The sequence below is a fragment of the Pseudopipra pipra genome, chromosome Z (assembly GCF_036250125.1).
Source record: "Pseudopipra pipra isolate bDixPip1 chromosome Z, bDixPip1.hap1, whole genome shotgun sequence".
Classification (NCBI taxonomy): domain Eukaryota; kingdom Metazoa; phylum Chordata; class Aves; order Passeriformes; family Pipridae; genus Pseudopipra; species Pseudopipra pipra.
This window is the reverse complement of record NC_087581.1, coordinates 41,551,215-41,623,303: the sequence shown is the minus strand read 5'-3', so window position 1 is coordinate 41,623,303 and position 72,089 is coordinate 41,551,215. Positions and strand designations below refer to the sequence as shown.

General features: G+C 41.9%; 1 long non-coding RNA gene across 1 annotated transcript; it reads left to right on the top strand.

The window, feature by feature from the left end:
- Positions 1 to 47,891: 47,891 nt before the first annotated feature.
- Positions 47,892 to 50,765, top strand: LOC135406548 (uncharacterized). Its single transcript, XR_010426331.1, has 2 exons — positions 47,892 to 48,218; positions 49,345 to 50,765. It is a non-coding gene; the product is annotated as an uncharacterized LOC135406548 (long non-coding RNA).
- The last annotated feature ends 21,324 nt before the right edge of the window (positions 50,766 to 72,089 follow it).

Genomic DNA, 72,089 nt, shown 5'->3' with positions numbered 1-72,089 from the left:
CTCTGCCGTGCTGACACTAAAGATCATTTACTTGCAAAGCAAGTCAACGCTACTCTAAAAATGTTTTCAAAGAACTCATTCCTTTCTGCTCTGCCTTGAAATTGTCTATTTCTGCATCATTTTTCTGCTGAACATTTTAATCCTCAAGACAGAAGACAAGGGGAAATTATATCGCCTACTTACAGGCTTTCTGTGGTGCCCTAAAATATCATACCATCCTTCACGTTGGTACATACTGTGTTAAAACAAAAACAGTATTTCATTAGCAGAAGAATTTGAGCCATTAACCACCACACTCCATAATCTGGAGGGTATAGATTTTACTTGCATTCCCTTGTTTCTGGTGCAAAGCAGGCTGAGGGTGGACTGAATTTACAAAGAGCTCTGAAGCTGCCAGTAGAAAACATGTTTCCTGAGAATTTAATTCTGCAAAATGTTGGCTTTTGATTAAATTGCTCATGCAGTACTGCCATCTCGTGGTCCTCGCTGCTGCAGCTTTGCTTTGGCAGCAGAAAGCCAGTGGGAACAGCCTGCTAATCCTAGCAGAAATAGTTTCTGCTGTTAAATTGTGATCCTCCCAAATGCCAACCTGAATGCATGAGCAGACTCTGCTTAGTTCATCTACCAAAGCCTACTGGAAGACACTCTAGAGCAGAAAAGGATCCTGCAAACACATGGACTCGGGGAACTTCCAAAAGGAAGGGGCTTACCCTGCAAAGGCAACAGCCCAGTTGTATTTTCAGACAGAAAACAAACAAGAAAAATTAACTACTATTTTCAGCTTAAAAAGCAAACAAAACCAACTTCAAAATTAAAAAAAAAAAAAAAAGGGCAATTAAGATGAGTAGTTGGATTAGGAAGACAGTAAATCTGGATGTACTAAAGCAATTAAAAAACTGTTGGAGTAAGTGCCTGGTGAACAGCCCTACTGACTTTTAGCATAACATTCTCCCCCTTGTCCAAAGGCCTATAGCTGTAAATGTGTGGTCCCCAAAGATTTCACTGTTAAGTATTTTAAAAGTATAAAATGCTCGCAGAATGCTATTAGAGGATCCAATGGAATTTAAACTGTATGGAATTATTCATAGGCAAACAAACTAACAGAGTAAGACAAAGATTGTAATTCAGTAGGTTTATGAATCATCTACTGAAATCAATGGGACAACCTGCTTGCTGAAGATTACCCATGTGCTTATGTATCTCTCTGAGTCAAGGCATAGATGGCAAAGAACAAATTGCCCAGCAGGGCAACTGACATATCAAGAAACATGTACGTCTAAGACGGAGATATCTTGATTGCATTAAGATGCTGAAGGTGCTGTTGAATAACACACAAACAATCCACTAAAAATCTTTTCATCTTTCAAGTCGGTCTGACAGCTGTTAACATCACGCTGTTGCTGTGAAAACGTCATTTAAGACTGAGACATGATCTGTTAACAGGTGCAATGGATAAACTTGTGCCTATGCCTGACTGGTGACCCTAAAGAATGTTCCATTATTGCCTGTGTTTGGGCCATTTTTTTGGGCTGAATTTTGTTTGTTATCCTCAAAGAATGGAAAGTTGTTGTGAGTACATTGCCATGCTTCCACCAAAATTAAACACTGATTGTTTATTATGCATTCCTCTGAAGATAAAACTTAGGTGACTTTTATTAATGACCACTATTATGGGTGATACAAAACTTACAGTTTGCAATTTACATAGATTTTTATAAAGAAAAACTACTTTCTGGCTCATGCTTCCTTTTTCAATTGGTTGAGAAATCTTTGAAGGTTAATGGCAACATAATGGCAAAAAAGTGCCTGAGCTCTAGGCTTGAGACAGTATTTTGACCTGAGGGTTGGGGTTATATATATATATATATATATATATATATATATATATATATATATATATATATATATATTTTTTTTTTTTTTTTTTTTTTAATCAAGTGACTGGTCATTTACTGCCTTTCATGTAGCAAAACTGCTTTCTGGACCACCCAGCTATCACTGCACTGAACACTTATTTTGCTCCTGGTAGGAAGTCAATGTAAGCACTTAGTATCTTCTAGCAAACGCATTCTAAGTCTTCTGTGCTCCCATGCAGAGTTTTTTTCAGTTTCTTATAATAATATAATATTTCCCTTGACAATGCAGATTATGTACATGTTTTCCTCTGGCTCTGAAGAAGAGAACACTCAATGAAGAAAAAGCAAGTCTGTAACGTCATGTTGAAATGTCAGGCTACTTTAGAGCTGGACATTTCTCTTTTTTTTTTTTTTTTTTTTTCTGTCCTGACATACTTTGTTTACCTCACAGTGTTCCTTTTTAGGAAACTAGGTGAGTTCCCAGAAGTGTGTGTGGACTCTTCAGCTCAGTGGTAATAGATCACAGTTCCATTTTGGACCACTGCTGCTATTTAAAGCATCTGTGGACTTTATGAACCATCTCCTCCAGCCTGTCAGCTACAATGACTAAGAAATACTCACCCTGAGGACTAGAAGAATGCTGCATCATGTCATTATTTCTTAGGTTGTTCTCAATGAAAAAACTTAGAGGTACCCACTAAGAAATGAGTCCACATGAGCTGAGCTCCAAAATACCATCAGAAAGAGGCAATTGCTGTCCCAGGAAGTGTGAAAGTAAAGGCTATGGAAACAGAAATACACTCCAAAAATGTGGAGGACTATGTTGAAGCTCACGACTGTTTCATCATGACCTATTGAACTGACTCTGCAAAAACTTCAGCCTTAGTAACTCCTGTGTATATGACATTCTTCAATGTCATGTCACACATGACATTGTCATACATGACAATGTTCTCCAACAATAAACAATGACAAACGCAAGAGCAAGGCAGAGTGTAGGCATCTTCAATTTGTAGGAGTTGGCACTTTTCAGAGCATCTGAATGGCTGTTTTGAAAGCATTTTTAGTTTGGCATCAATTGTTTCATCAGGACTCTAACTGTGGAATCCCTGTGAATGGATGATAAATCTTCCTTTTGAAACTGTTAATCACAATAGTCCCTTCTCTTGGCAGGCAGGTGATGCCACACTGTCACAGAGCTGTGCTACCTCAGATTGCAGGATAGCTCACTCCTATTAAAAAAAAAAAACAAAAACCAAACCAAAAAAAAAAAAAAAAAACCCAAAAACAAACACACACCCAGGGAGCGGTTGAGGAAGAAGTGAAATGACTCATGAATCACAGCAAAGTCCCTCCTGCCCAATGCAGGAGATAAAAATTTGAGGAGGAGATGAAAAATTATTGTCATAAGGAAAAAACACACTGAGTATTGCAAGCAATTTTGTTTAGAGCTGCACATATAAAGGTTAATTCCAGTGATAATAATGGCTGTTAGAGTTTATGATGACTGGAATTTAGAGTGACTACTGCATTTATGCACACTTCATTAAAATTAATATCTATAGTCACTTTCTCTGTCATGTGTTGAAAAGGGAGTGTTTTATTCTCACCTAATTTTTGTGTGTCATCTCCTCGCTGGAGGAGATGAAGGGATTGATTTACAAGACATAACTTGCCAAGATTTACAGAGACAAAAGAAACTGAGCTAATTATAAGGGCTTTAAAGATAATTCAAAAAATCATCAAACCATATGCTGGGATATCAAGGAGTAATGGCAAATAGAAAAATTTCCTGAGACTGCTGGAAATTTGATACTGTAATCTGAATTTTGCTAGTGGCCTCATCTGAAGATAATTTTGAGCATCATTCAAATACTTCAGATTTCATCATTCCTCACACAAGCCTTGAAGTAAGGATGGAAACCCAACTGTCATGTTTTGAATACTTTTGCAATCCAGCCTTTTATTCAATACTGCCTTTTTTCAGCTTCAGCAAGTATTACCGTTATGCAATGGATTTATCTAATCAAACCTGTTCAATACATGCTTTTGATGTATTTATGTAGGAAGGTGCCAGATGATCTCACTGGATTCTACATACATTGGGATGAAGCACCCTGACTCATGTCTTATCTACAACATCTTTCATACATTCAGCTCACTGGAATCATATCCTCTTGGATAAGTTTAGCCAGTGCTTGTCAAGTGTGGCTACTGAAAGTGGAGCTGTCTTAGCAGAAATGACGTGATTTCAGAGAAAACATCGCACAGCTCCAGATGACAGTGCAGATAGCAGAAGAAGCACTTGCTTGGTTCTTCTGAAAAAGACTGAATTTTCAGGACAGACTAGAAAATGCTGGTCTAGTGACCACTGAGAATTTAGTTGGCTAAAACAGACATGGAAGAAGACTTACAGATTATGTACCATCGTACTGCGTGGTGTCTGTTGTATGGAAATTCTGACAGTAAACTGCTTTCAGCACAGGAGGAGCAAAATGCATAAGTTTTATTCACTTCTAAAATCTGGGATGATATTAACAAAATGATTGCTGCAAATTTTATGTTTTATGAAAGATCAAGTGTAAAATGTGTGCTGTTTAAAGTAGGATAAATTTATATACATTTATATACTCTTTCCCAAATAACAAGTCATAGAACAAGAGGAAACAACTTCAAGCTGTGCCAGGGAAGGTTTAGACTGAATATCAGGAAAAATATCTTCACCAAAAGGGTGGTCCGCATTGGAACAGGCTCCCCAGGGAGGTGGTTGAGTCACTATCCCTGGAGGGACTTGAAAGATGTGTAGATGTGACACCTGGAGACACAGTTTGTGGATTTGGTAGTGTCGAATTAACAGTTGGACTCAATGATCTTGTTCAATGAAATACATAGGGACATCTTGATTTAAAAAAATAGTAGAGCTTCAGGGATTTATAAAAATAATTTCAGGAACTTCCTTAGACCCTCTCTTTTTATCAGAGATGGTGTGAGGAAGCACAGCATCAGAAAATATGATTTCCTTTAAGATGCCAAAAAGGGCTTTTAAGGAAAATTTAGACCACAGTGGTTTAACTGAGGACCACTCCTTCTTGGAAATGAGTGTCTCATCAGAAAAGAATATCCTGAGAAAGTCAGGTTTAAGAACCTGAAAATACATAAGTCTATAGGACCCTGTAGTTGCCAAGTCACTCTCCATTGTATTTAAAAAATCATATCAGTCAGGTAAAGTTCTCAGTGACTGGAGAAAAGGGACTATCACAAGCATTTCTTAAAAAGGATAGAAAGGAGGACCTGGGAACTATTGACCAGGCAGCCTCAAGATCCTCCTGGAAAATGGGAAGGGGAGGGGAGGGGAGGGGAAAGGAAGGGAGGGGAGGGGAGGGGAGGGGAAGGGAGGGGAGGGGAGGGGAGGGGAGGGGAGGGGAGGGGAGGGGAGGGGAGGGGAGGGGAGGGGAGGGGAGGGGAGGGGAGGGGAGGGGAGGGGAGGGGAGGGGAGGGGAGGGGGGAGAAGAGACCCACAGTGCATACCCACAGAGTCATCTTATATGGATATTTACAGAGGTGTGCATATCCTTGAACTGTAACACATTCTAAGAAAAATAGATTATGATGTGCCTCAACTTTTAAGAGATGCTTGGTGCTTTTGGCCTTTGAAAATTCCAGTCATATATTTGCCACTAAGATGTTTGCTTTTTCTTACTCACAAAAAGTACACATCTCTTCAGCAGGATTGAATAGAGGAAACACTTAAAGCTGATCAGTTGTTACTGCTTTTGCTAAATCCACAAAATTCTGCATATTCTTTTGCACAAGCATTTTTTAAGAGAAGCCCCACATAGTGTGGTTTTTTTACTTAGAGTGGAATTATAGTTTACTGTCAGGTTTGTGTGAGGAAGGAGTGAAACATTAAACTAATTACATTAGTCATATATGGAAATAATATTGGAACACATTGCTCAGTGGTGCTGGAGGGATGAGGAAGGAGGAAGGAGAAATTTTGCAGAGCCCATAAAGCCAGAAACTTGCTTCCAGTAAAAAGTTCTTACTATTTCCATTCCTCTACCTTCTCCCTGATCACACTAGGAGCCTGCTTCCCAAACTTCTGTTCTTCCATGGACATGTGTGTTTTAAAAACTCCAGTTCAACACCTATTCCAAATTATTCTGGTTTTTCTGCTACAAGACTCCAGGGTAGAGGACACTTTTCCTATCACAGAAGAAAGTGTTGGCATAACATCATGGATGTTTACTTAGTCTGTAGTATGGGCTTGGACACCAGTCACAGTTGTGAAAAGTGGCCCATTGTCTCTCTGGCTTCTAAAAGCCAATCTGCACCTGGCTGAATTTTCTAGCCGTTTTTCTCCATGTTATCAGATGAGACCAAATCCAGCTTGACCATAGGAGATATTACTCCAAAATAAATTTTTATATTTTGACTGTTTAGACCACTGATGTTTCTAAGCTGTCTTCAGCTGGATTTTCCATTCCTTGTATGCTGCTTCCTTCCTCTTCTCCCACAGAAAGAGCTTCCTGATCTAAATTCTCTTGTTGGTAGTGTCCCTTCTTCACTTGCATTAACCTGGGGCAAGGCACACAATTCCAGGGGTTTCATTCAGCGTGAGTTAATGTGCCTGACAATTTGAATAATCTCCCTGCACAGCAAACAGCCAGGGAGACCCAGAGCCTAGTTAAAGCTTTGTTAATTAAAACATTGGGCCTAAACAGCTCCAAGCAGAATAATGGAGCAGATTCTCTTTCTCTCTCTCTCTCTCTCTCTCTCTCTCTCTCTGGTCCATCACCACAGTATCTGTGTTGTTTGGAACCACTCTGAGTCAAGAAGTCTGACAGAAATTAACTTCACCTGTTGTCAGTGCAGCAGCCAATTGGTGCTGCTTAATCAGGTGGGTTTGGGTGCAAAACAGCAACCAGCTGCAACCTATCCTAGAAATTTTCTCCCCCGCTTTTCTGCTGTCAAGTTGTTCTCCTTCCTTCCCCTCACTCAAAAATGGTTCTCTTTTCCCCTTCAGTTACCCTTCAGTTACAAGAGCTTCCAGAAGATCCCAGGCTTTTCATGTTTTTCACAGCCCAAGTATTCTACAAAATAAACAGCCTGGCATCTGCCAGTTTAGTTGTATCTCCATACTGGTGTTGCAAGCTGCAGGTAAATTCAGCATAGGGATGCTGACAAGTAACTGTGATGGTGTTACAGTGATGAATGTTTACAAAGCAAGAAACGAACTCCAACCATGGGAGTGTTATACCTTGCAGAAATTATTTTTCAAAAATGAGTAGACCTACCCAACCAAAAAAGAGTTAAACAAAACTTTTAGGAAATAGTCTGTCTGCTAACCTGATTCAGAGAGTACCATAAGCAACATATTCTAGGAAGGAGAAACTTGGTTTGAAAATATATGAAGGAAGGGAGATAGGCTGTATTTTGGTTCCATTAACAAAATGAGGGAGGGGGGAATAGAAAATGTTGTTTCAAGAGAAGGGTCTGCAAGACACTTAGTAAGGAAGGCTATGAAAAGGGAAATTTTCAATTACAAATGAGATGTGATTCCAATCTCCAGAGCAAAAATGGAAGAGGTTTGGGTTACAGTCTTTGAAAATCAGGGCTGGAGACACTTTCAGGTGAAAAAATAAACCTTGTGTGAATGAGGACTGAAAACTGAAACTGGCAGAACTAAAAGTAGTATGTGATTGGGAAGGGAAAATGTGTTTGGACAATGGAGGAATAAAGAAGAATCGAGAACAGATGGAAGGGACATATTACAAAACCATCCTTATTTAATTAACACTCAATATTTATTCATGGCTTTCTCACCTGACAAGTCATAACAACTTTTCATTAACTGGAAAGAGAGGATTGAAACAAAAACGCAGAACAATCTATGCAGGCTGCTGTTTCACATACAAGAACTTCAAAAAGGTGTGATGATATGGGCCTCTGGATTCCTTTTGTTTGTTTGACACCATCATCTTTATGTAGCCATGAACAAGTGTAAGCTGAAAATAGTATACTGCATTAAAATCAAGAAGATCACTAAAATCAGACCTAAGTTGCTACAACTACTTTGGCTGGCAAACAGGGTGATTATTCAAATAGAAAAACAATTATATTTATTTCTATTTTAAAAATATTTAGAAGTCTGCTTGGACAATCACAGCCTGTTGAGCTGGCATGTTTAAGGAAATTACTATCCTTGATCTGTGTGTTACCACCTCTAAGCTGAAACAAAGTAAATTGAATATTTATCTCTTGTGCTGATGTTGCCATATGAAATAAATTTCCTCATACTGTGAAACCAGTAATGTTTCAAACATAAGCTTTTGTCATTTGTATCTGAAAAAGATGAATTTTGGATACTATTTCCCCAGAAAAACAGAGACAATTGGGAAGGAAAAACAAACAAATCAAGTCTGACACATTATGCAATGTAGATTCCCTTGGGTGTCAATAAACATGGCAAACCCAGGGAGAGTTTTATGGATCAGAAGTCAGAAGAACAAAGCACAACACTGCACCTTTATAAAAAGTGTCTCATAATGAAGAACCTAAATTAAATGTTTCCTCCAAAGAGCACCAGTAACCAAAGCAAATAAGAGAATAATAATAAGCCTTGGAAATATTACCCATGAAAGAGGATCATGTAGTTTCTTTGATGAAAGTGAAAATCACCCCAAATCAAACAAGCCCCTGCACATCGTCGTGCTGAGTTCTCACATTTTTGGCTGCAGGCACATTTCATGTGTAACCTGGTTTGACAAGTTGCACTGGAAGAGTGCCAGGACTAGAAAATCTACCTCTTTCAAACTACACAACTACAATAAATATTAACTTTCTGCATTGACTTATTAATATTTCTTTTTTTTTTTGATATATTGAATGTTGAGGTCCTTTCAACCATGTCTGAGCACCCTCCTCCAAAACTCTGTTCCAGAAGTGAGTAGAGAATGTTGAATGCTAAAATGTAAGAAAAAACTTGAGCTGGGCATCAAACTCCAAAACTTACTTTGAAGGCTGTGTTTGAGTTGAGGGCTGTCAGAATAAATTCTGCCTCTACCATGCTTTGTGCAGTCAGGTGAATTCAAAAGAATTGCACAGGATGTATACAATGCAGTTTGGTCCATTAACTTCTACTATTATTTAACCACCTTTAGTTCTTGGTGTAATCATTTCTGAGTGGATTAAATCCTGTGCCAGGAGATTCACAGAATCACTGAATTCCTCAGGACAGCTTTTGTATTCTGGGTTACAGACATACCCTGTGCAGGCAGGAATAACCTTATAATTGCCTAGCAGAGATTTTCCAAGAAGTTCTGGTTCGTGGAACATGCTAATTATTTGAAGGGCAATTATACAAAAAAAAAAAGAGCATTACTGATGAGTAATGAATAGAGCAACATGGACCTTTAAAATATAATTAGTTTACTTCAACTGCCACTTCTGTTTAAGTGGCATTTTTTTAAGGGTTGGCATATGGTGAGTGTTTTCCCCTTATGTTACTCTCAACATTTTAATATTGAACTGCTTCTGATTTCTGAATTTTCTGGAAAACTTCCTAGCAGGAACATCATGAGGTGCATCAAGTCAGAAACTCCTCTTTAGGGACATATAGGAAGCATGTGCAGCACTGCTTATTGCGTGAACAGAGGCAGTCAATCAGACCCGTGTGATGTTTTTCTGCACAAATAGAAAAGCAAAGCATATTAGACCATGCATTCATGTTTAGCAACTTGTTTTTAGCATATTCCTGTGGTCTGGTGGAGTCCATTATCTTAGGATGGATCTGATAAAGACGTGATATTGAAGTCTGAAACTGTGGTGTTGAGAAGCTTCAAACTCTGGGAATCTAATCTGGGCAAACTCCTGCTTGATGCTGCAATTTCAAAATGTACCTTCTGTTTCAGCCTGGAGCTGGTTTTCCAAAGGCTGAGGAGGTCATTAAACTCTTGAAAACCAATCACAGAAGTACTTGAATCACCATTCTAGCACAATATGTATTGAAATAATTATTGGGAAAAGGAGATCACTTCTCTGAGGAGGGCCCGAAACACTCCTCTCTCCATCTCCCTTTTGCTGAAGATTGTTCTGACCACTAATGTATGAAATTCTTACCCCTCTTGTGTATTCCTGCACTTTATCACTCTCTCTCCCTTTCCTGCCTTCACATCTCTCCAGCTCTGGAATATTTTCCTTAGTGGACAGAGGTACAGTTCCAGCCAGGAGAGGGAGAAGCAGTGTGGCACATCAGGTTAAGGGCACATCCTGCCCTTGAGTCACAGCAATCGCCTGAAACAGTTAAAAGAGATGGAGATGTGGCATTTAGGGACATGGTTTCGGGGTGGATTTGACAGAATTGTACTTACTGATCTTAAGGGTCTTTTCCAATCTAAATAATTTTATGATTCTGTTATTAGATAGTTACTACAGTTTTGAGGTAGCAAGGAGACATTTGCTACATGAGACTGTATTGAACTTGATTTTTCTGTGTTGTGAGTTATAGAGTACAGCCAAATCCCATGTTATTGAAAGGTGGAGTGATACTAAAAAAAAATAAAGTCAGTGAAACTGAGGCAGCTCTACGTAAAATGTTAATGATGGGAATGGTGAGATTTTAGATAGATACCTAGCTATCGTGATTCATCTCATATTTGCTCATTGCCCATGAACACAGCTCCCTCTTTTGTGTATTTCCACGTCTTGGACTCCCAAGTCATTAACTCTTCACAAACAGTTTGTAGGAAGACCAGACACCTCACACAGTCTTCTGTATTCCTGTCATGAAGGTAACACACTGAAGATTAGGTACTTTAGCACCTATGATTTGAATCATTAAACCTTTCAGCAGAAAATTTTTTAACCTTGTTTTGCTGTTGTGAAACTGGAGAACACAGTTGTGTACCACGTCACTGTGTCTGCTAGACATAACCATATGAAAAATGCTGTTGTACTGGATACTGCGCTTCAGGAAATGAATGAGAAAATTATATTTGACTTATATACGCAGAGGAAGAGCGTCAGAAACCTATGACTCAAGTCAGCTAATTTCACCGCAACACCTCAAATTTCTTCAATTCCTGCAGAACTTCTTTTCAATTAATGTGAAATATTTAAGTAGCTTCTGTTTCCATGTTCTAGCACCAGAAATCTTGAAGAAAAAAAGTTTTATCTGCTGGGGCAGACTAAGCAAGCAAAACAGCCCAGAAACATTTGGGAAAATACAGTACTTGGAAATCAATATTTTTAAAGGAGCACACAGGAAAGAAGACTGAAAATCATTCTACAATGTCAGTCTAGGAATTTTTTATGCCTCCTGCTGTAACAATGTTCACTTTGTAAACTAGTACAGTATAGGACATGAAAAATGGGTTTCTTTGGAGAAATAGACAATAGTATCTGAATTGCTACCAAAAATGAAAGGGAAAAAAACGGAAGGAAAGAAAACAGACACTTTCGGGCCTGAGAATATTTTTAAAACATATATTTTTGTAAAGTTGACAAGATTTGTGGGTGCCTGATGATAATTGCAAGGGGTCCAACAGGCACAGGCCCAAGCCAGGACTTACTCCCGCTAATCACAGAAGATATAAGAGGCCAAATGTACAATTAAGACAGGCTATTGCAGAAGAGAAAACTGGTCACAAAATAGGAATATGTTCCTTTCCCCTCCGTACCTCTTGGCAAGACATGACACCACGGCAAGCAACAGGGAACGATACTGTAGAAATGTTGCATCAAGTGAGCCAAGCACACACATACAGCTGGGTTAAAAAAAGAGATGTGTAAGAGGCAAAAAAAATTATGTCACAATGAATATTAATCACAAGACTGATAGTATTCAAACAATTTTGGGACCTTCAAACTAGAGATTCAGCTTGTAGGAACAGAGATGACAGATTTCTCTGAAGGTTGGAATATTCACAGAACTTTATCAATCATAGGGGAAAATGTAGGAAACCTGTCAGATCAAAACGCATTAAATAAGTGGCTAAAAATTATATCTCCTGGACTTTCATGGCTAGATTTTTAGAATTAGCTTTTCAGCACATTAACTTATTTTCACTGAAAACCTGAATTTATAGTATCATGAATTGTAAATCCAACCAAAACATCATCCTTAAATATAGTAATTGCACTGACAGTTTTCCTCAGAAAGAAGAAATGGATAAGGTATCTACCCTTAAAGTTGTAATGATCCCATCTTTGAATTAGCTAGCTAGAATCTACTTCCAGCAAACTCAGCAATGGAAGCCCAAATATCTAAAGGAAGAGGAAATCAACTACAAATGAACAACAACAGCATTCTTACAGGTAATGTAGGATGAAAGATTTTTACGTTTCTGGTCAAAGACTCCTATTGAGACACAGAAGTAAGAACCACGTAGCTTAAATCACTCTTTGTGGATCTCAACCAGGAAGTCACCAGAGCTGCCCAGAAGTTATTTGAACCCAGAGTACCACTCTTCTGGCTTAGATGGCACTAGGAGTTCAATGAGACCTTACAAAGTTGTCCAGACTTCAGAAGACATTAGAACTCGGGCTGTAAGAGCTCAAGAGCTTGTAAGACTGTGAGTCTACACTGTCAAATGTGTATTGTACCCAAACCCTCACCTGAATTCTTCTATGAAGGCTAGATTGGTCTACAGTTAAACTTATCAGCCTAAGTCAGGAAAGGCAATAGGTTTTGTATACAAAATATATATATAAATACAGTGTTAAAAAAGATCTCAAGCAGAGGAAGACCTTGAAAGGTTGCATTCAGGCATCCAAAATCCAAGCCACTGCACCTATCCCATCAAGTCACCTCTGAAGAAAAGCCCAAATGACTAGGAAGGATGCAATACTGGGAATTGCCAAGAACCAGATTCTACATACAAGTTTGCATATACACAAGCAATTTAGTTGGAATTTAAACCTTAGTCTAAAACTTTAGCCTTAAACAACACTGAAAGAACTTTGGGTTTGTGTAATAAGCCAGTTGAGTTCATAGAGGACATCTGGTGTAATTTCATATTTGGCATCCTCAATCTGTCTTTACATATACTACTTTGATGCTTATCATAATTCACTCCACAATTTTTTTCTTTGCCTGGTAAAAGAAAGTGAAGACTTATCAATTCACTGGTGAGAAATAAGGAATTGGAGCTTGAGGTGTAATAATGTAATCAGTATGTAAGACTGGGAGAAAACCCAAGGGTTTTTTCAATAATCACATGTTCTTATTTTGCAGTTCTGAAGCACCATGATCAAACTTTTAAGACCTCAGTCTGAATGTTTCTTCTGAGAAAACAAAAAAATCTAATCAGTTCAAGAATTAATGACATGTCTCTTGAGGAAACACGTAAGTTCCGCAGGGTTGGTTTAACAGTACCTGGATAACCTGTGGAGGAAGTGTTTAAACAGGGGTTTTAGAAGCAAAGTAAAAGTGTACTGAAGGAAGATGATTCATGGATGAGGAAGTGTCAAGCCTTCTTTTAGAAGGTAAAACTGGAATAAATTCATAGTGAAGAGAATTTGGCAGTGGGGAAAGTAGGAAAACAAGGCAGCTGCAAAGAAAAGCTTTAATCTCTACAAGCTTTGGATCAAAATTAGCTGTCTCTATATATTTAGGGATGGAAAACATCATGGTAAGTTAATTCTAAGGGGTAGAAAGTGTCTATGAGATATGACATATTGCTAAAAGTATGAAAATACGAAGTAAAGAGAAGGTGACTCGGAAAGGGCAGGTCTCAATACTAGATAAATCATGCAAAGGTACAGGCAAAGGTCAAATTAGCAGCAAGCCAGCTGGAATCTTCTCCATTCGAGAGGAGGATGAGCTATCTTGATAGCATTATCCTCAAAGAGGTGTCAAGCTTTAAAAAAATCTGTCTGCAGAGTCAGAACATCATAAATGGAATTTATTTAGATGTCTTGGAGCAGGATGTGTTTTCCTATGCCTGTTGGCAGAATACAGAGGATTAACCCAATAACAGCTTCTCTCACATTTTTGCCCATAGGCAAGGGCAATGAGAGAACATATGAAAGATTACTTAAGATGTAAAAACTCAAAGTGTCTTGTTTTTAATTTCCAGCTAGGACCATAATATCTTCGGTGTCTCGCATTTTTATCTGGAAGGTGACATCTTAAGCTTTATCTTTGCAAATTATGATAAAAATCACATATAAACCTACAATATTCTGACCTTGTTCTTGTTCCATGATAAGCCCAGGGTGAGTCAGTTAGAGGACTAATGCAAGAAAGAAGCAAATATGAGCTTCTCATCAAATTTATAATGAGAGAAAAATTGTCTTAACTAGATAAAGAGATACAGTTCAAACTAATAGTTGGAATTATGATGCCAGTAAAGTCAAAAATACAGAGAAAAAAAGCGTCAAACAGAGAAAATAGGAAATACGTAAAATAAAAAGTACAGATGGTTCTGTGTCTTGCACAGAGGCAGGAAAGAGTTAATGAAATTAAAGGAAATGAGTCCTCTACCCCTCTGTGCATGGATTACACTGCCTAAAAAGGGAAAATCAGAATTGCTGGGAGAAATTGCTGATCATTACATTCTTTAATAAAATATTTGTCAGAAATAGGAATACTGAAGTGCTGTGGAGATATGCACAGGTAGCAAAAATGTGTGTCTACCATTGTGCTATACTCCTCCTGGGCAAGGCTATGTCTCTCTCTATCTTGATGCATCCCTTCTCTAAAAAGCAAGATCTTGGTGCATTTATTGGTGGCAATTTAGCTTTCCTACAAACACATCTGTTTCTTCAAACTATGTCATAGTCTCTATTAGTTCCTCAAAGCAAATTCCACTAATGCCACAAGAGTCTGCTGATTTTTTTCCTTTGTGTCCACTGGGCTTTGAGAGAAGAGAAAGCAAGGATGAACACAACAAAAACAATTTGAACCTTTCCTATAAATAGAAGATTACAAGTCAATGTTGACAAATTGAACAATATGAACAAATTGAACAATGCCCTTGAACAATATCAGAAGAGTTACCACAGGTCAAACCAGTAACATGCTCTGTATCATACCTTATCTTATTAGGAATTAATATGCTTTCAGAGAAAGGTTCACAAAATCCTCCCTTTATCCTAAGATTTGCTTCCTGACCAGCTTTAATCAGATAAACTTCTATAATGAGTGCCCTTAGTAGTTATATCTTTTTCCAAACAATGTTGAGTCATTTGACCTAATGCAGTTTCCCTTGGCACATGAAAAAATGATACTTGCCACAGAAAAAAACCCAGAATTTTCCTTATGAATTCACAGGATAATTTTGTTCTGTGAAAGTATGGGGGTCTAGGTAGCATCAGAAAAAAATGTTTAAAAATCATCTACTTGACACTTTCAGCATAGAGTAGATTTTGAAAATTATTTGTGGCCTAGCTCAGATGGTTAGTCCTAGATCTTAAGAAATGAGCTGTAAAATGTAAATGTGACCCCACTGGATAATTGAGAAACACCAACAGGAATTTTTACTTCAGCATTCAGCCCAGGATACTGGTGAGCCACAAATGGAGGTGATTAAGAGACAAACACATTAATGGCTTCTTTGAGCAGCCTTGTATCTGAGCAGAGGCCTGAGGAGAGGACAGACACACTTTGAACCACTAGAGTCTCTCCTGTGCTCTCTGTGTGCCACAAGATAGAAGAGTATTGTTCTGGGAATGCTGGTTGTCATTGGGAACAGGCCTGGAAGGAGAGAAAATAGCATCTTTATATGACTCCAGTAAAGGTAATACTTTGTAAATGCAACTTAAAGAACGAAGATGGCTATTCCAGGTGATGGAAGGACTGTATAGTGCCCAGACAAATGCCTTTGTATAAAGAGATGCATTAGCAACAGTTTTGGGTTAAACTCCTTTTATCTGCTGAGTAAAAGACATGATGTGAGGGAGAGTGGCAGGCAACTTCATGCCTCAGGGAGAGTCACTTCATTTCTTTTCCTCTCTGACACTCTCCTTAGTGTTGCTCACATCTAATTTCACAGGAAGTGGTTCAAGAGAAGATGTGTTATTCCAGATATATTTGCACATGAGTAACTGAATCGTGTGACCCTGATTGGCATCTTTAGAAATACTACTAATAAATAAGCCCCTTATGTTTTAGAAGAATGTGGTTTTTTACCTAACCAAATATATGTTTGTAGAAGCATGGGCTTTTCAGTATCAAGTCATTTTATTATCAGCTCTCCAGACTGTTGCATGGACAGCAGCCAGAGAGTGGAAAAGATTTTGTTATTCTCACCAAATAACAAAATAACCTCTCCATGTTTTAAAGTCTTTTGTAAACTGTTATCAGCTCAAGGTGAGCCACAGCAACCCTAGCATCTGACTGACTCAAGTCTTTCCAGCATGCCCCTTGTTTCATTACAATTAACTCCCCTGATTCACTGCAATTTAGACTCTGTTAGCATAAAATAAAGTGCACACTGTGAGTCAGCCTGCCCAAACACAACCTTTTTATCATTGCTGCTTCCAAAGAAACAGGAGAGTTTTTCTGGAACAGCCTGACCCCAATACTCAGGAACAGAGTGATCTTCACACTCATCTTCCCAGTGTGGTTCAAAACTCAAGTTTTTAAACGTGTGTATGCACAACACATATCTATATCCCCAAATGTTTTCACAGATCAGAAACTAAACAGACATTAAAGCCAAAAGTAGTAGTTACAACATAAGAGTGAGAGAGTATATGTTGCAAAGATGGTTTCTAAACCATTCTAAATACCATAATAATCAGGTCGGTGAAGTTAAGCTGGTAGGCCTTGACTTGGATGACAGGATCCCTCACCTTGAATTCACACAATTTCATTGAAAAGTTAATTAGACTACTGTGGGAAGCAGTAAAAATTTATCGCAATCTGAATCAAATTGAGTCTGAAGTACATAAATGGAGCTATATCTTCTTTGGGGAGAATGGATTCAGCTCTGAGTTGATTTGCAGCTTCTTTTGGAACCTACTCCCAGTCCACATCTGTACAGATACCTTATACAAGAATATATCTCTACCTCTGGGATGTTTCAGACAGTTGCCTTTGTCACCCTGTGTTCAAAGTGGACAGCACCACAAACCTGCTTGATGCTGCAAGTAACTATGGTCTCAATGAACTTAGAATCTTTTCCCACCTTAACGATTCTATCCTTCCCTTCCTTCCTCCCTTCCTTCCCTCCCTCCTTTCTTTTCTCCTTCCCTCCTTTCTTCCTAGAAACATTTAAGCCTAAACAGAAATAGATCTAATGCTGAGAAAGGCCAATAGTCTGGGAAGTCTGCCCTTAAATCTGTTTTTCTTATGCTACACAATCCACAGTATGCAAATTTGTGTGATGAAAAGTGCTTTTTTTGATATTACACTGTAGTGCTTTGAGTCAGTAACAAACATTGAAAAGTTTTCAAACATGTATGTTAGATATTGCTGTAATGATCCATACTTTTAAATAGCCCCAAAATGCTAATTGAAATGTAATTCCCTTACAAAATCTTCCAAAACCATATAATGAGAGTGTATTTGATAGACTAATCCCCCCTTTTAAGGATTTAAATAGAAAAAAAAAAAAAAACTCTTCTTATTTCCTTGTAGGACCGAAGGGAAAACGACCACCAACATTTTTTGCCTTCTGGTCATCTGGAAACAGTGCAACCCTTTTTATTTGTTTTTGGGTTTTTTTTAAATTCCCTTTTGTTAAAAACTGCTGGAGTTTTAACACAAACTTCTAAAGACTAACATAATGATAGCACAAAAGAAAGATAAAAAGGTAACAGATTAAAAGTAATTTTAAAAAAAATTAACTCATTAAAGCCAGAAAGTTAACAGCACAGGAAAACCCTTCCTAGTTATGTATTTGGGAAAATATAAATTGTTCTAGTTTCTATCAAAATTTTGAAAACATCTACTGATAACAGCAGCTATTTGACCAAATAATTAGGAATGTGCTGAAACAGGCATTGAAACAAGCCAAAATAGGAATGTTTTCACAAACTGAGGTCCTAGAGAATTAGCCAGGGGAGGCCACACTTCCTTTGATATTCTGCAACACAGAGCTTAAAATCATTCTGTCGAAAGGTAATGGTGTCTCAGTTTAAAGAGATTGGAGTGTTTTGCTAAGGAGGATGAGTTATGAGGTAGACCAAATTCCTCTCTCTCAGCAATTGTAAATCCAAAAGTAAGAGGCTCCAATTGAGGAAGTATGGAAAGAGGAAGAAATAACAACTCTTTATTAAAGGATATATGTATATTGGCAAAAACAGTAACAGAACACAAAAACAACTAAGCAATAATCCTGTACCCAAAAGTTCTCTTCAAAAAGGAAACAGTCTGATACTTCTCTGTCCTCTGGCGCGATTCTAATCAGGGTGGGCAGGAGCGCTGCTGGATCACTGGAGATACAGAGCCTGCAGTGCTCGGCATTGGCCAGCAGGGTGCACTGTTGGGCTCTGGCAGCCACTGCGTGGGGCCCCGGATCATGGGAGAAGCCGAAATGGAGATCTCTCCCCACCAAGGAGGGGAAAGGGAGAAGGGGAAAGAAGGGCAGTTTCTTTCCCACGAAACTCACTGTCGTCTTCGGCTGGCTGCAGTCGGGACTCCTCCCTTTTCCCCAACGAGCACAAACTCTCCAATGAATTCTGAGCAGATTGGGCTGGAGACAAGGGCAGCACGCAGGCAAGCCGAGGAGAGCAGCCAGATGACCAGGTCAAGGGCAAAAAGGCATCAAAGCTTTTTCAATACACACACACACCTTGCCTCCATTAAGGCAAAAAGAAAAGTTCCACTTTCCAAGAAAAGGAGGGGAGAAAAAGTTCCCAACCCCTACCCAGCCCCAAAGAGGGCTATCAGGCTGGAATGTAGTTCTGCCAGCCAGCTCCTTTGTGTAGATAATCACCCAAGGCAGAAAACTGTCCCCTCCATTGAACATCCCTCCCCCACATGCAACAGGGGAAAGAAAAATTCCCATTTGGTTTTTTAGAACAAGTAAACCCATGACAAATGGTTTTCTTGAATCATAGAATCATAGAATCAACTAGATTGGAAAAGACCTCTGAGATCATCAAGTCTAACCCTTGATCCAGCACTGCTGTGGTTACTAGACCATGGCACTAAGTGCCACATCCAGTCTCATCTTAGAAACCTCCAGGGACGCTGAATCCACCACTTCCCTGGGCAGCCCATTCCAATGTCTGATTACTCTCTCTGTAAAAAATTTCTTCCTAATATCTAACCTAAACGTCCCCTGGTACAGCTTAAGGCCATGCCCTCTTGTCCTACTGCTGGTTGCCTGGGAAAAGAGACCAACCCCCACCTGGCTACAACCTCCTCTCAAGGAGTTGTAGAGAGTGATGAGGTCTCCCCTGAGCCTCCTCTTCTCCAGGCTGAACAACCCCAGCTCCCTCAGCCTCTCCTCATAGGACTTGTGTAGACGTCAGGAGTTCAGGAACAATGCATAGACAATCAATATGATCAAACGATGTTCAATTTATTATTTAAATGAGTTAGCTTTTATACAGTCAGCTCCTTCCGGGTATGTGATTACAACAAAGCAATTGGATAGCTCAGTCTGTGCACACGCTGCATGCCTTTAGTTCATTGGTCCTGATGCTCTGTCCACGCGTCCTGACCTCATTTGAGCTGCCGAAAGTCCCTCCTATTGATCTGCCTTTAGGTACTTTCTGGGGACTTTCCAGTTTTCTCTTTATCTCCAGTTTCCTACAACTTACAGCTATAAACATACAGTTTTCACACAACTTGCAAGTATAAACATACATAATTTCACACAGCTTGCAACTATAAACTATTCTTTTAATAATCTCCAAAGTTATGTCAAGTGAGGCCTGCTGCTCCTCGGAGCTGGTCATATGGATTGTTCACGAAGGACAGTATGCATTGTCCTGTAAATGCTCTACAAATCCCCCTTTCTGTTTTTGAACAACCCATACGTCATTGAAAGCCTTGTGGATGGATCATTTTCATTATACATTGTAAAGCACAACTAGCAATTACTACACAACAAATTATAGCTACCAAAAGTGTCAACCCCTGAATCACTAATCCTTTCACCCATCCAGTGATGCCAAACTTGCTTAGCCAATTGGACAATTTGTCCTCGTCATAGGTAATGTGAGATAAGCGCTTTCATATCTCAAAGCTGTTCAGAAATGCTTTCCAAGTGGTCAGTGTCTCAGTTAAAGAGACTGGAATGTTTGCTAAAGAGGATGAGTTATGAGACAAACCAAACTCCTCTCTCTCAGCAATTGTAAATTCAAAATTAGGGGGGCTTTAATTGAGGAAGTGTGGAAAAAAACAGAAGAAATAACAACTCTTTATTAAAAGATATATGTATGTTGGCAAGAACAGTAACAGAACACAAAAAAATAACTAGACAATAGTCCTGAACCCAAAAGTCCCTGTGGTGGGGGGAAACAGTTTTCCCCCTGAAGTTATAAAATGGTAAAACCCCAGGGGGTGGTAACCCTTGAAGTTTTGAGATTTTACCCAATGAGCGCTTCTGCAAAATATAAGCACATCACAAGCAGAACGGAAGAGAAGGTAGTTGTAGTTGTTGTAGAAGAAATAGCCATGTTGTAAAGTCACGAGGAGAAAGGGCAGGAGCCCCTGGGGGGCTCTAGCCCCCCAGCCCCGGCTGGGGGGGCTGCAGGGACTTGGAACAGCGTAAGGCTGGGCTAAGTACCTGTGGCTGAAAGCTAAAGAAGTTTCCTCCACCGTGAGTGAGCAGAGACAGAGCAGCAGCAGCATCCAGAGATTGTGGCTAAGAGCCAAGAGATAACTGAAAAGCACCAACAAACATGCAGCCACAAGGAAGAGACAGAACCATCCGAGAGAAAGAGAGCCAGCAGCAGAGAGAGCAGACCTAAGCTCTACAGACAGAGTTTTTGGGGTAAGAACTGAACCAAAAGACCCCAAACTCCTTGGAGACCCCTCACTTCCCAGAAAGGAGGGGTGAAGTGCAACATGCACTGCAGAAAAGAGCTGAAAACCTCAGAGAAGGAATGCGGAGAGGGTGACCTTGGCCCCCCACTGCTTGAGACAGAGCACAGAGCTCTGCAAAGGGGACTTGAATCCCCTGAAGATATAGACCATCACGAAGACCCCCGTGCTTCGTGGTTTGACGTGGTGACGCGACCGTTGTCTAGGTGAATGCAGCCCACAGAAGATAAGACCCTTGCTTGAAGACGAGTGGCCGAGGGGCTTGGATACCCCCTCAGGTGTATTGGCAGAGATCCAGCTACAGCTGCTGCATGAGAAGAAGAGAACCTGCTGCCTTAGAGACATTGCTGCTCTGAGAGTGGAAAAGGATCTTTTCCTACTTCCCTCCTGGACTTTTATTTGGAGGGGAGAAGAGATTTGATCCATTGTAAATACTTACGTCATGGTAGAGATAGCTAAGATTGTATATAATGTATTGTAGTATTTATTTGTACAGTTATTTTAATATATAATCCCTTTCCTCCATTTTGAGTCTCATGTGGTGTCTGGAAAACCCATCTTACATTGGGTTGAGATGTGGGAGGGGGCTTGGACTAGGGAATTGGATTTTTGAGGATCTCAAACCATGACAGTCCCCTTCAAACAAAAGAAAAAAAAAGGTCTGAATACTTCTCTGTCCTTCAGCGCAGTTCCAATCACGGCCGGCAGGGGGCGCTGTTGGGTCACTGGAGGTGCAGAGCCTGCAGTGCTCTGTGTTGGCCTGCAGGGGGCGCTGTCGGGCTCTGGCAGTCACCGCGCGGGAAGGGGTCTGGGGGGGGTCTCGGATCACGGGAGAAGCCGAAAAGAAAATGGAGACCCTTCCCCCAGTGGAAGAAGGGCAGAAGGAAAAGCAGTCCACCCCCCACGGGACTCACTGTTGTTCTCAGATGACAGTGTTTCAAGGCTCCTCCCTTCTCTCCCAGCGAGCACACAACTCTCCAATGAAAAACTCAGTAGGTCCCGGATGGAGTCACGAGGCAGCTTGCGAGCTGATCGAGGCTGGTAGCCAGGCCTCACCAGGACAAAAAGCCAGAAAGACTGGCTTTCCAGGCCTTTTCTCTAAAAATGCCTGGACACAGCCCCTGTCTCTGTCCCAGAGAGAGAACTCCGCTGTCTAATCTCTCCCCTCGGAGAAGAGCCAGCCACCCCCTCCCAAAACTCCTCCCCTCTCCCCCCAGCCCCTGATGGGCCATCCGTTAGGAATGCAGTCTGGCCAGCTAGATTCTTTTGTAAGGCTAATTGACCCCCTTCCCCCCACTCCATTTTCTTACAGTGGAGCAGGGAAGAAAAATTCCCCTATTGGATTTATAACCTATAACAGTCAGATAGATTCATAGAACACATCCCTTCGAATTCTTGACACCCATGCTCTTGTGCTAATAACAAAAAATCAATAGCAGCTCTATATTATAACAGAGCATGCTGTATACTATCTACATCTGCTAACAATTCTGATAAAATTCTAGTGTTGTTGGCCTGCTTTAAACTCCAGCACGCAAATTTCTTCATCTGAGCATAATTGCCTGCTGCAGCTCCTCCTGGCAGAAAGAACGCAAGAGCTGCAAAAGCTGAGGGTGAGATAAATTCAAATTTATCATTACAATCTTCAGTAAATTGAAGTCCTCTCTTGGTCCTCATTTTACTCGCTTTCCAGCAAAGGAGATCGCACATTGAGGGGACAAACATTGTTAATTTGCCCAAGTAACATGGACACCCAACTGGTGGCAGTGGAATACCCTTCCATGCACGGTCTCCACATACTAAAAAATTCCCCGGTGGCAACAGCTTGCCGCCTGACACGTCAAGATTTGTGTATCCTGTTCTGACCTGATCCCAATATCCCAGGTGACCTGTAACATTTTGACACCCATTAAAAAATCCTGATTCCCCCTGGCGACTAAGCCATTTGAAGAAAGGGTTTCCAAAGGACACTCCTCCTGTACCATTTATCGGTTGCCACACTGGTCTCATGATTGGACACTGAGAGGTTACATTAGTTAGTGTAAAGGGGACTACTGACCCTAACAATTCTAGCTTCTGCAAGGAAATGGAGCTACTCACATTGAGCTTTTCAATTATTGTCTTTTGTATCTGGGCCCCTTTCATACTGGGCCAAACTGAGTGGTTACAAGAGATGGCGTTTACTTCCGTCCACAATGAATGCAGCTCTGAAATGTTGGGTCTCCATCCCTGCTATTCTCGTAAAGGCAATATAGGAAAATCTATAAGACAGGTGCAAAAAGGGTCTCCTGGAGTGGCTTCCAATAAGCAAAAAGATGACTGTCCTGTTTCATGTGCCCAAGTTACCCACATGTTTTGCCTTGGGTTGATGTTCAGCACACTACCTTTACCCGAAGCTCACAGGGCCACCCAGGCTAAGAAGGTTCTGATGCATCTTCTTTCCAGGGCTTGACCCATCGAGCAGGTATCCAGTGTATCCCAGTGTCTGTAAGCACACAAACATATCTTCAGACAGTCATTTTTATCTCTGCAGGACCTTTCCATTCTCCTGTTACCAAATTGCAATACTGCACCAATATCTTGTCCAAACACTCTTCCCTACCTGTTTTAAGGGAACTACTGTGTATTACAATGGGGGGCTCCTGCCGCTTGCCTGTAAACTGCAAAAAATTTAAAACAGACAAGGCTTTTGCTAATCTATCATGAGGACTTTCCAACTCCTCTCCCCCTTTCTGTTTTAGCAAAAGTGACTTTAACGTGCCATGCACACGTTCAATGATTGCCTGACTGGTAGGAGAGTGTGGGATGCCAGTAACGTGTACAATTCCCCAGTTGTGACAAAATCGCTTTAAATATTGTGACGCATAACCTGTTATCTGTTTTCAGCTGTTTTGATACCCCTAATGCTGCAATGCAGGTGTGCATATGCTTGATGACGCGCTTGCTTGATTCGCCCGTTTGAGCAGTTGCCCACATAGCATGTGAAAAGGCATCAATGCTAACATGAACATACTTCAACTTCCCAAATTCTGCTACATATGTAACATCCATTTGCCACAGTTGTAGGGCCTGCAAACCACGAGGGTTGACCCCAAACCCAATGCCTACTCCAGCCTTTTGACAAGATGGACATGATTGAACAATACCCTGGGCATCCGTAAAGGTTAGTCCAAACTGCTTAACTAACATCTTTGCTGATTGATGCAAAAATTCATGTGACAAAACTGCTTGCTGAAATAAGTTAACCGGAGGCCCAGTCCAGGCTGGAGCCACCAACTGGTCTGCCTTATTATTGCCAATGGCTAACCCTCCGCATTTTTATGACTGTGAATGTGGGTTATGAAATAGGGATGAGCTCGTTGATTAACAAGGTGTAACAGCTGTAACAGTAAGGAATGCAACCTGTCGTTTTTCACTGTTTTGACCACTGCTCCCTCAATTCTCATTACTGTTCTGACCACATACAGGGAATCAGACACAATATTCACTGGAGCATCCTGCCATCGCTGAAAAACCCACACAACAGCCCTGAGCTCTAAGGTTTGTAAAGAGTCCTCTAAAATCCCGGGGAGCAGCTGACTCTGCCAGCTCCTACCCGTTTTCCATGTGATGGCCACTCGCCTTGATTTCTTCCCAGCATCAGTGAATACTGTGTCACCCTTAACTGGTACCTCAGATCTCATAATTCGTTGTTCAATCTTCTGGTGCCACAACAATGGCAACAGCTTGGCCGCAGGGTAATGAGTACTGATTTTTCCTAGAAAATCTGCCGTGGCTATTTGGAATGCAGTAGAGCATTCTCGTAACCATGTCAAATATTCCTGAGCTACTGAAACAATACTGGTCTGTGGCTCTTTACCTGTAAGGTCGATAGTTCTCCTTCAACCTTTTATGATCAATTGAGCCAATAATTCTGGCCTAGTTACAACTGTCTTTGCTGGGTGATATGGCAAAAACAACCATTCCAAGATATTCAGTTTTTTATGACCTGCTATCTGACAAATTAACCCAGGGGGGTGCTGTCTTTCCCCTCTCGAGTTAATGATCATCACAGTCACTGCACATTTTGCTATTATGCAATTGCTATATCCTGGAGCTATTCTGTCTGCTATTTCTTGCAAAGCCTTCTTTTGCAGTGCAGTGAGTTCCCTGTGCTCATCTGCATTAGTAGATGTTCCCAGTAGTGGCATAAGAGGACATACGCCGTTGTTGGTGATTCCACACACAGGTCTAACCCACTGAATATCTCCCATTAGTTGCTGTACATCTGCTAAGGTTGATAATTGTGTGTTTACATTAATTTTCTGTGGGCACACTGTTCCTTGGGTTATGATCCATCCTAGATACTTCCATGGGTCACATTTTTGTACCTTTTCTGGGGCAATTTTTAACCCTCGCTTCTCCATCTGTTCCTGTAACTTAGCCACGGTCAGATCTACCTCCAATTGCTTCCCTGCAATCAGAATATCATCTACATAGTGATACACTAGCAAGTGGGGATGTTCCTTTCTAAAAGGTTGCAATGCCCATGCAACGTACATCTGACACAACGTGGGGGAAATTTTCATATCTTGGGGCAAGGTTACCCAGTGATAATGCTTGGTGGGTTCAACCTTATTGGTGGAAGGCATGGTAAAAGCAGACCTCTCTGCATCCTGAGGATGCAAAAAGATCATAAAAAAACAATCTTTCAAGTCAATAATTACAATGTCCCAATCCTGTGGAATCATGACAGGGGATGGGAGCCCTGGTTGTAGCGCTCCCATGTCCTCCATGACCTCATTAATGGCACGGAGATCATGCAAAAGACGCCACTTCCCAGACTTTTTGGGAATGGTAAAAATTGGGGTGTTCCAGGGACTAGCGGACGGTACAGTATGCCCTGCATCAAGTTGCTCTTGGACCAACAACTGAACATTCTGCAGCCTATCGCCTTTGAGTGGCTACTGATTTACCCAGACGGAGGTGTCTGTCTTCCATCTCAGTTTCAGGGTTGGCTGCCTCTCAGTGACCCCTCCTAAAAAGGGTCTGTCACTAGCCTTGCTCCTAGCTGATCCAACATGTCTCTTCCGAGTAACACAACAGGTAATGCGAGAACATACGGCCTAGTTCCTACCAACTTGCCATCCTTAAAGCAAAAGGTTATCATGTCACGACTGATCCATGTCTGTTGCATCCCGCCCACCCCCACCACACTCATGAGGGCTGGCATCAAAGGCCATGCCTGTGGGCACTTAAGACGAGGAATAATAGAGACATCAGGACCTGTGTCCAAAAGCATTGTCAGCTGGGTGGACGGTCTGCTAGGATGCTGTACTATCACTGTTTCTTCTGGCTTTCCTCTTTTAATATCTATGGCCAATAACACTTCTGGGGCTCTGGTAGAACCAAAACTCCCTTCTCCACGGTCCTTTTCTGTTATGTGCGGGACCCGGGAATGAAAGGGAATGAGCTGGGCAATTTTGCTTTTGGCTGGAATGGTAATTGGTGGTGTCAGGGTATACACCATAATTTTGATAACACCCAAATAATCAGCATCAATCAATCCTGGAACAACAAAAATATCTTGTCAAGACATGGAAGATCTTCCTACTAATAAGGCGCTAAGACCTCGGCCTAAGGGTCTTCTTAAGATTGAATCTACTATCACTACCTCTTGTGTCTCGAGAGTGACATCTACTGCTGTTGCCAAGTCCACTCCAGTGCTGTCGGTGGTGGCAGTGCGGCAGCTGTCCAGGCACCCTGACTTGCTGTCATCGCGCGAGGGGTCGGCACACTCAGCCTTCCGTTTCCCTTTCGCCTACACTCGTGCATGTTATGGCTATCTTTCTGACACGTTTCACACCACTTTGAAACAGCAGCTCCTTGAGGCCCACTCTTTTGACCTATTTCCTTTTTGCACCAACGGCTTTACTGCCACTCCGACAGTTGTAGCCACATAAGCAGCCTTCTCCTGTTAAATTATTCTGTCTGTGGCTGAGCCATTGTGGCTGAGCCTCGGGGCAGGACACTCAAAGCCCGTTTATTTTTTTCATTGGCATTGTTATAGGCTAACATGTCCAAAAATTTGACCTTCATGTTCTCATCTAGGTCGGGACGTGTATTAATCGCATGATGTAACTGATCAATAAACTTCCCAAATGGCTCTGTTGGCCCCTGCCACATCATAGAAAAGACAGGGCTGTTCTATCATCATGCACTGCCTGTATTGATTTTTGTGCCAGCTCCTGACTGAGCTGCAATACTTCGTTGACAAATTGTACCTGCCAGTCTGCTCGCACAAAAGGACCCATTCCCATAAGCATTTGAGTTGTTACCCCAAAGAGAGGATTCCCCTGTTGCCTAGGGGTTGCAGCCACTGTATCACACGCTGCCTGCCACTTCTGATAGAATTGCAACTGCTGATGGGGAGATAGCAAAGTGTTAACTATCATCCTAGTATCATAGGGGGTCATCAACGTAGAAGAAAACAAGTGTTGTAACACAGATATAGTATAACCCGATTTTAACCCATACTGAGATATTGCAGCCTTAGCTTCCTTTAGCATCTTCCAGTCTAAGGCCTGATAGCCCCTGTTTCCCCGTCTATTATAACCAGAAACACGCTAGGGCTCAACAACAAAAATTCTCCCTCTATCATAGCATCTCGCAGAATTCCCTTCCATCTCTGCACCAGACCCTCCCCACTCATGCCAGTCCCCGGATCCCCAAACGGTAGATTTACAGATCCTCCCAGCACAGTCCCACTCCCTCCCCCTTCCATGAATGGATTTTGTGGAGGTGATGGGAGTAATAGGAAAGGGCTTGGGGGGGCCTGCGCCTGTATGGGGATAGGTGGAGCCGGCAATGGCATAGGGGGCGCAGAGGGCTCCACTCGCCTCAGCTCCTTTGCTCCCACAGATGCCTCCAAAGCTTTCAATCGCCGTAGGAGCTCCTGCAGCTGCACTCGGTCCTTTGTATCCCTCTTTCCGTCCTCAGAGTCCGATTCTGAGCCTGGGGATGAAGGCGCAGATGGCGCGGGTACAGTGGCACTGTGCTGTTCATGATCCCCTTTCCCTTCCATTTTTTCTTACTGAGACTGTCCCTCTGGGCCTGGTGGGGGGGCAGTGGCAGAGGCGGGTCCCTGCGGTTCGGGGCTAGTGTTGCGCGGCAGTGACATGTCCCTCTGGTGGGGCCAGGGCAGGGTAGCGGCGGGGCTGGCAGGGTGCGACAGTGGCAGGAGCTCAGCGCGGGCCATGGCGGCAGCGGGCATGGGTGGGGCAGTGGCAGGGTGAGCGGCAGGGCTGGCAGTGTGGCCACTCGGCGGAGCGGAGCCGCTGTCCCTGGGCTCACTGCGGGGGGAAGCACTGCTGGTAGTGGGCTCCCTGGTGTCCTGCATGGAGCTGGAGCTCTCCAGGGCCGAGGACGAGCTGCTGGGGCCACTGGCTGACGGTTGAGGAGGAGCCAACATCTTGGAACTAGCCGGCAACGGGATTGGAGGAATGGCGAACAGAAACTGGGAAACCGAGCTGCCCTCTTTGCTTTCAGTTTCGCTGCTCACTAATGCAGCATAGGCTGAGGCAGTAACCTGCCTCTCAGTTCTCATAGATTTTAGTGTTTTGGTCATCAGCCGCCACAACGTTGGATAGCGGGTTGCCTCCTTAGACCCCTTACTGATCTCTTCCCACAGCTGCTGTCCTATATTTTCCCATACTGGGACTTCAAAGGCAGCACTTACTGTGGGGATAAATCCCTTATCTCGGGCCCAGTTCAACAGCCCTTTGAGGGCACCCGTATCATAGGTAAACCCTCTCTTGGAGAGCATATGTTGGAGGAGCTTAAGCACCGCTTCTTCCTCTTTACTAGGTGTCGTCCCCATCGCCTCCCCAGCCACTCACCTGATCAAGGTGAGATTCCAAGCCATCTCTCCGACGCAACGCAAGCTCTACTCTGATGACGGGGCAGCACCGTTACGGTTGGCTTTCCTGCTCCCTCTTTTCCGTTGCCAACACTGTCCTCGGGGAACACAGCAATCTGAGGGTCCCTGTTCCTGGGCACCACCTGTTGACGTCAGGAGTTCAGGAACAATGCATAGACAATCAATATGATCAAACGATGTTCAATTTATTATTTAAATGAGTTAGCTTTTATACAGTCAGCTCCTTCCGGGTATGTGATTACAACAAAGCAATTGGATAGCTCAGTCTGTGTACACGCTGCATGCCTTTAGTTCATTGGTCCTGATGCTCTGTCCACGCGTCCTGACCTCATTCGAGCTGCCGAAAGTCCCTCCTATTGATCTGCCTTTAGGTACTTTCTGGGGACTTTCCAGTTTTCTCTTTATCTCCAGTTTCCCTCAACTTACAACTATAAACATACAGTTTTCACACAACTTGCAAGTATAAACATACATAATTTCACACAGCTTGCAACTATAAACTATTCTTTTAATAATCTCCAAAGTTATGTCAAGTGAGGCCTGCTGCTCCTCGGAGCTGGTCATATGGATTGTTCACGAAGTGTCCATTTTCCTGTAAATGCTCTACATTGTCCTGTAAATGCTCGTGCTCAAGTCCCTTCACCAGCCTTGTTGCCCTCCTCTGGACCTGCTCCAGCACCTCAATATCCTTTCTGAACTGAGGGACCCACAACTGGACACAGCACTCCAGGTGTGGCCTCACCAGCACTGAGAACAAGGGAAGAATCACTTCCTCAGTCCTGCTGGCCACACTGTTCCTGATCCAGGCCAGGATGCCATTGGCCTTCTTGGCCACCTGGGCACACTGCTGGCTCATATTCAGCTTCCTGTCAATCCAAACTCTCGGGTTCTTTTCTGCCTGGCTGCTCTCCAGCCACTTTGTCCCCAGCCTGTAGCGCTGCAGGGGGTTGTTGTGGCCAAAGTGCAGGACCCAGCACTTGGCCTTGTTGAACCTCATCCCACCGGAATCAGACCATCTCTCCAGCTTGTCCAAGTCCCTCTGCAGAGCCCTCCTGCCTTCCAGCTGATTGAGACTCCCCCCCAACTTGGTGTCATCTGCAAATTTGCTGATGGTGGACTCAATCCCCTCATCCAGATCATCTATAAAAATATTAAACAGAACTGGGCCCAACACTGATCCCTGGAGGACACCACTAGTGACCAGCTGCCGACTGGATGCAGCACCGTTCACCACCATTCTCTGGGCCCAGCCAGCAGCCAGTTCTTAACTCAGCACAGAATGCCCCTGTCCAAGCCATGGGCTGCAGCTTTTTCAGGAGTATGCTGTGGGAGACGGTGTCAAAGGCTTTGCTGAAGTCCAGGTAGACACATCCACAGCCTTCGCCTCATCCACCAGGAGGGTCACTACCACGGCCCAAGGGTAAAAGGGATAGGGACGCGGCACCACACAAAAGGGTTCGGACTCAGTTGAAGGTCAAGGGTGCAATGCCACTTTATTAGGGGAAAACAGGGACTTATATAGGGTACGGGTAAGGGGAGGTTCCATAACTGGGGTGGAGCATGGGATTGACAACCCGGGGTGAAACAGGATTGGGAGACAGGGGAAAGATAGGTGTAGCTTAGGGGTATTCAAGGGAAGGAACCAATGAGAGCTCACTCTGCACTGCGGCACTCATCAGCCAATCAGTGAGAGATGAGCAGAAAAACCAGGGGAGAACAAGGGAGTAAACAACTTTTGGCGGGAAACAACTGAGGGCAAGTCTGAACAAGTCCTGAACAATACAAACCATAGGGAATAACACGGGGGTACATTGAACTTGGTATAAAACTGGTAATAAACTGGGGAATAACAAGTCAGTCCATGGATTTATAGTCTTTTCAGGCTCCGTATACATCCCGCCAGGCCTTGTATCTTTCCCAGTCCAATTGGTGATCCTCCTCAGGTCACGTGATCATAACAGGAGATCAGGTTGGTCCTTCCAAAACCCATGCTGGCTGGGTCTGATTCCTTGTCCATCCTGTAGGTGTTTTGTGATTGGACATAGGATGATCTGCTCCATAACCTGGCCAGGCACTGAGGTCAGGCTGACAGGCCTGTAGTTTCCTGGGTCCTCCTTGCAGCCCTTTTTGTGGGTCGGTGTGACACTTCCCAACTTCCAATCATCTGGGACCTCCCCAGTGAGCCAGGACTGCTGGTAAATGATGGAGAGTGGCTTGGCGAGCTCTTCCGCCAGCTCCCTCATCCTCCTTGGGTGGATCCCATCTGGTCCCATAGACTTGTGAGGATCCAAGTGGGAGGGGTAGGGCTTCATTGTCTCCTGCTGGACTTCTGTTGAGGTCAAAAGGGTGTGACTCCACCAGTCTGTTTCCCTTTCACTCTCCCTAATACTTTTTAGCCACTCCACTTCCTCCTTGAGCTCTGCCACTAAGCACAGCAAATCATTCACCTGCTCACATTGTAAACAGGCAATATCAAGCAAGCTGTATTCCCCTGTTTTAGTTCTTAGACCTGAGGCACTTATCTCTGTACTATGTTAGAAATGAGTGCAACTCGTTCTGCCTTTGACGAGCAGAATAAAAGCAAATTGACACACAGCATTGGTTGGTTTTGTTGCTCTGATGGAACTCGTTGCATAACGTGAGCAATTACATGCAGATTTTACAACTTGGTGTCACAAGCAAATCTATTGTTAACATTCCCCCTGACAAGCCAAGCGAGTCTTGCTGACTGGAACCTTTGCTTGCTTTGATTAGACACGCGTGTTGAGAACCTGGCTATTCATGCACCTGTTTTCACAGTGAAACTCATGTCACCCTGGTGTCATTACCCCCTGAGGAAGCTCAGGAGTTGTTCTGGCCTCACCAGGTGTGTGGAAATAAGGATCTGATGATTGGAAAGCTCTTCTGACGTCACTCAGATGTGCTTCTCATGCCCTGGACAGAAGCATGTTTGGACTTGTGGGGCACATTTCTGCAGGGAAACCTGATGATCTGGAAAGCCTTTCTGGAAAACATCTTTTCCCCCTTATGAAATGGAATGTTTTTTGATGCTGTTGATTCAAAAGGCTGCTTATTTTCATGCTGGAAATCCAGGTTTCATATTTCCTCCCCTAGTAAGGACACGTGATCCCTTCTCCCTAAATCCTAGATTCATGATTCCTTCTAGTTTCTGAATGCCTGATGTTTACAAGGCAGAAGGGAAAGGGAATGGCATCTGATCTTAACCCTGAGTGTTCATTTTCTACTTATATTGTGGTAAAAGGGTTGTGGTTTTGGCAACTGTAAACCATTGTCCCAGAAAATCACAAACCAGACATTGATTTTTAAGGCCTTATATTCTTCAAAGTGTGAAATAAGTTCACTCAAATGGGAAGTTGTTGAGACAAGAGCACAGGCATCTCAGCAAAAGTTTGATGCAGGTTAGACCCTAAAATATAGCCAGAAAAATGTTCTCATTGCCTCTTGAGCTCATTTTTTTAAAGTAATCCAAAGGATATAGAGGTAGAAGTACTATTTAATTTCATTTCAATGTAGGCTGAGAAATGCTGAGAAGACCAAACATGATTTTAAGGTTGGATCAACCGTTTTACAGTATAAAAACACTTTAAACTATAAAGTTAAGTTGGATAAACTTTTCTGAATGAAAGTTCCCTTTTTTAAAAAGTTTTTGTTTTCATACTCTAAATTTCAAAGAAGAGTTAGTGGATCAAAAGTTTTACAAGTCCAAATCTAAAATGAGCAATTTTGTTTCAGGTCAGGCAAATTATCTGGGTCAATCTGGAGTGTCTGGCTCCTTTCTTAATTGAGAGAAAAGAAACCATTTTGAGACATCCTGTTGCTATGGTTACATCTAATTTGATCAGAAGAAGAATGCTGTTCTCATTAACTCGCTAGGCTGATTCATAAAACTGAAAGAGGCATCCAGACTTTTCTGATTCTTTCTCCCAGAAATGTCCAAGGGATATCTAGACTGAGAAGAACAGCACAAAAAAATCCAGAGAGGTGCTGAGAGAATCTTCAGAGGAAGAATACAATCTTGGTACATTTCTGGTTGTTGGATAGTGTTGAAAGGGGTCACTTTGAAATAAGGCAAATGGGTTACATCGACCTCCATGGTGGGCATCACCATGGAAATTTAGTCCTCGTAGTGATATTGATTGTTCATTTTGAAAGGAATTTTTTTGCAGGCTAGAACACAATGACTTTCAGTGTCAGTTCTGTCCTTAGGACAAAGCAAAAACCAAGGCTTGTAAACAGGATGTCTCTTTATCTGGGGCTGTTTTCAACGTGTACTTGTAAAGTGTTCCAAGCAGCAGTGTTCCCAGAGAATCTAGTTTTTTAAGACCTGGTGACCATGTTATGTTTCCGAGTAAAGTGGGATGCTGAGGCTTTCTCAGAAGCATTAGCAGGAAATATAAGGAAAGTAATATTTGTTATTTGTGCAAAAGGATTTGGACTACATAGGGAAGAGTGCTGCTATTGTCTTTCTGGCAGAGGGCACATGTTTAGTCGACAGCGGTGTGTCCAAATCTAAGGCAACAGAAATGACCTGTTAGAGGCAAATGACACTGTACGATGCTGCTGCCACATAGCCAAATACACACCTGGGTCCATCAAGCCTTCTTCATGCTCAAGGCAGAGGCTGGAAAGGAAAATCTTGCATGCAAGCCAGGCAGGAGCAGCCAGCTGCTGGTAGGGTCCCTCAGGAGGGCTTTTCTCACCTGCCTGCCAGGCACTATAGCAACTACCAGCCACAACCTGCAAACAGCCACCCAGAACGCTGCTGGCCAGGCTCTACTGGGGGGTAACCATGTTTGTGCCCTGTTGCCATAGGACAAGGGATGCTGCGTGGTCGGAGGGGAGCATGTGGCTGCACGAAGAACCCCCGCAGGCAAGCAGGGAAACACACAGGTGGCACAGCCATGGGATGGAGTCCTCTCTGGAAAACTCCCTGCTCCTAAGCTGACCAACCAAATTATATTAACTTAATCATGTTAATTCAATTTATTTATTCAACTGCTTTTGGCTGAAGCAATCACTGTGAAATCTCAGTGGGAAGAGGAGCACATTTATGACTAGGCTTTACCCTTGGGAGCCAGAGCAGACCCTAAGGCTGGTTTGGCTGTGTGGGAGCACTGGAACCTGCTCTTTTCTCCATTTGGGCAAAGTCTCTGGGTCACCATTGCCTTTGTGTCTCATGAGGTCACTCACCTGTAAGTAAAACATGAGTAAAATACACTGCTGCCTTTCTTAGAAACTAGGGTAATAACACACAGGGAGGTGTTAGTAGCAGTCAGACCGAGAATATTTGCTTCAACAGACTGAAGAGATATTTAAAACAAAACAGACCAAAAAAAAAAAACTACAAAAAACACCAGCTAAGTATTTTAAATACAATGGATCTAGTCACTTGTCCTTCTTTGAGAACAAGGTATGTGGTTTGGGGATTCTAGTTTCTCTCTGTGGTGTTCAGATGAGTGGCAAAGACAAAAAGTGACATATTTTGGTTTTAGGAATGAAGCCTGGAGTGTTACAGAAAGTTGTACTGCCCTCTAGACTTCATAAGAAGTCCCTGACTTATCTCTGTCTATTTTGAGGCTTCTGCCCCTACTGACACTGTCACCTTCAGTGACAAGAACTGTTCATGAGTCCATAATTAAACCCAGCACACCTCCCTGTCAATTCTGACATTTTGGACCACTGTCAGCTTGGAAGAAGGAGCACTGCCTGTTGAATTGCAATGGGTAAATATAACCCGGGGTTTTTTTTCAATAAATCTGTGGTATACGGACAACACTTTCTCTCAGGGAAATGTTCTCATCCAGCTTGATTCATGGAAAGTTACTCATCTTCCTACCTCAAGGAAAGAATATGTATTTAATTCCTGAGAATAGACTATTACACCACATGTGAAAAGATGGTTTAACGTGAGGCAAAGCTGTAAGAACTTACAAAGGCAGCAAAGTTTGCCATGCAATCAGTTGGTGTTCAGATGAATTTGTGTAGCATCTATAGGAAATTCTTCACGATTAGTATATTATGAACATTCTTGTCCTCTGAGATGAGGTCTGGCCTTTTCCACTTCATATTTTGCTTGAAGCACAAGTTACAGCAGATATTCTTGCACTACTTAACTGTCATCACTTGCTTGATTAATTTCATGATATTACTTGTGGTATCCCATGAAAATCTTGTAAAAGTGTGCTTGCACATCATTATTATGCGGTACTGATGTGAAACTGGGAAAATGTCATGAGGTAAATGCTTAAGAAATCATTGACCTCTGAGAAACGCACGATACAAACAGACTATGTGTACCTGGAAATATAATATGGATGAAGAACTGCACATGAGCTTATTTGGTGTGATTATCGACAGAGCAAACAGGTATGACAGTAAGTTTTCTGAGGTACAAGATACAAGCTGGTGCAATTATTTTTGTGAACAGAATTTGCTGTGACTGAAGCCTTTTGATGTGGCTGAATATTTTTCTCACCTGACAGTGTCTGCCCTTGTCTGATCTTAAATATGGATTAGAGAATCTTGCTGAAGGGTTGGCTGGAGCACCAAGATCATTTCAACATAATATCATTTAAATATGAACTGTGTTTTTGTTGGTTTCTAAGTGCATGATTATCTTTCTGAAAAAGAAATAAGGCTTAAACTGACATTTGCAGAAACTGTGTTTTCCTCTGCCCCTCTCTAGGTTAGGGAAACCTACTCTAAAAAAGTAAAGGCTAGAAGAGTTCTTATGTGATTAAGGTGTTGGATTAAGACTAAGATGTTACTAGGAAGTAAGAGACCTGTGCTAACAGGTTGCTGTGCCTGACCTAAGAAACCTTGTACTTACAGGCTGTGTTTGTTAGCTTGAAAATAGTCATAGCAACATAGCAATATGGCATCTCTCCAATATAGTGCTCAGAGGAGGCTGAGTCTGTCCACACGTGTCTGCGTTAGCAAAACCTTGCTTTTCCTGGGCTAGGTGCTCATGGTGAACATCTATGTTTCAGGTACATAACTGGCCAGTTTAGTGTCACAAATCCAAACTGATTTCCTTAAACTCCTTCTTCAGCTGTGGTCTCATCCCAGAGATGAGAGCCACAAATGTTCTTCCTGATTCCTGCTTGGTGTTATCAGCACTGCCTCATGCTTGAAAACACTGGGCTAGAAATGTCCATCTCCATCCAACTTGTAGAGCTGGACCAACGGGTGTGTTCAGCAGATTCTTACTCAAGCTGTTTCTGCTCAAGGCGTTGTCTGTAACAGACGGAGATGTTCTTTTTCATCCAGAACTTCACTGGCTCATGCACCGGTTATACACATAGACTGTTTCTGCACACCATTCTATATGGATGGTAAAAGGCACAATGGTCACCAGCAAAGCAGGCTTCCCTGTTTTATTTCATGGCTTGTCTTCTATAATATTTAATGCCACAAGGATGGATATGGAAAGTGGAGGGGACTAGCCACAATCATGGTAGTTGGTCATTTAACTCAGTGACAGAAGCATGGGGATCCAGAACCACCGAGAAGAGCATGGTATTGAACACAAGGCTTTCTTATCATAGCTAAAAGTCACCAACATGTCACAATATGCTAATAAAATAAAATAATAAAATAATAAAATAAAATAAATAAAATAAGAAGAAAATTGAGACTATGGTCTTGACATGAAAGGACACAAAAATGTGCTTACCTCAAAAAAACCCCCATGTTTAGATTCTACACAGAAGGAAAGACTTCCCTCAGTAAAGCTAGAGTAACAGGAATTAAGGGTGGCTGATAAGGATTCAGGAAACATCCTTCTCTGTTTACTCGCAACTACCTTAAGAATATTTCCAACACAGATAACCACATTCTAATAATCTACACTTCATCTGGCCATTACATTGGAAGGTAAGACAGTGGCTACAGAAATATGTTCCGCACTATTATGTCAAAATTACCCCTGGGGTTTCTCCCTCCCTGTCAAATGGTTATGATAGTTCCACCTTATCATATAAGGACATGGGAAGGCAAGGTGCTTGTTTTGTTATCTCTGTAATTACTGAATTCATAAATGTAAAGAAGGAAAGGAAATAGACACCACAGGAAAGGCCATTATAGTTGCAGATTCTTCTGGCACTTTAAAATCTCCTCAAGAAGAACTCATCAGGAAAGGTGTCCTAATGTGGATTATAGTCTGAATAAGGAATATATGTTGGGTTTTTTTTTTCCTTCCCTATTCTGGTCATTCAAATATGTAATACTTTAATATAGCAATAGAACCTGGACAATATACAGAATCTGTTCAAAGGATATATGCTTTTTATGTCCCTTGTTGTGTCATTATTCTGTACACGACTATGGTTATTGCAATAAAAAGGTAGATTTTTTTTTCTTTTGTAACATAGCAGAATGGTGGATAAATATTTACTACATAACATAGAAATTAAATCTCCAAACTTCTTTAAAACAAAAGTATATCTGCTGTACTGATTTACATATCCAAACAAATATTGATTGCATGTATTTCAGTCATTGTTATGTCAATTCAGTGTTACAGCTAAAAAAGAAAAATTCTTTTCAGCAGAGCTTTAGATTTATTTATTTTCTTTTTGTTTGATCACATCTAGGGTCTTTCTGCACACTACATTTTTAATCTCAGCACAAAGATTTCTGGGATAGTCAGATGCATGCAAGCTTATTCAATTCTCGAAGAAACAAAGAGAAAACCCATGCTGAAAAGCATTCACTAATCTAAAATTAAACAAATAATACCTTGAAATGACAAAACTGAAATTCTTTCTTTCCTTTCTTGCCAAGATTTCCTTGGTCTCCTGTTCTCCAGCTAATATTAATGTTTCTAAATTGCAGGGGCTTGGTCAAAATATCAAACAGACAAATGCATTAGTTCCACATATGTGTTTGTTATTTTGATTATTGTTTAAAGTAGTCGCTGTGGGCAGACCTTAGAGCACTCTGTACCCACGTGGTTCTTCAGCAAGCTCAGGGGTAACTTAAGCTTCTAGAAAGGGGAGCTGGTTTCTCCTTTATTTTCTGCCTGCAGTTCCACCCCAAGCTTTGTAACACATTTTTGGCCATGTTTCTAACACAGCTCAGCCTCTAAGCTCTAATGAGAGTCTGGCAATGCAGCTCTGGGGCCCAGATGGGAGGAGAGCCCGCTGCAGACTCCAAACTGGAAAACTCTAGTGCAGTTGGCAGGATGTTGCAGTGAAAAACATCTGTGTGTGTCTCGGGAAGTTGCCTCCTTTGGAAATCATCCCAGCGAACTTCTGATTGCATCACTGTTGAGATCAGTGCCCTGCTGCATGTTCCTCTCCCACCAGCAAATCTGAGGGCTGGCCCTTGGTTCTGTCAGCAGGCAGAAATACCAAGCATTGGCTATTAAAAGATACTATTTAGTCTGTGGCACATTAAAAGGGGCAGAAAAGAAGAATTTTCTAGCCAATCTGTATTAATTTATTTTTTTGTCTATCAGTTTCCTCCCTAGGAGATCAAAGCCTTTTAATGTCCAAAACAGTCTGTTTGCTTCTCACCTAATGAAACTCTTTGCTTAACAGATTTACTGAGACAGACAGGACATTTGATAGCTTTTTATATAAGGACTGCACTTAACAGTGGTAGGAAAACCCCTCAGCAGGTATGTCCTAGCAGTTATTTTGATGTTGACAAAACTGTCACCACCTAAAAAAGGACTCACTCTAACAGTTCATGAAATAAAATGTTTATTAATACAAATTTGTGGCAACTTATAGGTTTTGTGTTGTCGATGATAACATTTAACTGCAAAAGTTATACTGAAACCATGTAGCAACAACAAGAAGACCAGACATAGGCATATGCTCTAAGGCAAAGGAACTTACAAAGAATATTAATACCACAAAACCTAAGCAAAAACTCTAAAGCAAAGCCACTTACAAACCACAGGCTCTAAAGTAACTTAAAACAACTTACAAACTTAAAGCAAAAACTTGAGCACATTCCCTAAAGCAAAAGCAACTTACAAATAAGTATGTCAACTTACAAAGAATACGTAAAGCAAAAACTTAAGCACACATTCTAAAGCAAAAGAACTAACAAAGAATAAGTAAATATTTTAAAGTACTATTGAGCCAAAGTAAAATTAGTATATATGTATAAAGCAATCGCTCATCCCAAGGCGTCCCAAGAAGGTGGAGGGAGAAAAGGCAGGCTGCAGAGTTGATGGAGCTTCTCCCCAACTTTTGCTTATGTCCAATCTCTTTTTATACCTTTTTCTTTAGGCGGTTTGAGTGGCGATAGTCAATAAACTAATTTTGGGGTGATAGACAGATGAAATAGGCCCAAGAATCCATTTCTCAAGTTCCCGGCAGCCAGGATGTTCATGAAAAAAGGCCATGTTTTCTCCCTGTCACTCATTTCTTCCTTTTAATCCTTTTATCAGTTTCTGGGAATGTCTCCCCAGGTGGGGGGGGGAGGAGGATGTCCAGGAAACCATCACCTTACAAGTCGGTGAGGGATTTTTCATGATCAGACAGTATCAAACAAAATGCTATTTCCTGCAGGCATCCTGTCTTTCACTACCTTTCTTCAGATTCATGTTTGTTCTGACAGTCATCTTCTGGCTAGGGAAACATATAACAATCCTCTGCTCTGGATACAGGCAGCAGCTCCTGCTGATTTCAGCAGAAGTTTCACTGAAACTGAAAGTCAGCCAGCTGAAACCATATCTTGCCTCAGTAAGTGCATTTGTGGGTGACTTTAGCAGGATCTCTTTCCAAACAATCATCTAAATAAAACTGGGTTTGGTTTTGGTAGGTGCATCCCCCCCCTGAAGCACCTGCTGGTCGCAAGAATTTCTGAAAGAAGCTATAGGAATGAAACTGCAAGGAAGCATCATGTAAAACTCGCAGAAATCTTCATATTAGGTCACAACTATTAAAGGCTACCATTTGTTGTTTTCCACCTCATTCCTAAAACTACTAATAAATCATTCGAAGTATATAAGCTCATAAGTATTCAGAAATATTGTAAGAAAGGACTTCTAATGCCTCTACTGGCATTAAAACTACAAACAATTGTAGTTTGTAAAACTTTAAAACAATTCTCTGATGGAAAACAGGGGAACCTACCCATAAGTAACAACATAATTAGATTTTTTTTATTAAACTATTCTTGCAAAATTCCTCCCTGAGATTAAAGTTTTGAACAGGAAGGAAGATGACCTTTTGCTGCAGAAGTGCAGGTAATAGTATTGACAGCCACTAGACCTGAATATTTTATGTTTGCTCCCAAACATCATCAGTCATCACGCAACGACTGAGGTGCAATAAATGAGAACGGCTGGACAACACCCCCCGTGTTGTCCTCTCCACTTCTGAAAATTAGTGGAATTCAGTAACTCCTGAATTTTTGCAAAACTTCAAATTAAGGCCTGTCTTCAGTATAATCTTCTGAGAGATTTTACCTTCTACAAGATTATATTTCCTGCACACCCAATTATTATTTTTTCTTTTAATACAGCAAAATAACATATTAACCCTCACTTGACTGAGGGGAATTCATGCCCTACCTCGGAAAAAGGTAAACTTATGTCAGCGTGTTTTCCAGGTGGTGCAACTGCAAATTCTCAAAAGCTGTCTCTATGCAAAATAGAAGAATAATGACATAGGCTGTCTATTTCCTTGCCTACTTTGAATTAGCGTTGTTGGGTTGGGATTTTAAACCAAACCTTTCCATGTTCAACAAAGGAGCTTTGTCTGTTGAAATCTGTGAATGAAACTGTTATTTTTCAGAAATGCTTCTAGACCTGCTGTGTCTGAAGAAAGAATCTGAAACCAAAAAAAGTGCAATATCAAGGTATTCTAATTTTGAAAAGTATTCTTCAGCCACTCTGGGGCATGACTCTGGGCTTTTGGTCAGCTGGCGTGATAATGCTATACTAAAAAGCTTTTGCTTTTAGTGGATGCAAGTGGATGAGACTACTTACCCTGTATTGGAGTGCACATGAACACTCTTTAGGACCACCTTTATAGCAGGGGATGGCTTAGGGGGCCTAATCTACAATCTTTTCTTCTTTAGTGCTTGTGGCAGTAGTCATTTATGCCAGCCGTTTGTCCAGACGAATGCAGTTATTAAATCCCAACAAACACAAAATTAGCCATCTGTCTCAAATCCTTGATTTGCCTTCTATTTTCACTTTCTTTTCTGGTCTGCTTGTGATATGTTTATATTTTGCAGAAGCGCTCATTGGTTCAAACTTCAAGGGTCACCACCCCTGGGGGTTTACCATTTTATAACTTCAGGGGGAAAACTGTTTTCCCCCACCACAACTCTCCACCCCCTCACTTTGCGAAATATAATGTATCACAACAACTTGAAAAGCTCTAATCAACATGCAATCTTCAACAAACTAAAATATAATCAAAAATCTCTCTATTACAACCATCAATATAGCATTATCACAAACTTAGCTCTACTCCGAGTACTTACATCACTATAGCTTTACTTTCTCTACAATGGGACAGTCTGTGTTTTGTCTGGAAACTCCTTCTGTTATCACAAGCATCATAGTTCTTATCTTTTTATCTCAGTGGAACCTCCACTAATGTCATGGTGTGACAATTTTCATGTTCTTCTAGAAACAAAGATTTTTACATACATTTCCATTATTTTCTCCTGCTATAAGACTCCAGATAAAGAATATATAAAAAGCATCAAGGAAATATAATGATGCAGTGCTTTTTCACACAGTACTTTTAATTCTAGAATAACTAAGTGTTCCTTGAAGTTGGAAGTTTCACAAAAACGTTGCTATGAACTAGGTTAATTTCACTTACTGCTTTGTCTTCCTAGTCTCCTTAGTATGTCTTCTAGGCTGTAGTTTATTATGGTGTCTGGTTGTTTATTGTTTAGGATGATGCTGAATCAGTCATACCTTCGAATATTTAGCTAACGCATGTCTGTCTAGGCCTATGAAAAGCAAGGCCAGGGTTAAGTATACGACAGAAAAGGGCCATAATAGTATGACCATTCACATAACAAAACATCAATGACATAAACACCAATGGAAGATAGGAAGGATCCTATGAATTAAATACCCTAACTGAAAATAAACAAAGCACAGATAATCAGTAAATTTGTACCTTGAGCACAACCCATGCAGATTCTCTTCTTATTAAATCAGAAATTGAAACTATGAAGTTCTTTGATATCTGCATGTAGAGAATTGACTTCTAATATTTTCTTTCATGAAGTGCTGATAGTTAAATTAGAATGTTTCTGATTTGCTTGTTTTCACTTTTACTTCCAAAATAAATATATTTTAGAATTACATGAATAATCTGGCAGGTGTTGAAAACAATCATTACTCTTTGTTTGTTTGTTTGTTTGTTTGTTTTTAGAATTAACTTCAGATTTTAAAGCAATAGTGTGCTGGTTTAGAGGTAAACCAGCAGAAGAAATGAACTCAACTCAAAAGAGAAATTGTAAGTCAGAATAACAATTTAATAAAATAATACAGTAAGTATGATTATACAGACAAACAATTGGTTTTAACCCACAAAACCCAAATATATAACCCAGCAACCTGGGGCATGAACAGAGTGGTGTTCTTTGGGCCCCCTGAGTCCAAAGGAAAAGGAGAGGGGAAAACCTGTTGGTGAGAGTGCTGTTGCAGTCTGGTCAAGAGTGGTGATCTGCAGTCCAGTCAAGAGTGGTGGTTGCAGTCTGGTTGAGAGCGGTGGTCTGCAGTCTTCCTCTGGATCCCACGAGTGGTTCCAAAATGTTCCAAGACTCCAAAATTATATATTCTCCAGTTCAGACAGGAATGCCCAGTACTTCCCTCAGGGCGGGGAGTTCCACAAAGGGCGTGAGGACAGGGAGGCACCCTCCCATCTCGCAGGCCTCTTAACACGCAGTTTATAGCCTGAGGAGTCAGGCTGCTCTGGGCAGAGGGTGCAAATAGTCTATTGATAACAGTTTCTGGGAAACGGCATGGAAGGCTATAGAATACACAGTTTTGGGTTACACCCATATAGTGATGAACTGGTCCCAGCTGTTCTAACCAGGACAAATAGATTAGACTGAATGTCCAAAGCATGGACTTTTTTCAAAAGCCAGTATAAAAGCCAGTGGGAACTACTCAATATTTATCATATCACCTAAAAGACTAAATTATCTGTTTTTGACCTGTGAAAGACAACAGAATATATTGTGTCTCTGCTTTTAAGACTTAAGAGTGAACATTGCCTAAGCTTAGATCTCCAGCTTAAAATAACAAAGTAATGGAAACAATATGAGGTTCAAAACGGGAATAAACACTGTCAAAGCAAATTTGGAGGAAAAGTTGGTTCACTGGCAAGTGGGAGTGACTCTCATATTAAAGATATGTTGTGAAGTGCAGACCATTTCTCAGAAAATACATTATCCCAATCTGCTTTTTCCCAAAAATGGAAAATTTCACAGCTTTGGAGTTTGTTTGCCACTCTCAAAATCTAGGCTGTCCATTTACTCCATGGGAGACTGGGGAAAAGGATTTGCTTTGCCGTTTTGGAAATTACCTCTCAAGTGCAATGCTAGGAAGCCTTGTGGCTCTAGAAAAACACCACTGAGCTTGCTGATCTTGGAGCTTATTTGACCTCAGCTTCTGCCAAACTTGTCCTGCTGTTTGGTCTCCAGTGATAGCTGTGAGCACAGATTCCTCTGGGCCATTCTCTCAGCCACACTGAGAGATTTCTCAGTGCTCATTTCTCAGTGCTGTGTGTGCAGGGTTCCCGTGATGAGTCACGGAACCAAAACTTGACAAACCAAAGTCTCAGCACTTATATTTTCCAGGCCTGAAAGAAAAGCATTTAAATTCTGACACATTCCCTCTAGAAGACCAAAAGGAAAGGCAAGGAAGTAAAGGCCACCTTAAGCTCAGCTCAAAAAGGATTTATTACTTTGTCCCCATATATACTGAAATAATGATCTCTGGGTCTGAGGCACCTGTTTTAGGAGACGGAGTAACTTTCGCCTGGGAATAACTGTAACTGCCTTATGAGAATGATCCATCCTACTCTATGTAGAAAACATACCTACAGATCCTCTAAGCTGCATCTTGATTTTCTTCCACTCTTTTTGGGAACCCATGAGTGGCTGCATCCCTTTGGTGTTCAGAAGGCCCCTTAAGGTCAGCATTTAATTTATTTAAGAAGATTAAATGGCAGCAAGGCAGAGAAGTTTTACACTTCTATGCAAAATGTTTTCTTTTTCTTAAAACAGGACAGCCACCACTTTGTTTTACAGATGCATGCACTGCAATAAAGGCTGTTTTAGACACGCTGGAACCTGGCTTGCTGGTAATCTTCATATAGGCTGTTTAGCCCTATCAATAACTGCTATGAATGATGACTCTCCCCGTTTTATCCATGTGTTCATGAGAAGACCATTTTCTGCCAATATCATGAAAAGTCTACCATTTCATGCAAGAAAAGCAAAGATCAGCATAATGCAACAAGCTGATTTGCTCTCATTGTTCTGAGATCTAAGCCAATATACCTCCTCCTTTTACAAAATATTTTAAAGGACAGATGTTGGGTGCCTGGTGATTACTGGTTTTATTTTTTTAAATACTGGACCACCAGATCTTCACATGTATTGGGAGTTCCAAGTTCAGGTGTAAAAAAGCACATTGTTACACAGCATACTTGACAACTTGCTTTTATTGGCTTCAAAAAGAGGGTTTTGAAATCCTAGTTTAAAAAAAAAACAAACCAAACAACAACAACAAAACCAAAGCTGAACATTGTTTGCGTCAGTGAATTGTAGGGAAAGCATGTGCAAATGTGTACATACCTTAAGGCTAAATCTGCATCCCACAGGCATCTAAAACAGCAATGCCATAAACTTTTCCCTTCACTTGAGTTGCTTTTGGATCATGCATTGTGTGGTGTGGCCTTGGTTCAAAATAGTAGCAGAAATGTCCTTAATTAATACTTAGCCCTGGAGGGGAAACAAAAAACCCGTTCCTCATTACCAAAATCAAAGGAATTACAGTCACAATTGTGACTATATTAAGGTATTTGTGGCAAGAAATCTATCTTTTTAGTGAGTTTTTCCACAGCAAAAGATGAGTTAATGGGGTAAAATTTCAAGTTATACATTAAAAATAAACACCTGGCAAATTGCTGCTACATCTGGAGCACACCACAGTATTTAAATTACATTTGGCTTGTCACTCTCTGTTTCACAGCAGTTATGGCACTGAGAAGGATAATCAAAAGCAGCAGGTTACCATGGTATTTAATGGACTGCTGTTGAAACTATTTGTGTATTTGTGATCCAAGTGAAAACCGTTGGGCAAGCTATGGCTTTGGAGGATGAAGGTGATGTTTATGAGTGACAATGAGTTTATTGAGGCCATTTATTTACCCTACGGTCTGGGGCAAGAAGCAAAGACTTTAGAACATTGAAAAGGTATAGGAATCATAATGTAGTTATATTAGGAATATGCTTAAAGCAGAATAAATTGTGTCTTGGCTAAAGAGAAATCCAAAATACATACATTAACATGCCACAATATCAGCTACATTAGCAAAGGCTCTTAGTCTCCAAATAAGGAAGGGATTGCACTTAAAAGAAAGTTGGCTACTGATTAAAAAAAAAAAAAAGAAGAAACAAAAGAGTGAAGGAAATGGGTTGTGGTAATTTGACTGCTTTTCTGGTGCTCTGAGCTCAGGTCTCAACTCAGGTACAAATGAGTTAATCTCAGGATCACAGACAACAGAGCAGAAATTCCTCTTCCTTTCCCAGCTCAGGGAGAGTCCGGCAGCCTCCTGTCATGTGCTTGTAACTTTGATTGTGAAAACACAAAATGTGATTTTTTTTTTTAGTTTGGTTTGGAGTTTTTTCTTGGTTTTTTAGTTGGGAATTTTTTTGGTTGGTTGGTTGGTTTGGTTTAGTTTTTGTTTGGTTGGGTTTGGTTTTGGTTTTTGTAATTCTTGACAACTGAAATCTCTCCTCCTGCCTGGCAACTATTTGTGATCACATTCCTGGAGAGTAAAGCAACCTTTTCAACTTTGATAAAGTCATAGTTGTTGTGAGCTTGTGGCAGTCTTCGTGTGAATGCCAGGAACCACAGGGAAATTCAAAGACTTTCAGCACTGCCTAGTATGGTCCAAATAATAGTGGTAGCTAATGTTTGTTCAATGTCTTTAAATGACAAATGAGTGCTCTTCTGAGTTTTTATTCAACATTTCCTTATTTTGCATTTTCATCTAAAAAAACATTTTGTCTCAAGCTGGTAAACACCTCACCTTCTTTCTGTCTGGAAATCTTTTCTGGTACAATTGGCCTGGGGTAATCAGAGATAGTATTCTAGCTCCATTGCAACCTACCAAGTGTTTAGATATTGTGTAGTAGATTGGCTGTTTCCTGAGATACCTTGAGACAAGGGTGGTTTTGAAGCTTGGCTTGAATTCTCAGCGTTTGCCTTGATTTCTGAAGCCATAGGATGCAGTTCTGTTATGTGCTCTTGTTGGGTTTTTTGCATAATCTGGCAAGTAAGAAACTTTGTTTTGTTACTTAAGATAACTTAAGTGTCCCGAAGCTGAAGTTTAAAGAATGAAAAGCAATGGGTAAGAAGGGACTTGGAGTTTCAACCCTGTGATCTAAAAGATCCAGGCAATAGGAAACCATAACAATATGACAGGAGTTTGTATATAAACTGAAATACTCCTGTAAGAATAGCTAGCAAAGAAATTTGTAGCAATTCATATTAGAGAAAGAATGCTGCAAAGCATTCTGGGACTTGTTCTTTAGGACTCTTATCACACATGCGCATTGAGGTGCTCTAATGTCATTGGTTGAAAGGTCACGTGTTACAGTTTGAACTCTGTATTTAAACTGCTGTTCTTGGTAATAAAGCTATTTCACTTATTGCACTCATGTGGGTTCGTGCCCATACAAGTGCTACAGATGGCGCCCCGTAACAGGGACTTTAAACAGACATTGGAGAACCAGAAGCTGTAAGCTTTGGGATGTCTGCCTGTAGCGTACTCCTGACAGAATTAAAAGAGAAAAGGAAGAATTCTTCAACATGTCGCACGCATCACTCATCTCTGGCAAGATAGGACAAAAAGGAAAAGGGATCAAAAAGGAAAAAAGAAGAAAACTAAGCTTCAGCAAAAAGAGATGAGCTATCAGGAGAAAGAGAGGTGTTCCCATAGGGAGGTTTTCCCAAAAAATGGAAGAAAAAGCTGAAGCGCTCGCTACTAGTATATATTGTTGTAGTTATAACGGAATTACTGCCTGTCAGGACTCTTAATGTCACTGTTTGGCAAAAAGTTAGCAAAATGTAAAGAGAAAAAGCAACTTCGGAAGATATGGAAGCCTTTAGAAATTTAGCCACACGGACAAAAATTATGGACCCTTTAAAGACTGCACAAAAGAATTCAGACTCGTCTGTGGAAACTGACTCTAACCCTCCTGCCCCCCCCCCAAACCCCTTAGACACTAGGCAAAGACATGGAGGTGGGGGAAACCACCAGGAATGCGGGAAGAAAAAATATGGGAAGGGAAACGTATATGGTTGTGTTATAAGTGATCGAAAGAAACTTGCTGTTCAAATGAGAAAGAGTTATTATATTGTGTTGACTGCTTTGTTGGAATCACAATTTAAAGTGTTATGCAATGCCTAACCACAAGTTCTGTAAGCTGCGGTCTGATTATACACAACGCAATGATGATTTGGCATATTGCATTTTAAAGCTGTCTGTTCTAAGCATATTAATAGGGAACAACATGGAGGGGTCGACCACGAGGAGTCCAGGTGATCAACTGTCATCCTGATGGAAATTTCCAGGACCACGGCCTAATAGAGACTAATGGGTTTAAAATCATTGGTGGACACCCCTCAGCAACGGTGATTGCCCACGAAAGGAGAAACCAACCCAGAGTTGGCCCGTGAAGAGGGAACCAAGCAGGATGCAGCCCGCGAAACCTCCACCAATGGATTGATGACATGACTTTGGGGGGAGGTGGCAAAGAAGGGTATAATAAGGGCTGTTTCTGTTCCTCTTTGTGGACCGTGGCAGGAACAGGGGTTTCCTCCAGTTGCCCGGCTGGCCGTTTTTGCTTGTTTGTGGCATTAATAAATCTTTTATACCTTGCAACCTAAATTATAGCCTCATTACTTATTACAGTTGGGATTAGCACTATATTCCTGCATCCAAGCCTGGGAGGGAGATGTTACAAGCGGTAGTTCTGTGCTGAGTTCTCGCAGATGCACAGACTCTGGGATGCGAGTGCATGACTTAAACTGCAAAACTGTTACAGGGAGACAGTTATTAGATTCCCGCCGCGAGATTGGGAATGCATGCAGGATAAGTCTTGCCATGGAGCTGCTGTGGAATTGCAGCTACGTGAAGACTGCATGGTTGCACAGGCGCGGCCATTTTGCCCCGGCCGCATGGCCGGGGAAAGCTCGTCTCTTCCGGTCCCGCGGCCATTTTCTTGTGCCCCTAATGAGGACCAGGTGTGTCGGCCCGGCAACTGTTGCCATGAAGACCAAGATGGCGGGGCAGGAAGCGGCCGGGGGGTGCATCTTGCTTCACTGCAGAGATGCCGTCCGCGCCGCGCTGAAGAGTGGCGCGCGCGGCGGGGCGGGGGGCAGCCAGGGGGGCTGGGGCCGCCTCGAGGTGCAGAGCCGGGGTCTCCGGGTAGGGAGGCTCCCGGCACGCGGCGGGAGGCAAAAGCGCGGCCCGTGTGGGCCCACCCCTCCCGGGCATGGCCCGGGGCCGCGGCGGCAGCTGCACGGGGCGGGGGCCGTGTGGCTCGGGCGGAGGCAAGGACCCGCAAGGCGGAGCGCGGCCATGACCCCGTCCAGCTCTGCGAGCAAATCAGTTGCTCCCTGGAGCGGCTCCAAACCTGCTTTGCAGAAAAACTGGGGGCGGGGGCGAGGCCGTGCCGAGCGCTGTGCTGCGCGTCCCTTCCGCGCCGAGGCTGAAACAACAAAGCGGCTCGGGCGCCGACGGGACTCAGTCCTGTGCGCGGCACCCCCCCCCCCCCCCCCGCCCCATGCTCTCAACGGGACAGCGTGGGCTGCGGACGCCCAGCGGAGCCCTGCGCAGATTCTGCTGCAGGCAGAGAGAGAGGCGGCGTGGCCCCCGACCGGTGCCGCGCCGAGACCCCTACGGGGGCAATCCCGCCGTCCGCGGTGGTGAATAATGCAGCCAAGCCAGGACCGGGGGGAACAGCTCCCGCCCCTTGTGCTGGGACGGAGCGGGGCTGCGCTGCAGGTGGCTGAACTGCCCCCTGCGCAGCCCAGCTCCGCAGCCACAATGTCGTACTCCTACTTTTTCGTCAGTTCCCCAGTGGCTTTGTTTGAATTGTTAAAGATAAAGGGTTTTAGATGTTGTTAAAGTTAATAAATTCTCAAATACGTCCGAATAGATGCAATTATTGTAATAACGTTGTTCAAGTAACGAGTTTAGAGTTTCAAACATCCTCACTGTTGGTTAATTAATACATTCGAACATTCTCAAAATATTTGTTACTATAGAATAGTGTACATAATATCAGCAAAAATGCAAAAATAGCTACTTTTAAGTCTCAACTGCTTAAGAGACTGAATTAAAACTGATGATAATTCCCCTTACCAGTATCATTCAAGAAATGGGACTGCAAAGCACTCCAGAAAAAACTCAACAGACCCAACCATAGAACAAATCTCCAATAGAGAGTGGACTACACAGCAAAGGATCATCCCTAAACCTTCAACTTTGAAGTAAGAGACACTATAACACAAAATGACTTGCTGCTATTGCTTCAAAGTATTAACCAACTTTGACCAATCCTGGACATAACTACAGGAAAACTGCAGATTAACATCTATTCCTGCCCATTTTCCATTGAAAACTGACTGAACTGTTGTTAACATATTTGCTAAGATTGTTTCTAAAGGTAAAGAACAACTACAAGAGATGAATGAACAAAAACATGGGCATTATCTGCATTCCAAAAACCAGAGATAACATAGACTGATTTCTCACCGGGGACGCTGGATTTCAAGCTGAGTGAGCAGATTGTAATGAACCCATCTATTCTAAGCACAAACTGTGATCAGAAATTGAAAATTTACTTTCAATAACTATGCTTTACTGCCATTCACAGATCACTCATATAACTAAATTTAATCCTATGAAAAATATACGTATCACCACACTCACCCACAGGACCAACAACAGTAGAAAGAGCACACCAAACATTAAGAAAAATATTATAAAAACAACAAAAAGGGGGGAAGGGATACGGGTCTTTTCTCTATATGTATGTAAACCTACACTAACTCTTCTTCAAAACAGGAACAATCACAAAGAAACAATAATTGATGAAACTAAAGCAGAAGAAACACACAATCAATAACCACTATTAATTATAACTTATAGTTAAAAAACAGAATAAACATGCGGAACATGTGAGAATGAAATGTGTGAATAGTGGCCACTGAATGAATGGAAAAGTGTGTGTGTGTATGAAAATTCAAAAACATTCAGTATCAATTATATCTCTATTACAGGCACAATTATACAACAATATCACCTCAACTACATAAATTATCCTCAAATAGCAGTAAGTACAATACTCACTGCCTCAGATAAAAAAATCTTACATATTTATAAACCCTGAATAATTGAAGGTTACACAATTAATAAAGTTATTAATATTACATGGTTAATAAAGTTACAGAGCTAATAAAGTTATTACCAGTTTTAATAAAGGCCTTACCACATCAGGCCCTTATAAATAGTTAAGATAAGCTTGCTTATGTTAAAAAATGCTTAAGAAAAAAGTTTAAAAAATTGTTCTGTAACTCGTTATAATGATAATAAGGAAAGGGAAAATGTAGTGATTCATATTAGAGGAAGAATGCTGCAAAGCATTCTGGGACTTGTTCTTTAAGATTCTATCACACGTGCGCATTGAGGTGCTCTAATGTCATTGGTTGAAAGGTCACGTGTTACAGTTTGAGCTCTGTATTTAAACTGCTGTTCTTGGTAATAAAGCTAATTCACTTATTGCACTCGTGGGTAACTGCGTTCATGCCCATACAAGTGCTACAGGAATTTCTTTGGAGTTAATTAGCAGGCAGTAAATGAAGTATGATCACTCTGCATTGTGAGTGGCAGAGATTTCTTCCTCTCCATAGGCAACACGGCTTTCCATGGCAGGGGAGAAAATTAGACATAGGAGATGGGGAACAGAGATGTAGCCCTCATGTTTCCCATCCCTGGCTCCTGGCAAAACTCAGCTAAGCAGCTGCAGAGAAAGAAATGGCCACAGAGATAATTTTTCCTTTCAGGATAGTGCAATTACATGCTGCTCCTCACTCCAGGCTATTTAAGAATCGACAATAACCTGGCTGTGCTTTTTCTTCTTTATCTTGTTTTTGAGGTGCTCCAGGTCCTTAGAATACCATCTAAGATTCACACTTGATGTTGACAGAAAAAATAAGCAGTTGAGGATACGTGATAATATTTTTCTTTTACTTTGCATGGTCTCACATTGCATATATTTGGTTTGAGTGGGAGGAGAGAGAGAGGTGGTTGGATCTGCAGTTGGTAATCTGTTATTTTTAAATTAATTATAAGTAATTTTTGGTTGGATTACACTAGACAGGCTTTGCATTTCACGTCTACACAATTGTCTTCCTGATAGACCAGCTATAGAGTAACATTGGAAGTCAATTAAAAAAGTGCTAATTTTTAACTTAATGTGACCCTTAGACATATGTTTACCTATGAATTTTCTACTAAAGAAGTGTTTTGGGTTGTTTGGCATAAGGATTCGCTGAGCAATCTGCCTCCCTATCCACAGCAATACAAAAATCTTTATCACATGAAATATCAGTTATCTTCACTTACAGTGCGTGTGCCAACTGAATTCACTCAAAGTGTGAGAAAACGTGGGCCAAATTCAAAAATTCCATGTTTAAAACCTTGGTACTGCAAACCATTGCTCATATGAAAAATCCTCTAACCATATGAATATATTTCTTTGTCAACAAATTATTTTCACACACTTTTATTAGATGTTACACCAGGTAATTCCTAATATCAGGAATAAATACCAAGCAAAAAAAGGAAATTTAGCTCTGTAGAAGTTAGTAAGTAACAGCATAACCTAGAAAAACTGAGCTTCAATTTATCACCTGTAAATTTCACATCTCTATGCTTTATTTTAGGATAGTTTCTTAATACTAAAGAAGCTATAACATAAAGAACTCTAAAAGTCAAATCATATCAAAAAGACCAAACAGAGCAATAATCTAACAAAACAATTTTCTGTTCTGTAAGGCTCCACACTTGAATAAAGAGAAGTATACAAAACAACCAATTCACAGATGGAGGAACAAAGGGAAAGGGAGAGGTAGTGGATAGCAGATAACTATTTAAATGGAAAACCATTTCTCTTTTCTATAAAAGAAGCAATCTTTTGCAATTAAATGTACTATTAAGTTTACATAGGTGGAAATCCCCAATTATATCACAATAAGGCATCACAATGCCTTATTTGCTATGACTTATTTGATGGTGTTCATTGACTGAACATTATGCCTAAAGGTTGTGTGTTTAGTTCTTCAGTCAGTCCCTGGGGAGCAACAGTTTCTCACTTCAGATTATAACCAAATGCTCAAAAGTTTCGATCCTCCATATTTTCATCTTGAGACCAGATCCCTGAAGTCAAGAGGAACATTAATAACCAAGGTGGCACATAGGACTGGTGATCACTAATCTGAACACAGGTGCTTTGGCTTCTGATTTTATTCCTGTCACAGACATACCTTATGAACACAGACCTGCCACATTTTTTCTGTATTTCTACTTGATTGTTTCCTTGGTCATCTCTGCTCAGTTTTCAGCTTTGGAGTGAAGCAGTGTAATATGTGTAAGTATGAAATATGTGTAAGTATTGATTTCCAGAACAGGCGAAAGGACTTGGTGCTGTGCAGAATTTAAACTCAAAGATTTGTGCTTCTAAAATCCATGTATGCAGTTAATTTACATTCACACAATATACTAGTCTGCAAATGGGAGGTTGTTTCTAGGAGTTGGGGCAGTGATACTAAGAAAAGGGAGATTCAAGTAGAGTGGTGGTGTTCTCTTAGGGGCTTCTTGTTTCAGTTGTCTGGGTATATTTGTTTTAATAGATGTCTTTCTCTAGATCTCTCTACTGGGGAAGGGGGCTCAGTGTGGGGAGCAGTGTGAATATCTGTTATACAGCTGATATTGAAAAAACTTTTAAGGAGTAGTACATCAATTCATTGTGTATTTTCTACAGAACCAAAACACAACACAAAAATGCCATGGTATAATGATCTGGCAAATGACAACCAGATTGGAACATCTCTGTAAGTAGTGCCTAGAAAGTCTTAATATGCAGCAAATGAACCTAGCTAAGTGCCTTGGTTTAAGAAAATCTAAACTATTCTCTGACTGTGATTAACAAAAACTCAAGAAGTTTCTTCACAAAAAATCCTCAATATTTCCGAAATGAATCATGTTTTCTCTGCTTAGAGCGTTTCCCTTTTGCACAGATTCCTGTTACCAAATACATACATTCTGCTTGGGAAAGAGCAGAAATGTAAAGCCGTTTAATACTTTATGCCTGCTGGGAATAAACCATAATCTGATTTGGGTGAAGGTTCTGGAAGAAGCTAAAATCTTAAATTTATTTGCCAATTTGCAAAAGATGATATTTGAGATACTCAGAACTAGTCCTGCATGAGAATGCTGAATACTACTCTGCTGCCTGAGAGTGTGAATGAAAAAAAAATGTATGCAAACAAGTTTGATTCATTTTACACTGATAAAAATTTATTTGCAAATATTCCAGTGCTGGTAAGGGATTTGGTAGCATTTTTGTCCCATTATTGATCAGGGAAACTAAGGCATAGATGACTTTTCAGAGTTCACCCAGCAGGAGCATTTCTACTTAGTTCTTTGCACTGCTTTTCTTTAAGGAGCAGTGATATTTACACTTATATTTTTCAAATTTCAATTCAATCTCTAAATTCCCTTTGAAGTCATTATAGGCTGAATCGCCAATTAAAATTAATTTCTCTACCTTGACATGCATTATTTTATGGGAATTGTGGCAAAGCAGGCCATTGAAATGCTTTAAAAGTAGAAGCCAAATCAAGGCAGACTGCTGCTCACACATGAGAGCCCAGGGTGCTCTGCTGAGGAAAGTATTCCCATGGCCCATGTGGTTCTGGAGGCAGAAGAACAGAGTAGCAAGGGAAGAGGTGAACAGAAGTTGTACAGAAAAAGGAAGAAAGTAGGGCACAGGGAGAGGTAATAAAAGGAATATTGTAAAAAAAAAAAAAGGGGGGGAGTAGAAGAAAATTAAGAGAAGCAGCAGAAAAACTGAAGATATAACTGCAGAACATTCTTGTATTTGTGACATGGCTATATGTTAACTGAGAAAAGTTCCTTTGATATTCCAAACAAAATTCCTCACCTCCCCAAAGTGTCAGAAAATATTGGTTTTGCATTTATGACACTTGAAGAGTACCCCTGGGTTCTGGTTTAAAAGCAGCCTCCACCTTCAATTTGCAATGAGGCAAAGGAGCAAGTCCTTACAGCAGTTTCTTGAGATGAGACACCCATTTTTGGCAAGGCTCAAAAATAACACCGAGGTCATGAGTTTGATCCCCTTTCGATCCCCATTTAGGCCATTCAAGAGTTGGACTCGATGGTCCTTCTGGGTCCCTTCCAACTCAGAATATTCTGTGAATCTGTAAAACTGCAGGCAATTTCCCCTCCACAGATGTGTGGAGTTAATAGCTCTTGGGAACAAACTGGGCTGTGACAGTCAGGGGCAGAATCTTGGGCTCCTCTGGGAAGCACAGACAGCACCTGTGAGACCACTGAAAACCAGACTGAGCCCCGCATGCCACCAGCACAAAACAGCAGCTCAGTTAAATCTCTGCCAGCTCTTTAGTTCCCTCAGTTCTGTTGGGTTTTGCCAGCTTTTGTTCCACTGCTTTTGTTTGGCTCTACCTTCAGAGGTTGGTATTTTGATCAAATATCTTTTCTTTCTGCCGAACAGTGCTATAAAATCTATGCCTGCGGCTCCAGACGTTTGGTTTTTTTTTTTTAGTTTTCCATATGCATTGTGAAGCAGTACATACAGTCACAGGGGTAAAATGTTAAGCTTATACAGTTTATCTCCATTGTGTATTTGTAGAAAATATATTTTTACTTTTTTTTCAGTAATACAAACTAGTAATTCACATTTAATAGTTTACGGTATCCATACTGAGCAAAAAATTTGTGATTTATTATCTGCATTTTGAATACAGTGGAATTACACAGAAGATCTTAAATTCTTTGGATCTAACTGTTCATAAAATCAGAGTTCCACAAATCAACTCTATAAAAGTAATTACTATTAATATAATGGCTTGTAAATCATGTAAGGATTTCAAGGAATATGCAAAGAGACCAAAAGCTGTATCTGAGCTTTTTGGTGGACAGTAAATTTGTGATGATCAGTGTGAGGAAATTAACACTTACCAGAATTGCTTTGTTCTGAGATGGAGAAAATCAGTTACATTTAAATAAGACTTCTGTATTTCATATTAAGAAAAAGGGGAAAAAAAGGCAAGTATAATAAAGGTTATCAATCAGAAAACCTGTTTTTATTCTTCTCCAAAACCACAGCCCATATCACCTGCCACGACCCGCGGGGAAATGGGAATAGGGTCGAGCACTGCAAAGAAGGTTCTGAGACGGTGGAAGGTCGGTGAAGCAATGCCAATTTATTCAGAGAACTCAGGGACTTAAATAGGGCAGGTTTGAGGGGAGGAACTTGGGCTAGGGAGGAGCATGGGACTGGCAACTGGGATAACATGGTGATTGGGCAGCTGGGTAAGGAGAGGAGGAGTTTGGATATCTCCAGGGGAAAGGACCAATGAGAGCTACCTCTGCAGTGCACCAAACTCTAACCAATGGCAGGCAGAGGAGCGGGAAAACAGGGAAAAGGCGGGAAAACTGAGGGAAGAAGAAGGGGACAACATGGTGGACAATTTTTAAAACAACAACAGGGGGTACATAAAACAGCATAACATTACAACTATAAACTGGGGGATAACTGGGGTACAACAGTCATGTCCAGAAAGTGTCATAATCAGTATTAGAAGTAAAATCCGGTATTTTAGAGTCCATTCAGGGATTGTATATTTTTCTCCAGGCTTCGTATCGTTCCCATTCCTCTTTGTCTCCTCCAACATCTCCCCCTTCTTTATTTCTTTGAACGGCAGCGATGTTAGCTTCAATGGTGTTCATCAGCATCCTTCGTAGACATACAACCATAAGTTTTGGGAAGGTTGATTCATCCATCCTTGGAGCGGGATGTTGACAGCGCGATGGATGACTCTAGCCATGAGGAGACACAGGAGGTGACGTATCAGCAGCATTGATGTCTTTCGCTGCGTCGCGGACGTCTTCTTTCAGGTTGTAATCGTCTGTTCTCAGGAGATCTTAACGCGTCGGGCTGGGACCCACTTTGGTCCGTCAGGACCTGCAATACAGGCGTAGCCCTTCCCCCAGGTGATTAAGGGGAAAGGGCCCGTCCATTTCTCTGTAAGTGGGTCCCGGTACATTACTTTTGCTTTTAGGTTCGATAGGACTGATGATGTTGTCCTGAAGTGACAATCCACAGGACTTTTGCTTGTGTGAGTTTCTGTATCTTCCATCATATTGAGAAAGTTGAGAACATACATGACTTTCTCTAATTTTTCTTGGGGGGAGAGGCCAATACTCCCCCCTTTCTGTTTTTTGAGCATATTTTTAATGTTTTGATGAGCACGCTCCACTATACCTTGTCCTGTGGGGTTATGGGGGATCCCTGTGGTATGTTGTATCCCCCACTGTTCAAAAAACTTCTTTGTGTCTGCAGACACATAGGAGGGTCCATTATCTGTTTTGATCTGCTTTGGGACCCCCATCCTTGCGAATGCAGACAGGAAGTGTTTCTTGACATGGCTACTCCTCTCCCCAGGATACGCGGTGGCTACAATCATTTTTGAAAATGTGTCGATAGACACGTGTGCATATTTTAATTTTCCGAATTCGGCCACATGGGTCACGTCTGATTGCCAGATCTCCAGGGGCGACAAACCTCTTGGGTTTGTCCCCTCTGGGACAACTGGTGTAAGAGTTTGGCAATCAGCGCAAGCTTTCAAAATTTCTTTTGCTTGTGATAATTTCAAGCCACATTGTTTTTGTAACGACTGCACATTCTGGTGAAAAAATTCGTGAGAGAGTTTCGCCTGCTGGTATAAATTGGGGGTTACAGCCATACCTGCCAGATGATCGGCAAGTTGGTTCCCTTCCGCCACAGGACCGGGTAGAGTGGTGTGCGAGCAGGTGTGGACGATGTAATAGCCGAATTCTCTTTTTTCTATCAAAAACAACAATTTAGTTAATAATTGAAATAAATTCTGATTGGTCACATCTTTTAGATATGAATTTTCAATCCTTTTTACCACTCCCACTACATAAGCCGAATCAGAGATTATATTAATTGGCTCACCACTAAAAATTTCGAAGGCGCATACAACTGCCGAGAGTTCCACGATCTGGGGAGAACCCTGTACTTTGTGGATGTCTTGCTGCCAGTCATTGTTTTCTTTCCACACTATTACAGCGTTTCCCGTTCTCCCCGAGCCATCGGTAAAAATTGTTTTAGCATTTGGAATTGGTATTTCCGATTGCATAATTTTGAGCCTAATTGGAATGTGAACTAATCTTTGTATGAACGGGCACGCCGGGAGATGTAGCCGAATTTCTCCCAGGTAACCCCCGATGGCTATCTGAAAATCGATAGAGGTCTGCAGCAGTTGATCTAGGTGTTCAGAGGTCAGTGGGAGGTAAATGAAATTTGGTTCTTCCCCACTGAGTTCTAAACACCTAGTGCGACCTTTAGATATTATTTTTCCAGTCATTTCAATCATAGTGGTGATTGTCTTTCCGAATTGATGAGGGAGGAACATCCACTCCCACAAGCAAAAGTCTCGGTGGTCGCTTGTAAATTGACCCAGAAGGGCCAATGGTTGTCTCTGTTCTCTAAATATAACCAAGGAGGATGGCAGTCCCTCCATCCTCCTACACGCTTGTCTTTCTGCAATTTTCTTTTCAACAGTGGTAAGGGCTTTAAGGGCGTCTGATGTTAAATGACGGGGGGAGGACAGGTCAGCGTCTCCTCGCAGCAGCTCGAATAGGGGGTGCAAATCTCCTGTTGTGATCCCCAGCACAGGTCGGATCCAATTGATCGCACCCAGCAGCTTTTGGAGGTCGTTTAAAGTTCGGACATTTTTGTCAATTGACACTGATTGAGGCCTGATATTTCTTGCGGTAATTTGGAGTCCGAGATACCTCCAAGGTGCTTCCCTTTGCACTTTTTCAGGGGAGATTTCCAATCCTTTAGAATTTAAAGCCGTGATTGTAGAATTTAATGTTTCATCGACTGCCAATTGAGTTTTTGCGCAGATCAATACATCATCCATATAATGGAAGATGATTGACTGCGGATACTGTAACCGAATTGGTCGCAACACTTCTGCCACAAACATTTGGCAGAGTGTTGGGGAATTTTTCATCCCCTGGGGAAGCACGCGCCACTGGAACCTGCGGTGAGGTTCACAAGAGTTGATTGCAGGGACAGAAAAGGCGAATCTAGCCGAATCAGCCGGATTGAGGAAAATATGAAAGAAACAGTCCTTTATATCAATCACCACTAGGGGCCATTCAGCAGGGAGCATGGATGGTGAAGGCATTCCCTGCTGGAGGGCTCCCATTGGCTCAAGGACTTCATTAACTTTGCGCAGGTCCTGGAGAAATCTCCAGGAACCTGAGGATTTTTGAATGACGAACACTGGAGTGTTCCAGGGACTGGTGGAAGACTCCAAGTGTCCTTTTTCTAGTTCCTGATTGACCAGATTGTTAAGAATTTGCAGCTTTTTGGTTGGTAGGGGCCACTGATCAACCCAGACTGGCGTATCGATCTTCCAGCTCAGTCTGGGGAGCTGCAGTTCTTCAGTGACCCCACCTAAAAATTTTGCTCTGGAGACAGGGTCCCTAACTTGAGCTCCCACTGCTCCATTGCGTCCCGTCCCCACAACGTAATCAGTATGTTTAATACATACGATTGAAGGGACGCTGGTCTGCCCTCCGGCCCGTAGATGGTTAGTACCTCACGACTCCTGACGGGGTACTGCGTTCCCCCCACGCCGCTAACTTGAACGTAGGCCGTTTGTGCTGGCCACGCGTGCGGCCAGTCCCTGGAGGCTATTATGGTGACATCCGCCCCCGTGTCGAGAAGGCCTTCCACCTTGACTCGCTGCGGTCTCTTCGGCTGTGAATAATAAATGAGACAAGTTAGGAGAGGGCGTGAGGTTTTTACTGTGGTGGTCCACAGGACCTCCCTTTCCGCCGCCTGCCTCTCCTCCTCGTCTGCCGACAGGACACACAGCAGGTCTTCGGTGGAGACCATCTTCGCCACGGGGAAGCGGTCCTCCAGCTGCACGGGGGGAAGATGCACAGTCAGACATATCGCGATATTATTACACGTCAAACCCATCAGGAGAGTGGGCACAACAACGATCCCTTTACCGACTGCTGAAAAGTGCGAAGTAACTAGATATGTTAAGTCAGGGTCTACTGGGCTCGATGGTACAACCCTCGCAAGCTGCTCGTACGAGCTCAAGTGGGTGGATGGGTGGATTACTTGTAGGACAATCCAGGCTAAGGGTTTACACTGTTCCCGGGTGGGAACAGGGTCCGCTGGTGGCAGTTGGACTACGGGGTAGCTGGGCGTGGCTGGCGCAAGATGGAGTGGGGGGCAACTTGTGTCATCGCGCCCCCCCGGGCGCTCAGCTCCCCGTTTCCCAACTGCTCACAAGGGCACTGTCTAAGATCAGGCATAGATGAAAATGTTACTCTTTTTCGGAGCCTAGGTGATTGTTTTGGGGAAAGGGGTTCGCTGTTGATATTAGTCTTGGACCTACAATTAGAGGTCCAGTGGCGACCCTTCCCACACCTGCGGCACAATGTATTGGGCAGGTTGGGCTCCGATCTAAACTTGGGACAGTGCTTGCGGAAGTGTCCCTTCTCCCCACACTCAAAACAATGTTGGGGCCCTGAAAAAGCAGCAGCCATGATTCTAGCTTTATGGGCATTGGAACCAACGTTTTTACAAGCTTCAATCATCTCCAGCAGCGTGGGATCTTTTAACATTTTCAAAACTCTCTGGCAGTCCTCGTTGGCTTTTTCGATTACCAATTTATTAAATAGAATATCTTGGCTCTCTTTTTGATGGACTTGCCGAGCTATAGCTTCTTTGAGCCTTGTGATAAAGTCCACAAACGGCTCTTTAATCCCCTGATTAATGAGTGTAAAAGAGGGCGCCTGCACATATGCATCCACCACTCTTTTCACTGCCTCTAAAGCCAATTCTTTAGTAACGTTCAATAATTTGGGGTCTAATCTGGTTTGATCCCCTCTGCTGGAGTAGTTCCCCTCCCCATAAAGCATATCAATGGCTTGCCTTATTGGAATCCCTCTTCTCTCCATTTTGTCGTTGACAAAGGCAACGATACGTTTTTTCCATTCAGCCTCGAAAACCGAGGCTTGAACGGTGGTAAAAAGCCCTCCTATGACGGCCCGAATGTCATAGGGGATTAGGGTGTAGGCGAGAAAAAAGGATTCCAAGAGGCCGATGGTAAATGGGGCCCCTAGCCCGTACTCAACAATGGCCTTTTTTATGTCCTTAAGCATCGGATATGAAACCGGTCTCCACTCGGGGGGTTTCCCCTCCTTGTAGTAGACCGGGAATGCTTTAAGAAACTCCACATCTTGGGCTCGCGCGGCTTCTTCCTGGAAGGCCTCCCAGATGTCTGGTACCGAGGGCTGCCTTTCCGGGGAACGCGGCGCCCACCCATGGTCATAGTCCGGTTCCCGGTGGGCGGGGTAGGCCCTGGTGTTATGGGGCCTACGGGCGCGGCCATCTTCCCGGAAAGAAGACTTGACCTTCGCCCTCGCCCCGCCCACTGTTTCCTGCCTGCGCCGTAAGGGCGACACGTCCGGGGAGGAGACAGGGGTGGCGGAAGTAGGCGTGTCCGAAGGTGTGTCGGGGGAGGGACTTCTCGCGCCACGAGTGGGAGGAGAGGGAGACGGCCCACGGGGTGGAGCTACGGGGGCCCGCCTCTTCTTTTCCCGCGCCGGTCTTTCGCGCGCTTCACCCTCCCCCCTTCTCTCTGGGCGATCTCGGGGTCCCTCCTCAACGCCATTTCGTGGTCGACGCGACCTTCTTCTACGCTCCCTCCCGCCATCTTGTAAGGTGGTGTCAGTTTCGGTCTCTGTCCCGCCATTTTGTGTGCCCTCAGTGTCCGTGTTCTTGTGTGTGTCTTTGGTTTTGTCCTCTGGGAGGCTGTTGTTCACGTTCATCATTTGGTGCTGTAGCACCATCAGAACGAGCCTCCACGCAATTAGCGCTTGTTTGGCCAGTCTATCGCCTCAATCTGAATCCCGCCATAGATTGTATCCGAGGGCTTGCCATTTGTCTAAAGAGATGTTATCATTCATGGCACAGCCCTGGCGGTCCAGCCACCTCGCGAGCGCTTTGGCCGACTTCTTATCAAGCGGGCGGCCGTGTTCGATTACAGAATCTTTGAGGCGACGATATACAAACTTTTGAGAGGTGGAGAGTGTTAAGTCCATGATGTTATTCGGGTACACTCTCCGATGTTACTCCTCTCTCTCAAAGTTGTTATGAAGGGGTGGTATAAAGGGAAGGTGCCGGGAATGTCCCTCGTGGCTCACCTGGTCCGGTGCGCGACCCACACGACTGTAGAAGCCTGTAGTCGTCGGCTGCACGAGGGAGGGTCGGCGGAGCAGTCTTCTCTCCTGAAGCTGCTTGAGCTCAAGTGGAGTCACGGGAGTTCTCTTGATACAAGAGACCTTCGACCATGCCCCACGTTGGGCGCCACTTGCCACGACCCGCGGGGAAATGGGAATAAGGTCGAGCACTGCAAAGAAGGTTCTGATACGGTGGAAGGTCGGTGAAGCAATGCCAATTTATTCAGAGAACTCAGGGACTTAAATAGGGCAGGTTTGAGGGGAGGAACTTGGGCTAGGGAGGAGCATGGGACTGGCAACTGGGATAACATGGTGATTGGGCAGCTGGGTAAGGAGAGGAGGAGTTTGGATATCTCCAGGGGAAAGGACCAATGAGAGCTACCTCTGCAGTGCACCAAACTCTAACCAATGGCAGGCAGAGGAGCGGGAAAAAGGGAAAAGGCGGGAAAACTGAGGGAAGAAGAAGGGGACAACATGGTGGACAATTTTTAAAACAACAACAGGGGGTACATAAAACAGCATAACATTACAACTATAAACTGGGGGATAACTGGAGTACAACAGTCATGTCCAGAAAGTGTCATAATCAGTATTAGAGGTAAAATCCAGTATTTTAGAGTCCATTCAGGGATTGTATATTTTTCTCCAGGCTTCGTATCGTTCCCATTCCTCTTTGTCTCCTCCAACAATCACCTTCATAAAGTGAGAGACTCAAGCAACTCATTTTTATTCTTGTGAGTAGAGACAGCATCTGTAAACTCTCTCCACCATATGGCTGACCTACTTCAGAAATACCTGCTACATGCTGGGAGAAGAGTTTCCCAAGCACTTAAATGATGGGAGTTGTGAGATACAAGAGTTTCTTAGGAAGGGACCTTAGGTCTGTTGATCAATAGAGTGCACCTGAAAATTTCCTTCTGAGCCTATGACGTCAGTTCTGATCCTGCACCAGTGTAGCTGGAAAGCTCTGCAATTCAAGTGCAATCCATGGTCAGAACATTAAAGCAGACATTGTTTTGTGTGTCAGGGCAGATAGTCTTATCTCTGCATAAGACTGACTAAGACAAAATAAGATGAGTGATGGATACAGACATCTTAACTTCTGAAGGATTAAAAAGACTTTTTTACAGAGGCAAATCTCATAATCTATACTGAGGATGTGCACTTTCTCTCCGTCTGTATGTGACCCCTTTTTCAGGGCTTAATCAGGAATCATAAGGTCACATCTTGAATTATAAGTGGGTCATTCCCAAGGTGAGGGCCTTGAGCATGCACTTTCCCTTTATTTGGAAAGGTTGAGCTATTCAGATGTTCAAGAAGGTGATTTTCTCCACTTGGAGGAAAGAAAAAGAAAGAAAGAGAAAGAGAGAGAAAAAAAGAGAAAGAGAAAGAAAGAGAGAGAGAGAAAGAAAAAGAAGGGGAGGGAGAGGGGAAGGGAAGTTTTGGGAAGGGAAGGTTTGGGAAGGGAAGGGAAATTGAAAAAAGTACTATTAAAACATTTTGTTATAGGGAAAGCAAGCCCAAAAACAAGTTGGAGTAATATCTGGTACTTAATGGCTGAAACACCAGTAGTTCTTTTACAGTCCTCTTTTTTTTTCCATGACAGATTATCTGCATGGCCAGGTAGAATTAGATTAAATCTGAATTTTAAAACAGTTTTTTCTTGCACAAATATGAGACCTTTAAGCAATGACTTCCTCCCTCTTGGCTGTACCCTTTTCAACACAAGATGGAAGCTGTTGCCTGGTGTATGATGGGAACAGGTTTACTTAAGCTTGGATGTGTGAACCAGACTTTTGTGTTCCACTACTGCTGCAAACCATTACCATTTTTCCCCTCTGAGGAATAAAACAACATATGTAAAGTCTTCAGTCCCATCTGTTGTTCTTTTCTACTTATTTCCTCTTCTTTCTACTGGATACTTACACAGTGCTTTGCTTCTATCTGTAAACTTTTGGGAATTTGTTTTCCCTGTTTGCTTCTCTTTTTGAGGAGGTGCTTTCTCTTTCAGATGCTGGGCACCATATTTTTATGTGAAAAGAAACCATTTCTTAAGCAGTATATAAAACTGATGAGGTCTTAAAGAAGCCTGTTCCCATCCTATTTCCTCCTCTTCTGCACTTGAAATTGAGATCTCAAGACCAGAAAAAGAGTGTGAAATGAAGAAAGGGAGCAAAGGAAGCACAAGTGGGCATGTCTGAGAGTAATCTGTTTGTATACCTATTTTAAAGAATGGTCAAGCTCTTAAAACTCAAAAGCAATGCAGAGTAACACCTGTAAGTCTGAGCAAGCATACTTCTGATTAATTGTGCTAAGGTGGGCTGTCACTCTAATGCAGAAATGTGTCTTTGGAAGGAAAAACATGTTGAAGAAGACATTTGGTAAACAAGCTGGAGGAGCTATAGCAATTTATTAGGAGCTGGTAGTAATTAATGATACATAGTTTAAGTGAGGCTTTACTATACAGTAGAGTTATGATAATGCCTCCAGATTTGATGCTAAGAAGGCATGAGGAGGTGTTAAAAGAGCCACTAGAGGACTCCAGATTTTCCACAGTGAGAACTTAGGAGGACTTGAAATACCTAGTATTCCACTTTGACAAAGGAGTAACTTCTCTAGATGCATTACATTGGCTCTTTTCCCTTTCTAGTCGCTGAAAAGCACCATTTTCTTTGTTATTTTAATGATAATTGCAAGGATTTCTCAGGTTTCTGTTGGTGGCCTGACTTAGCTTCTGTTAGGGAGGAGGTTGCTGAATCTGGACCTCACTCCTAGCAAATAAGCATGGGAAGGAAACAGAGATATGAACATATGTGGAAGGGAAGAAAACCGACTTGTCCTATAACGGATTCTTCTAGTGGAGGGGTTTTTAATTTGGTCACAGCAACCTCTGGCGCTTTGTAGGACCCCTGCAGCTGCTTAGTGAACAGCACCTTGCTGTAGAAGTGTTTGTATTAGAGCTATCAGCATCAACTCCCAGATGGAAATTGTATTTCAAGGCATGCCAATTTTCCAAGCTTAGAAAATGATCCTGCTCTCTCCCTGTATGCCCAGCTTTACTATAAAGAACAAACATCTTCGCAAATTATTATTTCCTTTTTGTGCTGGGGATATGCTTCAGACCATGTTTTATTCAGGATACAGTAAAAATAGGGGCTTGCAATTGAAAGTGAGGGCACATCTGGCCTCTGCTTTGAAGGCTGTGCCAACCAACTGGTGAAGGCAGGTGCAAAAAATATCATTATCCCAATTTTATAGATTAGAAACCAAGATAAAGAAAGATTGGTTCCCAATATAAGCAGTGTATGAAAGGAACAGAGATGAGTGGGGGTGTATTTTTCATGACCTATGGAAAAAATAAAATATACACAACAGATGCAGTCTCTGTTTTGCTTTTGTTATCAAATCTTACACCTCAGAAAGGATGTGGAAAACCTGATTATGAGAAGAATGTAGGCAAAAGCATACCAACTATTTCCTGCTGTAACTATTTCTGACTTTTTAAATATTGAATGTGTATGTTTCAGGCCTTGTAATCCTGAGGGCTGATGTAAGAAAGGGAAAGACAGGACCATACTGCAACAGTTTGCTGTGAGAAGAACATGGTGCATGAGCTCTCCCTGGTGGGATCACAAATCCCTGCACCAAAACAAACGTGGCTGGTCGTGCTGTATTTACTCCATAACTTTCCTCCAGTGTGTCTATGGACCATGTACTCACAGGGATCCTTTTCTGGCAAGTAATTAGATGCAAGGAGGACTAGTGATTCAGTGAAGGAACTTAATTTTGAGAAGAGTGCTACTCAGCTTCTCTGTGACCCTCCTGGACTCTTAGGGTTCCTGAAATGCTTCCTTTCCCCTGCCTGCAAGAATGATGAATTTTTTTTTTCTTCTGTTTAGAAGCAACTTCCAATTAGTTTATTATTGCAGTTTCTCAGTGTTATTGACTTTTAATCATAGTTTTTTGTTCACATGAATGCCTCATGAAGCAGAGATTTTCTCTTTGTTCCAGTACACAAACAAATGGTACATAATAATACTAGTAATAAGTGAACCAAAGCTCTTTTCCAGCACTCTGAATCTTACATTTGAAAAAGCCAATGTTTGAAACTGACTATGATTTTAGATGAAGGATCAGTCATATAAGGTAATGTATAGATAAATCAACAAATCCCTTGTCGCTCATTAAAACCCTTGCTAGTTTTTTTGGAATTGTGATTTATTGATGGTTCTGCAGAGATCATGGCCATCTCTTCCTAAAACCGTATGCAGTTTGGGGGTGTACTGCCTTCCAGAGAATGAAAACTGAGAGCTGCCAATTTAAGGCACAACGCAACAAAATTAGAAATAAGATATATGTATTAAAAACAGCGGAAGATTAATCACTGCATGGACTGATCATGAAAGGGGCATGTTCTCCATCTCCTGGAGTTCTCCAGGCAAGCCAGGATACTGTCCCAGAGGAAGACTTAAGTCCACAGCTCGTGCTGTTGTACTCCATGTAATAATATCTGCATGGAATTCCCTGGACTGGCTGAATGAGTTAATGGTCTCTGTGGGTTTAAATCTATGAATATATGAATTACAAAACCTTAAAAAATTGGGCAAGATTTCTTAGAGTTATTTATGGCACATATGTGCTGAAACTGCACAATAGTTGCTTTCCCAAAATCGGAAAGAAATTAGTTTTAGCAACTGTTTCCAAACACAGCTTGTTGTTGATTTTCTTTACAGTTGGATTAAATTGTATTTTTTTCAGCTCAAGCCTGAACTCTTTGAGTGAAGACACTTGATTTCTACAAAGTAGTGCAATCAGATGTTTAAGGTAACGAACAAGACCTATGGGTATCTGTTCCTTAAATAACCATCTTTCTATTTAGTTGAATTGCATTTATCATAAACCTTCAATTAAAAGGTATTCAATTCATTCAATTAATGCTATTACTCTGTTATAGCATTAAGTTAGTTGAAGAAAAGTTTGAATGATATTGAGTGTCTGCATTTTTCTTTTTTTCCTCCCCACTGAAATTCTTTAATTATTTAAAAGCAGCATACACAGATACACAAATGTCTTTTAAAAAAAAAATTAAAGCTTATCTGTTTCCAAATATATCTTTATATAAAGTCATAGTCTAAAACAACTCAGTGAAAATAAAGATCCTCTTTATCCATGATCAGTGGAAATTGTCCCATTGACTTGAAAGAATTTTGGAGAAAGGCTTTCAGAGTGCTGGTTTTAAATTAAATTATTGTCTTCTGTAATATCTATGTGACCTAGAGAAGAATCCCTGGGAGTTTTCTTTGAAAGTGAACCAACATTTGCCACACATAGCCAATGCCTGAAAAACTACATGTGACATGATGGTCAGCTCAGCACCTTATCAGATATTAAACTGTCCTCCTAGGTGGGGTGCTGCATGTAGATGACTTATCCAATGGAAAGAGTCACTTCCTGGTTTAAATACATATTCAAAAACAAATTTTTTTTTCAAGCTCTTTTTTTTTTTAAGTTCTTTTATTTAAATATTCGACTTGAATGAGTTCCACACTGACTGTTAATACACCAACTTTCCAGGGACTGTGTGAGGTGCAGTGTGGCACTCTTGGACCAGGACTGAAACTTATCAAAATACCAACCTCAAGCCAAAATTCCAAAGCCATAACATTTCTAGGACATTATGCCATGCATGGTAACATGCCTGCTCTCAGATATTAACTCCTCTTACACTATCTAGAGCCTGTGAAACAGACCAGCCAGTTAGTACAGCATAACAAGGCACAGAGCAGACAGGACAATTTGAACAAGGTTCTCTGCAAACCTGATTTGCTGTTAGCTAAAATCCTCACTTAATCCTAAGATGCTTCTCTAACCTAAAGTGTTTTCCTTCTTTTACTTCTAATGCCTAAAAGAGGGGAGCACTCCTTTCCAGACCACTCCAGGGGTCTGAAAGCTGTCAGGAGGAAAAGAAACAAGAAAACATGTTTCATTGGCATATGAGTTTGCTATACCTGCTGTATATGACAACTCAGACTGTGAATAAGAGTATGTGTGAATAGTATGTGACGGGGCATAAGAAGTACCAGCACCAAAAATACAAGAGGACATCTGTACATAGTTACAGAGACAGGAGAATCTCCTCTGGGGAAGAAGCAACTTGCTTTTATATTTTGAGGGGAATAATTATTTTTCTTCTTTAGTTTGTATGCATACCATACCACACCATATCATCCCTTTATCAAAAGGTACAGAATTTATTAGGTATTTTGTCTGCTCTCACAGTACATTCTCGCTGCAGAACAAGATTAGGGGCCTTTCTGTGCAAGCCAGCACTCACTGACCACCAGATGCGCCATCCACCAATCTCTGTGGGCATAGAACAGGGACACAAGGATAGAGAGAACCTTTAGACACTCACACAGGACACATTAAACATTCTGTCTTTGCTGTGTGTTCCTTTTGAATGCCTTCCTATCAGGTAAGAAGTCACCACTCATAAAAATACCTTACACATTCAAGTATTCTAACCAGCTGTGTTGTTAAAGGTATACAAATTTGGCAGAAAATAAATCCCTTTGCTTTCCAAGTGGTCTTCAGAGATCAGAGGAGCTGAATATATTGGGGCTTAATTGCTGATTGTAAGCAATTTGACACTGGTTATATTCAATAAGAATTTTCAGGAGCACCAATTCACAAATAGTGTGATTTATCAGTTAGACCCTGTAGGTCTAGCCAAGTTCAATAACTACTTGGACAGTCCAGATTCAGGAATAGTGAAGTTTAATGAGGTGACAGGAAAGCAGGTTCAGGATAAATACACTAACTATAGAATATGCATCATGACAGAAAATATAGTAACAGAGATCTCTTAGTGAGATATATAGAGAGACAGATAGACAGATAGACATAGATATATATGAATAGATAGATATGAATATTCCTGGGTCTATTCCAATGCAGTTGGAGATGCAAAGCTCATCTAAAGTTGTCCCTTCAGGAAAGGAGAGTGACACAGTCCATTGACCCCTCCCAATCAGACAGAGTTTTTTCCCCCCCTCTGACTTTTTCTGCCCTGAATTCCCCCTTTTATACTATACATTTTTGGCCCTTTACAATGGGTTGGAACAATCGCATCTCACAGGTGGGGTTTGGTGACTTTGGTCATATATGTATTACATGCCTCATGTTATTTGCACTCCAAGGGGTGTGAAAGTTGATATGTAAATGGGGCTTAATGAGGGTCTTGGTTACCCTACAGTTGACACAAGAGATAGAAGAAATACTTTGGTCCTCCATCTTTGTACCTCTGCTCCCAGTGCCACCTCTTTGACTTAAAAATCCATGTTTCAAAGAAAACATAGTCACTTTTATGTTCTTATTGACATAACTGAAGTATGTCAATTATGAAATGTCAAAAGGAAGTATTCCCACATATGGGAACTGAATATATGTTGCAGTTTCAGAAGACTTGCACTGAAAAAAAACCCACCACAGAATAATCCAGCGTCCGGACCTATGGGGTCACAGAAGAAGGAATTGCTTACGTATTTGAAGCAATAGTAACACATGTAAAAGTAATTTTTCAGTTGGAGGAGTTTGGCAGGAGGCAGGATATAATTTCTGATGCACCACATAATGGAAAAGAATGGCTCAGATGCTGGACCAGGACTATCCACTGCTGCAGAAGCTGGCAAGGCAGCCATTCCTGCCTGCATGTGTGTGTATACATCCCTATGTACACACCCACACAGAAATATGCAGACTTTTATTATGTAAGACAGAAAAGATGCCTGACTTTTTTTATTACTTTTTAACCATGTGCTGTCTTTCATAGGAGGTACAACTGACAGGATAAGAGATACCTGTGTTGAAATGTAATCATAAGTAAGAAAAATGTCTGAAAAAGGCAAAATGAGCTATCATGATACTTGGGGAAAAGTGTCACTAAAAGAATTCTATACTAAGAAAAAGCAAAAGGGAATATTAAAAATAGAGAGTAAACACATTTTTTGAGTCTCCTTTCCTTCCCTTCACCCCTCCCTTTCTTTTCTTCAACACCTTGGTTTTAATTTTCACCCTGTGTGTAGTCCATGAATCAACTGAAATGGAATGATACATTTTGTTTTCTCCTCTCTTCCTCATTCATTTAGAAATGCTAGCCTTCATTTTTAATGATATTTTGCTTTGATACCTTTCAGTTACTTACACGTAAGATTCTGGGAAACATCAACATTTGATTCAGAGCTAAAAATGTATAATTATCAATTATGTTGGAATATCTTTCTAGTATTTGGTTCCTTTTCCCCAGCGGAAAGAGGAAATACCACACAGGCACCCTTAGGAAACAGGTGATGGCAATGCTGGGAACTCCCAGCCCTCATGAAGTCATTGGGACCCAAATTTGCTTCTCCCTGTTTCTTTTGCACCAATCAGTTCTACCCCCTCTTAACTACATTTTTTTAAAAAACTATAATATTTTTTAGGTGTCTTTCAGCAAACTGTTGCAAAGTGTCCTGGAATATTGCTTTGGGGGAACTGTTCCCTGGATTTCTAAATTGTTATGGTTGACTCTTCTGTTACTTGCATTCATTAACTTAAGAGAAAAGATGACACAGAGCACTTAACGCTTTTGCAAATGTCTTCTTCCGCACATATCCTCTTGTGTAAGATGAGGAAGGAAGAAACAAAGGCTTGACTCCCCACTACGCTCATTTCTCTTTATATCAGCCTGACTGCAAGAAGGGGTATTCCCTTCCCTCCTATCCAACCTTGGCATCCTCTAGATAGAGGTGTCCGTTTTCACCCACCTGTTCATGCTGACAAAGCACTTCTGCTAATATCTCTTGAACACTTTGCTCTGGCTATACAACCTGTATCACAGCAAAGGAGATGCTTTTACATTGTTGGAGTTACAATGTCATGGCTTTTTGTGCCCACCCACCCCAATCCCAAGGTCTGCTTTCCTGATCTCAAGGCCAGACCAGTTTTGGTGTTGCTGTGTCACCTTGAAAAGAGCTGTTTGAGGAAGGAACATGGGAAGGGTCCACCCGGCACGTCTTCTCTCTTTCTGGAGCTCTTTGCCTGATCTATGCTGCAGTCATCACCATGCCTGGTGATGTATGGTGTTGATCATTACTCACTGACTTGAGTTCCTGGCTTGACTTTGGACCTACCCCAGTGGCTTCCAGACCCTGGCTGACCCAGGCTGCTGCCACCACATCTACCCTGCTATCCTGGCTGGACCACCACAATAGGTCCATGCTGGGAAGGGCATGATGCCATCCTCAGGCCCAGCTTCCCTCGCCTTTCAAAGCAGCCGATTCCTGACAAACAGCTCTGCAGCTTTTTCTGTAAAACTCCCCCAGGGACGGGGCTGGTTCATTGTTCTGCCTCTCCACAAGAACTGTACCCCATGGAATCCCACCTGTAGATCCGTGGGTCCATCCTGTTTTCTGCTTGATCAAGTGAGTCCATCAAATATGCAACACTAAGAGCACAGGGTTGCACATTTCTGTATTATACAACCCTTAATCTTCTGTTAAAACAACTGGAGTGTTTCTTTCCGAGTTAATTCCCACCTGCCAGGAGAGTCAGCCCATCTTGTCTGTGCTTGCTCTTTCCATATCTCCTGGAGCCTGGCAAATCCCACAAGTGCTCCCTAGGTGGTCTCACTCCTCATATCCTTCTAGGACAGCCCTGCCTTTAACCTCAGCACACTGTTCACTAGCACAGAGTCAGTTCCAGGCTGTTTTCCAGTAAAACAACCACCCCTGCGATTCATTGGTATCTCCTACTGTGACATTTCAAGAGGTCTCCCTCTTTTCAACCCTGAAAGGATAATATCTTGCAAAGAAATTAATAGCTAGGCACATATTTATGCAGAAAAATTACCAGTTCCTTCTTCAGTGAACTTCACTTGTATCCTCCAGGGCTGAGACCAAAACCATTAAAACTATTCTTTAGAGTAGCTTTTTTTGAATGGGCCTGCACTAAAAGCAAGACATGGAGGAAAAAAGTCCATTTTTCTGCAGATGTTAGGGGCTGATGCCTGGAGGCCCAGCATGTCAGCTGCTCTTCGTGATATGATGGATGTCTGAGATCGCAGCGTGTCCCTGTAGTGGTGTGAGAGAGGTTAAGCCAGGCAGGAATGTCTTCCAAACTATCTGTATTTAAAAGTGATGATAATAGAAGTAATATTGTGTGGAGGCTTCATAGTCTGCCGATCCCATCTGGCCTATTTTGTTTGGGTTTTTTTAACTTTTTAAAGTCCTACCACAATTGCACTGGTCAGACAGGATGGCAAATCTGGCTTAACAAATCACAGACTAGGAAGGTGACATGGGGATACCTTCTCTTGAAGTCATTCTTTCTGTTAGCCCAGTTTTGAGGCAGAGGGTTGTCTGGACAGTACAAGGGAAACAGCTTGAGAAGAGACTATCCCTCTAAGCTATAATGCTGCAGTGTAGCTTAAACTTTGCTCTGCTGAC